The 72089-nt window shown below is 35.9% G+C and overlaps 2 protein-coding genes across 5 annotated transcripts; both read right to left on the reverse strand.

The window, feature by feature from the left end:
• Nucleotides 1-14105: 14105 nt before the first annotated feature.
• Nucleotides 14106-43280, reverse strand: ETAA1 (ETAA1 activator of ATR kinase). Of its 4 annotated transcripts, none has more exons than XM_081068657.1 (7): nucleotides 42936-43280; nucleotides 41637-41765; nucleotides 41302-41378; nucleotides 37674-37783; nucleotides 35401-37424; nucleotides 20042-20074; nucleotides 14106-15361 (listed from the first exon to the last, which is right to left on the reverse strand). In XM_081068657.1, the coding sequence occupies exons 1-7, from the start codon at nucleotides 43156-43158 to the stop codon at nucleotides 15336-15338; spliced, it is 2622 nt and encodes an 873-aa protein (XP_080924783.1). In that variant the 5' UTR covers nucleotides 43159-43280; the 3' UTR covers nucleotides 14106-15335. The 4 variants fall into 4 exon arrangements, with proteins under 4 accessions (XP_080924783.1, XP_080924785.1, XP_080924782.1 ...); XM_081068659.1 differs by having other exon boundaries at nucleotides 14112-15361; nucleotides 41637-41707; nucleotides 42936-43275; XM_081068656.1 differs by lacking the exons at nucleotides 14106-15361; nucleotides 20042-20074 and adding an exon at nucleotides 28357-29463.
• A 24037-nt stretch (nucleotides 43281-67317) lies between these two features.
• On the reverse strand, nucleotides 67318-67874 carry LOC308505864 (transcription and mRNA export factor ENY2-like). Its single transcript, XM_081068625.1, has one exon. The coding sequence runs from the start codon at nucleotides 67772-67774 to the stop codon at nucleotides 67481-67483; it is 294 nt and encodes a 97-aa protein (XP_080924751.1). The 5' UTR covers nucleotides 67775-67874; the 3' UTR covers nucleotides 67318-67480.
• Nucleotides 67875-72089: the final 4215 nt, after the last annotated feature.

The following is a 72089-nucleotide window of genomic DNA, read 5'->3' on the forward strand; positions in this document are numbered from 1 at the left end:
GATGAGGAAAGTAAGGCTCAGTGAGGTCAGTTTCCTCCGTTCTAAGGACTTGTATGTAAGGGGTGGAACCAGAATTGAAATGCACGAACTCTGAACCGAGAGCCACCTCCACTAGATATTGCATAATCGTACCTCAGGAACATATCACTCTACATGTGAATTGTCAAGATCCTTATTCCTAGCTTCTGTTTTGTCCACAAGTTGACTCAAATGGTGATCAGGTCACTGCAACTTTTATCTTCACCCAAGACATGGAAGAAAAGAGAAGTACTGACAATTAATTTTTCTATGTATGCCAGAAAAAATCATAGCACAGGTGGACTAGAATTATAAATGAAAATGAAGTTTGAGAATTTTGTCTGAATTTCATACATCTCTGTCTCTGATTAATATAAATAAGAGCGTTAGCTATATATTAGTTGCATTTATATCAAATGAATGATTTCAGAGATGAGTGTCCTGGGTACTCATGGTTTTTCCCCATTGCTAATTAGTGTTGGAAGCACACTGTTGGCATGAATCAGAGCATATTATTAAATATAATCTTACTCCTACTTAATTGGATTGTTCGTCTTTTGATACTTCTAAGACTGTCCCCCCTCCCCATTCACCAATGCACATATCCTTGACTCGTAACCCTCTTTTCTTCACACTCACTCCTGATATCATCTGCTTCTGTGACTTCAATTCTCACCACTTGGCCAGTCTTGACACCCTTTCTGCCCTTGACCTCTCTCAGAGCTCAATGCAGCATTTCTTGTCCACTGGCTCTAGGCAAGAGAGAGAGAGTAGGAAGGGTGCACTCTGGAAAGGCAAGAGAGGAGAGTGGTGAGAGATGAGGAGAATGATGATGATGATGATGATGATGATGATGATGAAGTCTTCGCTGCACTATTCATGAGCTCAGAGACAAATCACCAGTCAGATTCTGAACACTGAACTGTTTGTAGATAGAGGGCATTCACTGTGCTGTGATCAATTTATAATTGAACACACATGACACAGGGACCACGTTCCTATATCTAACACTCTAAATATAAGTCCCATCCCATGTATATAAAGAGGGCAAACATAATCTAACCAGAGACAGTCCTGGGAGGCCAGCGGAAGCCACAGAGGCATGCTTGGCTGGGAGGTTTATAAAACGAAAGCCGGGAAAGAAATCCTAACCCATTCCACACTGTTCAGGAGATTTCTAAACAAAAGAGAGGTTAGATTAGTGCCTAAAGGAGAGGATGAACATATTCTTTACACTGTGTCCGACCCTCCACTCTTCCACCCCCTATACCATGATGTCTCTCTGAGAGAATAAAAAGTGCAGCAGAAACATAAGTCAAGAATACAGAGTGAATCAAAAACAGGGGAGAGGGAGGAGGTGAAAGATGCTGATCAATTAATCCTCCTGTTTTTCAAATCAGAGAGAACCTTGGCATTCAGTGATGATGAATCAATGCTGCTGACAGGTAGATCATGTTAGGATCCCAACAATCTAATTATTCCATCAACAGAAAAGGCAGGTAATTACCACATTATCAGAAGGCTTAAAAAATACAGGAGGGAAGGCCACACAAGTACTAGTGCTGCATTATCTGACTCATCTTGTTAAAGACTTAGGACTACACAGTGATCAGCACGCCTGGAGAGGGTTGGGATGGCGGTGGGGGCAGTAGGTTAAAATCTACCAGGGTGATTCTTCTTAGGAGAGAAGTGTCTTTTGATTAGAAACAGAAAAATCTGAAGGATCATTTCAGTTGTGGAAAGACAGGCCTTAGGACATGGCCAGTTGTGCGATAAGAATAAATAAAGGAGCATTGAATTGCTCTGCGTAATAAAATGGGAAGAATTTTTAATTTTCAGGGACAGCCATGAGTGAGGGAGGTCCAGAGATGAAAGGGAGAGGAAGATAGTGTTCAAGGAAAACTCACAAAACAAGAAATTCTCGATAACACAAATAACCAAAGGACTTTTAAGAACATGAATGTCTAATATTAATCTTATCTGTTGTGCTATAACTCAGTGTAACTAGTCACCAAATCAACAATATAAGTCTATTAGACATAACTATCTGTCATAAATGCCTTGTTTGTATTGTTTTTTGGAGAATTTCAAAGGAGGTCTGATCTCTGTTGAGTCAAAGAAAGAAAAGGAAGCTTCCACCAGAGGTCAGAGATAAATGAAATCAAATTTCAGCAGAAGACAAAAGTCTGAACTAGATGTAATTACAGGAAAAGTCCCAGAGGATCATCAAAGATACACATTAGATTTTACACCATAGTGAGGTGGAGACTCAAATTATTAGAACTTACGTATTAAAACCCTTAAGGCTAGAATATTGAGGCATACATTTGAGTTATACTGCATCCATCAAAAAATTGTTTTATCTGTTCCCCATTGTTCAAAATAGCCTGAAATGGAAATAGATACCCAACAATAGAATGATTAAGAAACAAATAACACATCTGTAAGATGGAAAATATGTAGTCAATAAAATAATATTTTTTGTCGGATATAAAATAAAATGATAAAGGATTTTATGTTGTTTAAGATGATACAATAAAGGATACAAATGGTATACACAGTACGATTAGAACTCTGCATTATCTACATTCATCCTAGGACTACAGAAATGACTTGATTCAAAGAAACTTGTTAATATATTTCCACCAATTAATAGAGGAGAAAATGAATTTATGTCCATAGATACTAAAAATACAATATCCATTCTTGATTTTTATCTCATTAACATAAAATAAATGGATACTTCCTTAACATTATTTTCTATCTAAAGCCAAAAGTCAGGATCTTGCTTAATGTTGGATAACTAGATAAATCCTATTTAGTATTATTCAAACTGTACTAACTAGCCAATGCAATAAGCTAGAGAACTAGCAAATAATCATAAATAACCTAGGTAAATGTCAATAGAGAACTGATGTAGTACATGGTAGAACACACATATAGTAGATTACCAAGAGGCATCCACAGGTAAGGAACTAATTCCATATTGTAAAAATAAAAATGAAAAGCAAAGTACAGTAAGTCCTCACTTATCATCATCAGTAGGTTCTTGGAAACTGTGACATTAAGTAAAACAATATATAATGTATAATAAAACCAATTTTACCATAGACTAAATGATACAAACAAGAGTTAAGTTCCTACACATATTTCTGGTCACAAAAGCACTACCAAACATTTAAATAAAGACACAAAACACTTCTAATATTAAATATTGAAATAAATGTGAACTATACATATTAATACATTTAAGATGATTAGAAACAAGTAAGATAATTATTTTCCAACCCGTTTATTCCAGTTCAGGATAGCAGCCAGAGCCTATCCCGGCAGCTCAGGGAGAAAGGCGTGAAACAGCCCTGGACAGGACACCCCTCCAATCACAGGCCCACTCACACTCATACTTACTCAGAGTGGAACAATGTAGACACACAAGTTCACCTTACGTGCACATCTTTGGAATGCTGGAGGAGACCAAAGTCTTCGAACAAAACTCACGCAGACTTGGGAAGAACGTGCGATCTCCACATGGTTAGTGGTCCCAGCTGGGAAGCAATTTTTTTTTCCACTTTATCATTATAACAAAACTATATTCGAGGATGGGCTGCATAGAGCATTGAAAACATTGTATATTGCATGCTTCTATTCCTATAGGAAGAAAGGAAATTTGTAGATACAGTTTCAAAAGAAGGAGACGTGAAATATAATAATGGGAAGACTAGGAATTTGGAACTCTGGGATGGGGGAAATTTTTCATATAACCCCATTCTACTATTTGGATTTATGATGTGTATGTATTACTTTTCGAATTAAAAGAAACTAAGAATTAAAAGGAAAAAACTTCACAGATCAAAAAGTAATAGAAAACTATCCAATAATAGAAAATTGGTTAAAAGAATGATGATGAATGTACTTTATGGGATTTTATGCAGGCATTAAAAATTACATGTATAAAATTAAAATAAAATGAGAGCATATGTTATATTGCTTGATGAATATTTGTTGAATGAATGAAATGATGAATCCCAAGTGGAGGAAGAAACAGGATTAAAATTGTGGATACTAAACAATCATAATTTTATAACACCATCCAAATATATTTATACGAAGAAAAAAGTGTCAGAAGAAAAGAAAGAAAAACGTAATAGTCATCTGTTCTGTTTGGTGACATTACAATATACAGTTAAAAACAATTCCTTTTATTTTTCTGGTTTTCAGAAATTTATATCATAAATGTGCTTTTTTTAATGGAAAAAAATGTTTTAATTTAGGAAACAAGATACTATATCTGCTGTTCTGAAGAAATATGGAAAATAGCAAATATCTCCCCAAAGGAGGTTTATTGCAGACCTGCAGTGTGGGCACAATTTCCTTAATGTTCACCCTAAACCCAACTGTTGATTTTAAGTTTTACTTGCAAAATAAACAGTAAGCCAAAAGTAAAACACTGATAAAATTGAACTTGATCTGATTTATTCTAAAAGCAGAGACTTGCCTAAGGCAAAATTCTTTAGGAAAACATTCCAACAGCTAAAAGAAGGTTGTGAGCTTGTACTTAAACTAGGTGAATTTTCATTCATAAAATTCTTTCCTGCTCTTATTACAACATCATGAAAAAATTAAAAACTGATGCCCTTGGATTTTCAATTTAGTATTTATATGCTTTGTAGGAAATAAGTGACTGTGTGAAAAATGTATAAGGTACTCAATGTTTGTTAATATAAGTTTTGCTAAATATATTTGATGTCAATTGGGTCCAATTTAGAAATCAAATCTTAGTAAATAAAGGGATTTTGTTGTCTCTTCAACACATACTTAGATGTCTTTGCATTAAAGACCAGGCTATTGGTCTATGGTACATAAATTTGTTGTTTACTAATGATTGGTGAATTTCAACTCACATACCAAATTTTCTACTCTTCTCAAACCCTTTGTTCATTTAAACATTTTTTTACAGGAGTGATACTCATCTTTTTCCAGAACAACGATCTCATTTTCTTCTTGCTAATTTATAAATAACAAAATATCTTCCCCTCTACATTTGAATTAGTATATTTTTTAAAAAATAAATTTTCAAAATTTTGAGACGAGAAATAAAAAAAAAAACACCCAATGGCTCCTTATTCCCTCTCACATTAAGTACTTAGTAAATCTTTCAATATCCTTAATCATCTGTTTCCCCCAACACACATACACACACACACACACACACACACACACAAACACACACGCATCTTAGACAACATACTCTTGTGTCCAGCCAAATACCACAACATAACATTTCAGTCCCTCTCCATTCTTTTGCTCATTATGTTCTTCCCATGCCTTGTCTTCTGTGCTTGGCCTGAATTGTTCTGGCTCAAGGTCTTTCACAAGGGGATATCCTCACAAGGGGATACAAGCTGTCAACTGATGCTGCAGTCGCCTCAAGACTTGACTGGCATTAAAGAATCCACTTAAAAGCTCACTCGCATGATTTTTGTCTCTTAGCGAAGGCCTCCATTCCTCCCCATATGGGCCTCTCCCTAAGCTGCCTGAGCATCTTCACAACTGGCTTTCTCCAGGGGTATTAAAGAGAGAGAGAACAGAATGAAAGCCACTAGAATGTGATAGAATGTGAATACCAGCAGTGGGGATTACCGGGAGTCACCTAGAAGGCTAGCTACCAGGACCACCACACGGAATCCCACACTGAGTCCCAGCTGCTCTTAGCAGCTTTCTTTAACCACACTTCTCCACAATTTATTCCTTCTCAGAACACCTGTAGAACAAGTTCTTTACTATACTTGACTCTTAATATTGCCATTTATTAAAGTTTTTGATTTGTTTTATTTTAAACAATCCTGTCCTGTGTAATGTAAGATCCTTAAATGCATTGTATAAGACATTGTATTTCATAATTCCTATCTCAATTTTTAGCAATATTGGGCTTAGTAAATATTTGAGGTGAGTCTACTTGACGATAACCTAGTTCAGTGGTTCTGAACACTGGATGCTGATTGAAATCCTTTGAGATTTGCTTTTAAAAAATAGCAGTGCTCAGGTGATAGCCCCAGATGGACACTGGTACTCATTTAAATGCTGTCCAGGTGATTCCCTTGGACAGTCAGTCAATGGCTTAGAATACTTCCTGCCTCTGTCATAAAATTAAGAGGAACCTATTTTGAATTATGGTTTTTCATTCATTATCTCAGAATTCCACCGAACATTTGCTATTTTTGATACAGTTCTCTTAATTGAAAGAATTGAAACACTGATTAAATACCCATCATCCCATTAGTAAATCTAGTTTTATTCACATATATACTTTTTATTTCATATTCTGTCGGGAATAAAAATGTGCATAATTACTTTTCCAAAATGTGTACTTATCATGTCTTCTAAAAGAAAAATTAAATCACTAAATATAACTAATAAAAAAATTGGCCAAGAATTATCACAATCAACTGAAAATGGCTACAACTTATTTTCCATAGACAAAATTAAAATTTATAATTGGAAGATTGCTTTCAATCCAGCTTTCTAAGATCTGTCAGGAGAGGAAGTGTCTATTTCACTTGAAGTCCTTACATCTCTTCCCCTCTTTTACATCGTTCATGAGGTTTTAAAATTCCATACCAGTTCTGCTTCCAAAGTTTCCTCACTACCCTTCCTTCACCTCCCTCCCCCACCCCCACTCCCCACCAACCGCAATCCACAATCCTGAAAAAGATAAAGTAAAAAGGGCCCTTCTGACACAAAAAAGAGTTTTTCAAAGACATGGCTTCTGTGGCTTAAAATGTCACAAGAAAAAGAGATTCTTTACTGCCTGGTTAGAAAAACCATCTATTTTCAATTGCTTATTTAATGGCGTTAGCTTTAGTTCTTTTGTGACGCTAATTCCTAGCCTCTAATTTGAAGAAATAAGTAGTGAGCTCATTTATCTCTTAAGAATAAGATGTTTCTGTGCTAGCAGAGGTGCTTTTGAAAATGTTAACTAATTCAAGTCAGAGGCTAAAGTTTAGGACAATGATTCTCAAATGCAGTGCATATCCTGTACATTTTTTTGTAAAGTTTTATCTGGGATCTAAATCAGACCTAATCAGCATCTTGTAACATAAAATTTGCATCTGGGCACTGAAAGAGATCAAGATAGAAGTAAGCTTTGCTCAACATTTTGGCACTCAAAGGTAATTCTTAAATCATTCTCCATGTCCAGCATAAATGGGATCAGACTAACAGATGAAAAGTACATGACTCTTAAAAGAAACTGAGGAAAGGTAAAATTGAAACATTTGAAGACAGAATAGAAATTCTGGTTGTCACTGGTGTTCCCGATTAATTGATGAAATAATGCAGAATTATACAAGGTTTATAATAATGCTTATTAGTAGACTAAAACAGTACTAACCCAGAACCTTCTCCCCTACCACCACATAATAAAGAAACCCAGAGTGTACCCCCCGCAGTAGTCCCCCCCCATGTAATGCTAAAAAGCTTAAAAGTCAAATTTCCACCGCATGGCTGAAAATGAACAGGATTTAACATCATACGTTTTTCGTCCTAACCTTACTCCTGACTTCATGTCAAACTGTCTTTTCTTTTCTCATATCAGGCCAGATTTTTCTGGTTGCAAATTATAGAACTTAATTTTTAAAAAGGGACTTTATATACTTCCTCTAAGATCATAGTTTAGCAATTTCATTATTTTTTCCCACTGAATTTTATAAACTAGAACAAAACGCAATACATTGTTTACATAATTGTTCAAACATTGCTGCACAGCATGTCACAATGCTGTCAAAATAAAACTATAGCCTGCAAACAGGTCCAGAAAGCAAGTGCTTTAATTGTCCATTCAACTCATGAATGAAAATCTGTTGGGCAATAGAATTCCAGGAGTATTGATGTTAAATATATGAAAGTATAGTCTTTAAGTTGGCACACTGCTGAGAGGATTTCCCGTAATAGTTGAAATATAACTTGCTACAATTAAACATAGCTACCATGGTACCTAAATTCATTTATTACATGTTTTACATCTAATCATTTGACTGGTTAAGAAAACTAAGCAGAAACAACTGTGACTTAAATAGTGAGAAGTCAGAGATATAACTGAGAGTTACTTAAACAGGCAAAAACAAACAAACAGAAACCCAAACGGAGTTGTGTTTGAAAATTGTATTTCCTGAAATACGCTTTAATCATATCTATAAATAGAAATAGAAGCCCATGGAGATAACCGCTGTAGTGTTGAATATAATGTCTCAAATGAGCTGGCGTCAAAAATGAAAGTGATGCTATATACAGTCAGTATTTCTCCCATGGTTTTTTTTTTTGAAATCACCCAAAGCAACACAGAGGAGGAGATATAATAACACAAACGATTTTGTTACAAAACAGGTTAAATAAACTATAAAATAAGTGTTGGGTTCCCGTAAGAGTGGAGTTTAAGCAGAGATGTATGCACAGGAACCCGGGCAAGAACATTGTAACTTCAGATCTCAGAAGGAATCAGCAAAACACACTTCTTAAAAATAAAGGGCATTCTCTGAGATGAAAAATCCAATTGCCTTGTGCGTAACAATGGAAATGTATGTGCTGGAGGCAGGAACTCCTCTGGACCTGGTTTACTTCTGAGAATCAAAAGGATGGCACAAACGAGGAATCCTGCAGATCAGCAAATCTGCACGTGCAAGAAGTCTTCCTTACAGAAAGTGAGATCAGAGCTTTGGCATTGTGAAAAATCTCTATTGTGCCTCTCCTCACTGACTGGAGGAAAACTGAAGATGAGGCATACTCATAAAGAATTCTGGGTCCTCAAGATAGTCTCAGCTAACTCAAATACAGCTGTGAACTTTCCTAAACACAAAACTCCTGAAAATAACTGATTCTGGAGAAACTCATCTGCTTTAAAATGAGCCATGAAAAAAAGGAAATGATCACCAAGGTCACAAAAAATATACTATGAGGAAAAGAAGTAAACAAACAAGAGGAAACAAATAAGAATATCTTACAAAGACTATCAAGCAGAAAAATGGTCTGCTAAAGCAGATAAATTTTTCGCCAGAAATGCTAAAAGCTCAACCAAGCAATACCCTTTTTGAAGAAAGAGCATGAAAAAGGTATTTAAGAGCTCAGAAAAGAGATCATGAGTCAATAGGAAGAGATGAAATGTAAATTCAACTATAAAGTAGGAGAAAAATAATAAAATTATCACAAAAGTAGAGGAAAATAGGAAGAAGTGCAACAGAGAAAAAATGCAGATAACTCCATAAAATACATAGAAGACGGATATAAGAGAAGTAAAAAAAAAATTGAAATAAAGAGGTAAAATGGAATAGAGGCAAATTGACTCAAGATTTGCATAGAGTCCCAGGAGAAGAAAAAATGAAAGCAGAACAAATAATTTACAATATAGCCCAAATATACTTCACTGAAATGAAAGATTTAGATTCACATAGTCAAAGAAATATGTATTCAAAATAATAAACAATAAAACGTATCCTAGCAAATTTATAGGATTTCAGTGAAAAAGGAACAAGTATTTGGGTAACAAGGCAAAAAGATAAAGTTACTTTTAAGGTGTGAGGTGTGGGTAGGAGGTATGAAGCTGGTCTCAGACTTTTCCACAGAAAAATTCAAAGCTAGAGATTATAGAGAAATCCTACATCCTCAAGAAAAGCAAGGGGGCGGTGGGGAAGGAGGGGGTGGCAATACCAAGAATTTTATATTTAGCCAAACTATGATTTAAAAAATAAAGCAATACTTCATAAAATTGTTTTTAAGGAAAGAATGCCAATCTGGGAAGAATTCAATTTAAGGGAGAATGTTGATCTGATAAAGAAGGTTCTAGAACTTGGGAGTCTTATGAAAATATTAGCTTAGGTAGGAAAAGTTCCTAAATTCTTTAAACTTAATTATTCTAAGGTCACACAACTGATGGAGCAGAAGCAATTAATCAAGAATTTAGAGGTTATTAGGATAAATTAAGGCACCACTTGAAGATGTGTAAGAATAGTATTTTTTATTATTATTATTAGTTTCAGGTGCACAAGACAAAATAATACTTAGACGTTTATCATTTATATCCCTCACACTGTGTGAACCTCCCTCCCCCCATCCACTATCCCTCTGACATCGCACAGAGCCATTACATTTTCACTGCCTCTATTCCTAATGCTGTACTCTGCTTCTTGTAAGTATATACATACACACACACACACACACACACACACACACACACACACACACACATATAAACTTGTAGTTGACATTCATTATTATTCAGCTTCAGCTTCAGGTGTACAATGCAGTGATCAGGCATCTACATCATCCCTGAGGTGGTCTCCCTAATGAGACAAGTGTCCATCGGACACCCTACAAAATCTTTACATTATTGATTCCCCAAATTAATTTTCAAAACACCGTAGCCATCTTGTAGTTACTGACTGTTTTCTAATCCCCTCACCTTCCCCCTTATCCCCACCTCCCCTCTCATCTAGAAACGCTCTATGTCTCCAAAACTGTTTCTGATTAGTTCATTCACTTACTCTTTTATTTAGATTCCACATATAAGTGAAATCATATGGTATTTGTCTTTCTCTGACTTATTTCACTTAACATAATGTTCTCTAGGTCCATCCATGTTGTTGCAAATGGAACGATTTCTTTCTTCTGTATGGCTGCATAATACTCCAGTGTATAAATGTACCAGTGTATAAATTTATTCTTTTTAAATGTACCTATAAAAAGAATAAATGTAGCTTATTCTTTTCTGGGCAGCTCTTTATCTCTCCATCAATGTTAAGTGATAGCCCTCCTGGATAACGCAATCTAGGTTGTAGGCCTTTGTTTTCCATCACTTTGAGTATCTCCTGCCACTCCCTCCTGGCCTTCTATGTTTGTGTAGAAAATTAATTTGATAGTCTTATGGGAGTTCGCTTGTATGTAACTCTCTGTCTTTCTCGTGCTGCTTTTAGGATTCTCTCTTTGTCTTTAACCTTTGCCATTTTAACTATAATGTGTCTTGGTGTAGGCCTGTTTGGGTTTATCCTGGTTGGAACTCTCTGCACTTCCTGGGCTTGTATGTTGGTTTCCTTCATCAGGTTAGGAAAGTTTTCAGACATTATTACCTCAAATATGTTCTCCATCCCTTGCTTCCTCTCTTCGCCTTCTGGTATTCCTATGATGCGCATGTTGTTGTGCTTGATGTTATCCCAGAGGTCTCGTAAACCATCTTCATTGTTTTTCATTCTTTTTTCTTTCTGTTACTCTGTTTGGGTGATTTCTGCTAACTTGTCTTCTAAGTCGCTGATTCGATCCTCTGCTTCATCTAACCTGCTGTTAATTCCTTCAAGCAAGTTCTTCATTTCAGTAATTGTGTTCTTTAGTTATAACTGCTTGTTCATTATGATTTCTATATCCTTCTTTATGTCGTCTCTAATCTCCTTAAACAGTCTTATCATCAGTGCTCTGAACTCTGTCTCTGATAGGTTGGTTACCTCTGTTTCATTTGGTTCCATTTCTGGAGGTTTCTTCTATTCTTTTATTTGGGACATGTTTCTTTGTTCCGCATTCTGGCTGACTCTCTGTGTTTGCTTCGATGTATTAGGTAGATCCCCTAGAGTTCTTAGTTCTTGCTGTGTTATCTTAAGTAGTATGTGTCCTTTATATTTGACTTGCACTACTTCATTCTTCTCCTCTGTGTGTGCTCCAAAAGTGACTCTTGTGTTGTGTATATTGTCCTGTTAAAGAAGACCTTTAATTGCTTTTCGCTTGTGAGTAGGTGGGGTTAACTCCTAGGCTGACTAGTTGTGAGACTTGGCTCTGCCCACTGCAGGGTGTTCTGCTGCATGACGGTTGACCACTTAAATGTGGTTTGGCCTCTATGAGCTCTTGTACCTGTAGAGAATTCCCTCTGAGTGTGTCACTTGTAGGTCAAACCTGGTAGTACTCTGGTTTGGTCTGGAGTTGGCCTCTGGGTGTGTTGAATGTTGTGCCTCTTAAGCTGGGCCCTGGTAGGGCAATTTCAGGACAAAGCAAATCACCAAACACAACCACAACAACAAATAAAAAATCAAATACCTTCACATGGATAAACAACCGACAACCCACACTCAACACAGGCAAAGATATCAAAGATATAAAGACAAAACAAAACAAAACAAAAAGCAGCACCAGTCTTGGCTTAAGCCCACCAAGTAATCTCCAGGTTGTCCTCCGCTGTACCAAAGAGTCCTCTGCGTATTGTGCAGGCAGAGCCGCTCACCTGGTACCCAGAGTGACGATGGGACTGCAGATTTAGATGCATGGGGCTGAGGGGTCTGGATGGTAGTTTCTACAAAGTCAGTGTAGTTTCTGCCCTTACCTGCACATATGCACACTGAGAGTAGAACCACCAGCCCTGTGCCCAGTTCTCCTGAGTCTTAGGGCACTTCTTCCGTGTGTGTGTGTGTGTGTGTGTGTGTGTGTGTGTGTTTGTGGCGGGCGGGAGATTTCTTAGCTGCTGAAAGCCCAGAGCTGCATCTGCCGCCTACTGCTGATCCCTGGGAGTGCCTCCGCAGTTGTAATTGCCCTGCCCTAGGCAGGCCAGGAAGGGTGGGGGCTGGGGATGAAGGAGTCTTGTCTCTCCCAGCCCAGCTGTCCCAGTCTTCCCACAGGCCAGAAAACGTGGTGGCTGGGGGTGGAGGAGTCTCTTCTCTCCTAGCCCAGCAAAAATCACACTCTTCCCAGCCTCTTCCCTGGATCAGAGTTACAGGTCGGTCTTCCCAGAGCCTGAGCACTACGGCTCCTCTGTAATCTGACACTACTCCTCAGTTCAGGGGCCAGTTTAAGTCTCTGGAAGGGCAGCGGATAGGATTGGGAGAGTGGGGGGAGGGGCCCAGCTATAGAGTTTGTGACCTTTGTTCGACCGAGGGCCCAGCTGGAGGTCTCAGCTAAGGTTACTGCCTCAAATACTGGATATGCTGCCCCCTCGGCAGGAGAGATCAGCTGTGGGATGCAGGGAAAGAGCTCACCTCCTGGCTTTTGTGTTCTCTGTTCTGTCCTGGGATCCCCTGTGTCTCTGCAGCTGCGGATGTCGGCAGTGTTTCCACCACCACAGATGTGGGCCACATCTCCACTCTGCTCCCTTCCCTCTTCCCATGCTCGCCCAATTTGCCCACCTTCAAGTAATCCTTGCATGAGTCTCTTAGCTCTTCTGCATGATGAGCAGAGAGTCCTTTGATGGGTTACAGATGTCCCATTTGTGATAAGATCCAGAGGAGAACTCAAAAAGTGTGCCCCGCTGCCGCCATTCCTATGACATCACTCATCCCCTCTCACTTTTAATAACAAAGAAGGCTGGAATGCTAGGTCTCTGGATGTTAGACACCTTGACTTCATGTTAGGTCTCTGAATGTTAGGTCTCAGATACCTTGACTTACAGACAGAGCCATTTCCTCTGGCCTGTACCTAAGTTGAAAAAACAGTTGAATCTTGTGTTGTGCCACACCATAGGACTGCCTAATCTATACAATATTACAGGTCAGTAGTGAGCCCCACCTGGCTTCGACTTCATAAGATCCCTAAGCTGAAAAAACTGCTGAACCTTGTGTCCTGCCACTCAATAGGACCGCCCAGGCTTCACGATATTGCAGTTCAGTCCTGAGCCCCACCTGGCTGCGTCTTCATAAGATCCCCACCAACGGAATCACTGGCTCTGAGTTCCAGCACTGGGATAGCAGCTCACAACGTACCAGGAACATATGGGGAGGAACTAAGTTGTCTGGCTTCAGACTGAAGGCTGGAGGGGCTCCTTTCTCCTCGGCTGAAGAAACAGCTGAACCACCTGTCCTGCCACTCCACAGGATGGCCCAGGCTCCATGGTATCGCAGCTCAGTCCTGAGCCCCACCTGGCTTCACTTCAGAAGATACCACACCCTTTAGTAGTCTTCAGTGACACCTTTGAAGAGTTGGTCTTACTGGAGTTCTGGAAAGACTCGAGAATAGTATTTTTATAATTTTGTGTGAAGTTTTTTTTGGGTATATACCTTAATTAATTTATTACTATTATTAATTTGTATTAATCACCTACATTTAAGAAAACATTTCAGCAGCAATTGAATCTGGATATAGATAGAAGTATTTAATTAATCAAAAGTATAAAAAATTAAAAAAGATTCAAAACAAAGCAATGCACAAGAACTCAGGAAATATTAAGTTGATGCAAAAGTAATTACGATTTAAAAGGTTGAAAATAATTGCAAAAACTGCAAACACTTTTGCACCAGTCTAATACTAAAGCTGTAAGAATGAATGGGTTTTCCCTAAGTAATCTACTAGAATAAGAAAAGCCATAGAAAAGACAATGTTGACCGTTGTTTCTATTAACATCGAAAAGTTTTAAAAAACAAAGTAGGATTAGAATTACCAAAGAATATAAATGTCACATTGCCCGAAGTGCAAAAATAATACAACCAACAAAAAATGAATAGGGCAGGGAGAAAGAAAGTAAGAAGTGCTGTAAGTTTTCCAGTTCCCTCATATTTAATAGCTGTTGATCAAAGCACATCATTAAAAGCTAACAAACCATTAGTAGCGATATAATTATATATATAGAGGCTAAGAACATGAAAGATAATGTCATCAACAAAAATAAAATGATAGAGGAGAAAGAATGGAGAAGAAAAAAATATAGTTAATGTATCATTGCTATTAAACAACTTAGGTATGTTTAAAGAAATGAGGAATTAGAGGTTTAAAACATTATACGCGTATGATGTTCTTGTTATAAAGGTATTTATTAGAACAAAAATATAACTTCGCAATTATCAGAAGAAATGAGTAAACATGCACATACATATGGGAGAGGAGAAAGCTAAATTTGACGTTTTTTAACATGTGTAAAAAACAAAAAGCAAAACAAAACAAAAGCAAAACACGACAACTAAGACCAAATATATTTATCATCATAATAACTATAGATAAGTTAACTCATCCATTAAGAGAAATTGAAACCTAAGTCCATACTGTATAAGGAAGACATACCTGAAACAAAGTGATTCACAAGGGAAAATAGAAGGATAAGCAAAACTTACCAGGCATATACAAATCAAAAAAAGAGAGGGTCACCATCTTAATTTCAGGCAAGAGTGAATTCAGGCTTCAAATCACTAACTGAGACAGAGTTTACTTTATAAAACCAGATGGTAAAATTTTAAATGAAAATACAATAGTTATGAATTTGTATGCCGACTAACTTGGGTACACTATTCCAAAGACAGAAGCTATTGATGAAGAATTCCACTTCTCTTCATGATATATGTAGGAAGTCACACAAAAAAGTTTCCCCGATCCTAAAAATGAGATACAGCTGGATAATCTAAAAAACATTAAAAAAAAATAAAAAAATAAATGAATAAACAAAACATTTTTCTTTAACTATCAGAAAGCTGAGGTTATGAGACACCCTACTGAACTGAATTTTGAAAAAATGACAAGTTCTGCTAAGGAGAGACAGAATACACAAACTGTTTTACTTTTGGTAGAGAATGGGAGGAAGTGGAGGCTTCCATAAAAGCAAGTAAGAAAACATCTTGCTAATTGTGCTCTATTTGTGTCATCTGCTTTTTTTTTTATCGGCCTTCATGTGAATTAATTGAATATTTTCATGATGTTAAACTACCTTTGCTATTGGCTTCTTAGTTTTACTGTTTTTATTTTTAGATGTTTCTCTAGGTTTTACAACCCACAGCTAAAAATTATGGACTTGAAGTAACAACTTTTACTACCTCTCATGATTACATGGGTTAATTAGGCAGTTTTGTACTCTCTAGAGTAATTAAAAGTTTATATTTTAAATCACTTAATAAATAATTCTAATATAAGATCCTAATATTAGATAATGTTTAACTACTTGGGGAAATATTTTCAATACTGGGTAGATTTTATCTGTAGGTCTTTGCAGATTCTTGCTCACATGTTCCCTCTTTAACATGGTTTCATAAAGAAGAAAAGTAGGACAATACTTAGTTTCCCAAGTAATCTTTTAACTAAGTGATGGATATGTTTCAAACCCGAGATTTCTGTGGTTAAGTTTTTAGACTGACTTTTCAACTTAGTTCACCAAGTAATACTGTGTGTGACTCATGCATTTATAGTTCCAGACACGGTGCAGAAGCAGGAGCTTGGTCAAGAGCCCAGCATCAGACAAATGAAAATATAGATGGATAACCAAAGTTGACATGGCAGTTGAAATGTTGATGTTCTGTATATGAACCTTCACTGGGAAGTTTCTGGGCACATTTATATATTTTCTGACTGTCACGTGACACCATTTGAATTGATTATTTGTTGTTATTTTAGGCTTAATTCATCAATTTTGAGGTTTTTTTCCAGACACATAAAACTGTTCCTATGTTTTATCCCGTAATTTGCTTAAAGTATTTGGCTCACTTTGATGTGGAATATATTCAACTTGGAACCAAAAATAGGAGAGTTATGTGAGATTTCAATAATACTTTCCTAAGGTAATCCGCCCCTTTCATCAGTAGTATTCTGTCTTCTCTCAAATATAAAGACTACTTCCAACAGTTTAAAAAGAGCCAATTTATATAGTTGCCTGGTGTTGAAAGGAACGATGTTTTTTCTTGCTATCTCTGAAAATAAAGTAAGTCTAGAATAATGATAATCTTTCTTTTCTTTCTTTCTTTCTTTTTTTTTTTTTTTTTTTTGATGGTGGGGACAAGGTCTGACTCAAGAAAATAAAAATGTTACTTTTTTTATCTGCCCCACACTTCTTCCTTTTGGAAACTGCCTCTCTTGTATGTCACAAGATTCTGGTAGAGTTGTCAGTTAAGGGCTACTTCCCTACCCCAAAGTTTGCATGTGAGCAAGCAGGGAAAATAAGAGCTCTTGTTCAGTGACTGAGAGGGAAACTAGGAGAGAGAGGGGCCTGTTTCCATGTAGAGGTTGATATTAAAAACCATGTAAAAGCGTTCCCACTTTTAAAATGGTAGGACCCATTTTTTTCTCACTGTGTAGAGTGAGCATGGCTGAAGATGAAGCCAATGGACAGGGACAGAGAGAGAGAGAGAGGAAGATGGACCCCAAGGTATCATTTGAGCACTTGGATCAAGCTATACCTAAAACATGGATTACAGTTTTTTAAAAATCAAATAATAGGGTAAAATGTTTGATAAAACTATTTTTAACTATTTTGGAAATAAACCTCTTTACAGGATATACGTGTAGTGTTTAACCTAAAATTTTAAATACCACACATCAATAGTCCTTGTATCTCTTTTTGCATGCCATGCATTAGAATTACACTTATGCACCTCATGAAAGCCTACGGTTGTTCTGTTAGCATTTCCATTCTTACACAGTAGTGTTTGTGCAGTTATTTGAATATTTCAATATATTTTACCCATATTTTACAAAATTGAGTAAAAACCTGAGTAACGAATCTGCTAATATTAGTGGGTTTACATAATTTTAAAGGTTGGAAACAAAACCTTTTAAAGTTGACTGTTAAATATTTAGAACTTTGACTTTCACATATGTTTCCTAGATACTTCATGAGAAAAATATTAAGGGACTAATCATACGTGATATTGAGACAATGTATACAACTCAAATAAGATTACATATAACAAATCAATTACAAAAACATACATCAATTTTTTTTTACAGCAACCATACCCTGCTACAAGTATCCTGAGAACAAAAAGATTTTTTATTTACTCATTTTTTAAGAAGCCGTATTTGATAACATATTGGAGTAGTTGAGAGAATAAAGTGAAAAGCTACAAGAATAAAATGAAAAGCCTCCACTGCAAGATAATTCAAAATCTACATATTGAAATGGACTGAATTTGTATAAAGAATTATATTACATTGAAATAAATCAATTACTACTCTGCTCACATCAAGAATTGTAACATCAGCATAGAATTGAAAATGAGGGCATAAGCAAACAGTACTAAATTAAGCAATAATGAAACAAGTCATAATTTAATTTAGAATGTATTTTAAATGATTAGCGATGTCTGTATAACTTCTTTGTAGCTGAGTAAACAACTAAAAATGTTTAGCTTTTGAAATTCCTAAGTTCTTTTTTATACATATTAATTTAAATGATATGGGTACTTTAGTCAATGAAAATTATCTACTGGCAAAAACCTATAATCCTGTACAACAAAGCTTATAGGTTCTTACTACCTCAAATCGTAGCAATAAATTGTAAAATTATTTCTAACATAAAGCACAGACTTATAATCAGTCTTTTGTGGGAATATATGTGTACACAAATGTAACATTATTTTAACAAAAGTGATCCAAAGCATTCCTATAAATGACAGTCATCTATTATGTACGATAAGTATTAGTTGATATTAATTTATATCATTTATTACATATTTTAATCAAATATATTTAAAAATGGACTTTTTAGCAGGTAAAAATTCAAGAACCTTATAGCTATATAAGCAATTTTTAAATGTCCGAACTACACAGAAAAGGTCCAATCTACGGCATGACCTAGTGCAAAATTAAGTCAGATGAGATTGGGAATGTCTGGGTTCTCGTACTGGTTCTAGCCTTATAGCCTGGATTGAGTCACTTAACCTCATTTGAGTCTCAATGTCTTCATCTATAAGAGGTAGATATCCCATTTCCATGGTAAATAATAGAGTAATCGTTAGGAGAGTATTTGTGCCAGATTGGTTTGAATTCTGGCTGTATCATTTATTAGCTTGGTAATCTTGAATAAGTTAACCCCTTTACGTTTCCTTATGTTTATGTTTATGTATTTTCCAATCCACCAAATGGGGTGATACCCTATTCACAGGAATATTGAATTAAATGAAATAATGCATGTATAATGCTTAGGCCAGCACCCAATAAGTGTTAATAAGTTATTTTTTAAAATGACCCTGAAATGTGAGGTACAAAGGAAAGTGCTAATTAAGTGGATAAAAAACACAATTCCATTTGTGCATATTAGAATTGTAAGGCCGGAAAATATTAAGGGTATGCCTAAGAAAAGAGAGTAAGTCTGTAATGAAAGCAGTAATAATAATAAACCAGATTTTGTTTTCTGTATACCGGTAGTTGACAATTCACAAAAAGAAAATTAAGACATTAAACCATCAATTAATAATTTTATCTATCTACCTATCTGTCAATCATCTATCTACCTATCATCTCTATCTTTGCTGTTAAAATATTTAGAAGTATTCAAATAACTAGTTAAGTGCCTCTACCTGGTAATCTTTTCCTCTACAAACATTTTGTTATAAATGAAAGTAAGTTATATTTCCTCAACCCCTACATGTCAAAAATATGCCGTTTTTAAAATCACTGATAAAACTTTCAACATCATAAAAAGTGCAAAGGTAAAACCAACTAAAAGATGTAGATTATTAATATAAATCTTATAGTCTTTAATAACCACACATGTGGAAAAATATCATTGTCAATTGAGCTTATCAGTAATGGACATATTCACAAGTTTTGAGACTGTATAGAAAGCCTGGACCTGTGGTTCTCTTTTTGAGTAAGCATTGCCAAGTTCTAGAAATGCCATTTCAATAGTCTGGGCAATAATTATACCTTAGAGATGGGGAGTTTTTCTTCCCCGGAGTTTAAATTAAAGCCACTAGTGTCCCCATGGCTTAAATTTCCCTCTCTATGTATTAGGATCTAGAGACAATGATTTGTGTGTTTCATATCTTAAAGCTATAAAATGCACATTAGTAAAATGTGAATGTAATATATACACTGCCTGACAATTAAGTTCGTGAACTTGTTGCAACAATGTTGTTTTTGATATCAGAAGGTTTATTCATTATGAATTTGTACCAACTGTACAAACAGTTAACCAAGTTTACTATTTGGAAGTGCCTGAAAAGGCTGCGTGAAAAAGTTAGACGACCTGAACTTTTCGCCAACAATTCATGGCTCTTGCATCACGACAATGCACCAGCTCACACAGCACGGTCTGTGAGGGAGTTTTTAGCCAATAAACAAATAAGTGTATTGGAACACCTTCCTTACTCACCTGATCTGGCCCCCAGTGACTTCTTTTTTTTACCTGAAGATAAAGGAAATAATGAAGGTAAGACATTTTGATGTGATTTAGGACATCGGGGGTAATACAACAACAGCTCTGATAGCCATTCCAGAAAAAAGAGTTCCAAAATTGCTTTGAAGGGTGGACTAGGCACTGGCATTGGTGCATAGCTTCCCAAGGGGAGTACTTCGAAGGTGACCGTAGTGATATTCAGCAATGAGGTGTGTAGCACTTTTTTTAGGATGAGTTCGCAAACTTAATTGTTCAACCTCATACTTTACTCAAGCATTTCACCTATTTTACTAGGTCCCTTATTTCCTTTCCTTTTCTTTTAAATACTGCTTGATAAAATTCAAAAAAAATAAACAATGCAATGCTAGGCAGTCAGGTGAGTAATTAGTTGGTGTTTTTAAGACTAAATTTTATTTTAAAATATTCTTAAAATGTCTTGTCATATGAAACATCCCTTATTTTAAAGTTCATTTCCCTTAGCATTTTCTATTTCTATGTCTTTTGGGAGACAGCACAGTTGAAATTGCACGAAACCATAAAGACATCTGAAGTTACTAAATAACGTCACAAAGTTTTCTGCATCTGTTTCACTCTGCCTTACAAACAGTACTCCCAGACTTGGAGATATAATAAATGACCCAGGATATCTTTGGTACTTAAACAATATTGTCTCTATTTGCATTTAGAAGATACTACTAAATTCTTCATATCAAAGAAGTAAATGTTTTCTACTAAACATTTAGAATTCTCATCTTTTGATTATAGCAGTCCATTTGTACTGAAAAAAAAAAAGGTCTGTACAATACCATAAACTAATCATAGCAAAATAATGAATGAATTTAAAAAGAATAATCACAGTGACTGTGGAATACACGAAGTAGAAAATAATTACTGTGGAAAGAGCATGAGATTTGGAGTTAACCTGTATTGGTATTAAAACTGGATATAGCTCAGGATAGTAAAACTGAGCCCATCTTCTCATCTCTGATTTGAGAATAATGTCACTGGGCAGTTGTGACAATAAAGTGACATTAAGTTTGCAAAGCACATAGAAAAAGTATGTGACAAATAGCAGTTACTAAAATGTACCCTGTTCTTGCCAATGTACTAAGTCTGCCTTTTGTACTTAGTACACAAATATTTATGATTGACGCTAGCTCCACCTTGGTGCTCCATCTGGAAAGACTTACCATTGCAAGAGGATTCAGGGAAGTCAAAAAGATGTAAATATATTAGAAAATGGAACCAGCTATAGATGAAAAAAATTATGGAGTAAGACTTCTTACTAAAGAAAGGATTAGAGGTAAGGATTTATTCAATCATTAGACAGCTATAAAGGGCATATTCTTTGAAAGCTTCTTATTAGCTGTTAGGAATCTCCAGGATCTCAAGTGTTCTTTTTCTCTAAATGCAGACTGAAGACAGTAATGAGGAAAAGAACTAACCTTTCACACACCATGGATCAGGACAGTTTGGCCCAAATATACACTATGGTTTCAAATAAGAAGAGACATTCTTGAGTTCTCCTACTCAGATTCCCATTGGGTGATAAAGAATGACAGTTCAGATAAGCTGGCACTAGACAAAGCTCTCCCCAGAAAGGAAGTTTGGGTGGGTGTTATAGAGCAAGACTCAGGGGCTGTACTCAAACAGAATGAATACAGCTTAAATGTCTCTCACACATTTGAAAACAGTAACAAAAACAAAAAGGATAAAAATCTTTCGATTTCATTATTGGTACTCAAGAAAAGTATAAGAAAATAAGTATGCAGTAAGAATTTTGCATCTTGACTCATATTCCCATGACTCATTTTGTACTTCTTCTTGACTTTTCTTTTTGTTCTTGAGTGTTCTTTTCCATTGCCAGATTTTCATCAATATTTAGGAACCACTACAATTATTTCAATACTCCTTAGACAGGAATGCAAAAATCTAGAATTGGCTTGCTATGTTAAAAAACATAAAAATTGACCTAGCAATTAATTGCCTTTGTTGTAAAGAAACAGTTTTTCAACCCCATATCACCATTTTAATGTGTTTGATGTAACAACCTTCAACAGTTCTTTTTAAAACATATTATGTGCATATATTTTGAATGTACCCCTATAGTATCATATAAGAGATCTTTATCTGCTCCACCTCCTACACCCCTTAATGCCTATATTGCCAAATGTAATTCTGACCTCTTGCTTCTAATGGTTTCAGAGTACACTCTATAGCAATGATTCTCCAAGTGCAGTGTCCACCGTCCTCAAGAGACCTGTTCAGAGAGTCTGTGAAGTCAACATTGTTTTCATAATAGTACTAAGATATTATTTCCTTTTTCACCGCGTTGAAACTAGCGGTTCACTAACAATGGTGGGCAGAACTACTAGCGCTGTAGGACAAACCAAGTGAGTAGTAACAATGTGTACTAGTAGTCATGGCATTCATCACTGCCACACACTTGCAGTTTAAAAAACAAAACAAAATAAAACAAAAAGACATTTCACTTAATGCCTGTGATAAAGCAATAATAATTATTAATTTTATCAAATTTCAACTCCTGAGTATAGGTCTTTTTAATATTCTGTGAGATCAAATGTAAGTACACAAAAAGCCCTTCTGCTGCGTATCAACGGGTAACATTGCCTCAACTAATGATGCGAGTTTAATTAGTTGCTTTTTTACATGGAATACCATTTCTTTGAAAGAGTGACAAAGTATGGTTATTCACACTTAGTTATTTGCCATGCATTATCTCAAAAAAAAAAAAAAGTTAGCCTGTTACTTTGAGGGAAACAACGAACATTGCTTTTTATCAATGGAAAAACTCAAACTTTCAAGCAAAACTTAGAATTTGGGAAAAGTTATATAAGCTACCATGAGCTTGATAGCTTTTCAATGCATGGAAGACAGTTCTTGAGATTAGTGGTGATACTAGTTAAGAAAGTTGATCATATAATGATGTACCAGCATTGGGAAGATCCGTATAACTCAGTGAACCAATATTTTCCAAATGACCATTAAATGATATTTTACACATATATAAAAGATCTATTCAAAGTACAAAATAGACCAATTGATTTTACTATAACAGAGCAGAAAAAATTCAGTTGATTCCAAGATTCTACATTTATTTTTTTTCAATTTTTTTGGGGTAAATTACACATAACAAAATTTATCAACTTAACCATTTTAAGTGATAAGTGCAGTGGTATTAGATACAGTCATTATCTTGTGAAGCCATCACCACCGTGCTGGGGGGCTCATAGCTGGTATATTAAGTCAGTAATAGGCAGATTATGACCTACAGAATGAGAAGGCACAAGCCACCCGCAAGGGATCAGCAGGCAGCTTCCTCAGCATCTGAGCTCCCGCATTGGGAAAGTGAAAACCCCAGAGTAGTTTTGATTGAAGGTGCAGTTTCAATATACTCACACAGAAGAAGTAAAGTCACAAGATATATTACGTACAGATCCCAGATATGAAGGAGGTAGTGGGAGGCCAGGACACAGTGGGCAGGGAGAAGAGCAGTTCTCCATCCCAGGTCAAGCCAACAGGATAGAGAGTAGGGTAGCAAGCACGGATTACTATAAGGTGGTTGGGGCAGAGGTCACTAACTTTTTGTGGGCTCAACTCTTTAAATGGTTATTTTAAAAGGTGTGCCCCCCAAGGTGGCCGGATGGTTCAGTTGGTTAGAGCACGAGCTCTTAACAACAGGGTTGCAGGTTCAATTCCCACATGGCCCAGTGAGCTGCGCCCCAATGCAACTAGGATTGAAAACGGCAACTGGACTTGGAGCTGAGCTGCGCCCTCCACAACTAGATTAAAGGACAATGACTGATGGGTCCTGGAAAAACACACTGTTCCCCAATATGCCCCAATAAAAATTTTAAAAAAGGTGTGCCCCCAAAAACAACACCTCCAAAAACAACATGGGAACTTGTGGCAGGAATCTTAAGCTCCGGTCCTATCTAAATGTCCAGACTCTGGGTGTGAGCAGGGTTTTCATAAGATAATGCCTAGGCAGCAACTTGAAATAGCGGCTTTCTCTTCACAACCACCATCCACCTCCGGGACTCTTTTCATTTTGTAAACTGCAACTCTAAACCCATTAAACAGTACTCCCCACTCCCTCTTTGCCCCTACATCTTGGCAACCACTATTCTGTTTTCTGTCTCTATGATTTTGACTATTTTAGGTAGTTCACATAAGTGGAATCATATAGTATGTCTTTTTGTGACTGGCCGGTTTAATTTAGCATAATATCCTCGAGGTTCATTCATGTTGTAGCATATGTCTGAATGTCCTTTTTTGAGGTTAAATAATATTCCATTATGTACAGAGGGTGCCAAAAATATGTATACACATTTTAAGGAAAAAATTGTATTAAAATTGTAATACTCTATATACCGATAACAAAAGATGAATACAAGTCACATTTGACTTCTGCAATTACAAGAGGTTCTCATAGTGGTTACTATCAGCGTAATTTTAATAGTTTTTTTTTTCCTTTTGTAGAATGTATACATATTTTTTGGCACTCTCTGTACATAACACATTTTGCTTCCCCATTCAGTGATCAATGGATGTCTGGTTGCTTCCATGTTTTAGCTATTATGAACAATGCTGTTATGAATGTGAGTGTTCAAAAACAACTACCTTTATTTTTAATAAGGTTTTAAGGTATATTTGACATACCATAAATTGCACATCAAGTGTACAATTCTGTAAGTTTTGATGTATACAGCCATGAAAACATCACCAAAGTCGAATAGTAAATATATCCCACACACCCCCACCACAAAATTCTCTTTGTAATCCCTCCCATCCATCCTTCCCTGCTCCTCTCATCCCCAGGCACTGATCTTTCTGCCATAAAACATTAGTTTGCATTATCTAGTTTATATAAATCATAAAACTGTTTTCTGAATGTTTTTTACCATTTTATATTGCTATCAGCAGCATATGAGAGTTCCAGTCCCTCCAAATGTTACCAATACTTGACGTAGTCTCATTAATTTGAGTCATTCTAATATGTGTAGTGATCTCATTGTAGTTTTAATTTTCATTTCCCTAATGACTAATGATGATAAACTTTTCATGTGCTTATATGCCATCTATATATCTTTTGATGAACTGGCTGTTCAAATCTTTTGCTCTCTCCCTTTTCTTATTGGGTTGTTTTGTCTTAAAGTTGAGTTTTGAGAGTTATTTATACTTTCTGGAGGCTAATCCTTAGTGAATATGTGATTTGCAAAGACTTTTGTACTTGTGTTTTTTTTTTTTCCTTTTCTTCCTTTTTTGATGGTATCCTTCAAAGCACAAGTTTTTAATTTCAATAGCAGTCTTTTTATTGGCCTGACTTTTGTGTCGTATCTAAGAAGCTTGCCTAAAGATTTACTGCTGTTTTCTTCCAAGGAGTTTTATGAGTTTAGCTCTTATATTTAGGCTGACAATCTATTTTTTGTAATTTTTTATATAGTGTGAGCTAGGAATTCAAGTTAATTTTAATTCTTTTACATGTCAACATTCAGTTGTCCTAGCACCATTTGTAGAAAAAACTATTCCCCCATTGAAGTGTCTTGGCACCCTCACTGAATATCTTAACAATGTCTTTTGATGAATTTCTATTCGTCAATTTGTTCTTTTATGGATTGTGCTTTTGGTGTCATATTTAAAGCAATTTTGGGTAATGCAAAGTCAGTTTCTTCTATTTTCTCATGTTTACAGTTTAAGTTTTGTATTTAGGTCTATATTTTTAGATTTTTGTATAGCATGAGGTACAGACTTTTTTTGCATATGGTGTTCAACTGTACAAAAATTTTATTAAAAAGATTTCCTCTGAGTTGCCTTTGTAACTGTCAAAATTCAATTGTCCTTTTGTGTGTCAATCTATTTATAAATTGCATATTCTCTTTCACTGATCTATTTGTCTATCTATATTCCACTACCAGTCTTGATTTCTATAGCTTTATTTACCAGTCTTGAAATCAGGTAATATTAGTGTTTTAGGTCCTTTACATTTCCATATGAATTTTATAATTAGTTTGTCCATTTCTATAAAAAAACTGACTTGATATAATTGGGATTGTGTCGAATCTAAAGATTTGGTGATAACTGTTATCTTAACAATATTGTCTTCTGAATTACGACCATGGTCTCTCTCCATTTAAGTCTTTCAGCAATGTTTAGTTTTCAGTGTACAGGTCTTCCACATCTTGTTAGATTTATCCCTAAGTACTTTGTATTTTTAAAAGCATTTGTAGGTAGTATTTTTAAATTTCATTTGTTGCTAGTATATAGAAATGTAATTTACTTTTGTATATGGATATTGTATCCTGTAACGTTGGTAATCTTATTCTAGTACTATTATTTTATAGATTACATTTTCTGAATAGATGATCATGTTGTCTACAAATAAAGCTGTATTTTCTTTTCTATCAGGATACTTTCATTTTATTCTTGCCTTATTGAACCTCCAGTACTATACTGAATAGACTTGGTGAGAGCAGACAACTTTGTCTTTTTCCCAGTCTTAAGGAGGAAACAGTTTCACCATTATCATGTTACCTTTTTTTGTATTGTGTCTTTAATCAGGTTGAGAAACTTTCCTTCCAATCTATTAATCATATGACTTTTCTTTTAGAGTTGATTTTATAGTGAATTTCATTGACTTTCAAATGTTAAAAATCAACCCTGCATTCTTGAGATAAATGTCATTGGTCATTGTGCACCATTCTTATATACTGTTGAATTTGCTCTGCTAAAATTTTGTTTGGAATTTTTGCATTTTGTTCATGAGGGATATTGGCCTTTAGTTTTCTTTCAATGTCTTTTTCAGGTTTTAGTATCTGGATCATGCTCACCTCATAGAATGAGTTGGAAAATAGTCCATCCCCTTCAATTCTCTGGAATTGTTTGTGTAAAATTAAGCTAAAGGCACTCGAGAGGAAACAAGTGGTAGGCAGGGAAGAACTTAAGCAAAGGTGGAGATATCCAAAGCATAGGAAGAACACAGTGAAACCACTTTTTTAAAAAGACAGATTCTCAGTTCTTTATTTCACCTGTATGATGGTGGCCCCATAAGATTATAAAGGAGCTGAAAAATCCCTATAGCTTAGTGCTCTTACTACCCTACAGCCATCTTAATGTTGGAGTGCATCACTTCAAACAAGTGCTTACCATGGTGTTACAATTGCCAACACTATTTAGTACAGTAACATGATGTACACGTTAGCAGTCCAGGAGCTGCAGGGGAACAGAATTTGTCATCCCAAAATATGTCTCTTTGGCATAAGGATTCTTTTAGGCTAATTTTAAGAAACAGTAGACATGGGGAAGCACTGAAAACCAAGTAAAATTGACCCCTTTTAAAAGACACACTTGTAAGGGAAATCTCCATTTTGTAAGGGTGTCTCCCTTCCTGTACCAGGAAGAAGGGGATAAACTGATCTCCAGAAACTCTTATCAATGCAGAAATACCATATAGCCTCCCATAATTGCCTCTTCCACCCCCAACCTTTTTTTATCTTCAGCTGAAGATGGTATTTAAGATGGTGGCTTCAACCATTTTGGTAAGTTACTCAGTTTTCTGGGGTCTCTCCTACATATACAGGAGGTACACTTGTTATTTAATGTGTTTGTTTTTCTCCTGTTAACCTGCATTTATTTACGGAGATGTCTCAGCCAACAACCCAGAAGGGTAAGAGGAAAATTATTTTTCCTCACTACAGAGCAACAGGCTATACCATATAGCTTAGGTATGGAGTAGGCCATACCATCTATGTCTGTGTCAATTACATTCTATGATGTTCACACAATGACAAAAGTCACTTAATGACACATTTCTCCAGAACGTATCCCATTGTTAAGTGGAGCATGACCGTATTTATTTAGGTTCTTTATTATATTTGCTTAGACAAATAATATAAGTTACCTAGAATGTGTTACTCTACTGTATATATGAAAACAAAATTTTCAAAATGATGTATTTCTACACAGCAATACCTTAAAATGCATTTAATTCTTTTGATATTATCATAGCTCTAAGACACCTGAATAGTGATCGACCTAATAGGTATTTCACATCTATAACTTTCCTCAGGTCTCCTAGAGGCATTTGCAATGAATAAAGCACCCTTAATGCCATTAGGTTCTCTGCTTGGATTTTACTTCTGGCTTAGCAAATTCCAAACAGGTAAAAGAAAAAAAGAAAAAGTACTAGAGAAAAACAAATTAGTAAAGTTAAGTAAATTAAGCAAGGGAAAATTACACAGTTACAAGAAAACAGAAAAGAGACTCGTTTTTATATGTTGGAATGATTAATTCTTTAATACAAGAAACAATGAGTATCATATTTAAACAGTCCTTAATGTACTTTTAGTTACTTTAAGTTTTATACTATAATTAATACCACAACAAACAAGTTATTTTATGTACTAATGCTCAGAAGGAAATGGTACGATTGTCTAGGTATCCATCAAAATGAAATAAATCATTCTAATCCCAATACAGCTTTAACTTGCCTTGTGACTTTCAGAAAAACAGTATTCAATTCTCACCTACACAATAAAGAAGCTGGATCAGATGATATCTAAAGCTTCTGACAGTTTTAAATGTTAATGATGTTACATTTCTTGTACAGCTAATCCACTTTCTTTCTTTCAAACTTCTTAAATCAGCATTTTCCCGAAAAAATGGTGTAAAGCTTCCAAAATACATCACATTTTAAAATTCAAATCTACTTCAGACTAGGAATTGAAGACAGTGATTTCCTGACCAAAAAAAAATGAAATCCTTTATTTCCTACCAACCACGCTCCTAAGAATATGAAAGTATTAATTCAAATTCAGAAATGTATAGACCTTCAGGAACAGTAACCGAAAGTAAAAACTATTTAAAAAAATAGTCTCTATAAACTTAGAATGTTGAAGCTTTGTATTAGGAAAAGACGTATTATAATAAAAAAAATGAAGTAAGTAACCTATTTTTTGATGATCCTCTGCAATCACAGTATTTAAAAAAATATAACAATTTTTCTCTATTTAATTTTACTACATAATTGTTAGCTTTCCTGAATTTCCTAAACTTACATGCAATTACTTTCACATACATATCCAAGGAAAGGTTTCACTGACCACGGCCAACACTGATTTATTAAATAAAGTAGAAGTCCATGCTTTATAACTGTTAAATTTCTCACGGAGAAATCAAGAAACAGTATTTTCTATCATAGATAGTTATCAACTGTCTTTGTTAAGCCTTCCAACTAATATTTCACTTAAAAAATCCAAGTTAAGTGGGAGCTGCCTTTACAGATGACGCCTGTGCTTTGGCCATTCTTCGAACTAATGCTTCTTGTCTTTTTCTCTGAATTTCTTCAGGAGAATACTTTCTATTTTTCTCTTCTTCCTCTAAAAATTACACAAAATACAGATATTAGTTTTATAGACTAGAAAGTCATTCTGAGTATGAGTTTTAATTTTTAATCTTTTATTACTCAGATTTACCATACTGGTTTGGCTATTAAATCACACTAAACTACTAAATATAAGATTCCAAGTACAGACATAAGGCTCTAGGCCAAAATCAAGCACTGATCAATTTGTCCCTATTTCATGTACTCTTTTCAGTGTGATAAAATTCATTTGATTAAAAATGGTACATTTTGATTACCCAGAAAACAATTCTTGTGAACAGTGACATATAATTTATATAACCAACAAATGAATACATTTTAAAAACAAACTGGGATTTTTAACCATCAACAAAACAAAAAGACATCCTACTGAATGGGAGAAGAAATTTGCCAATGATACATCTGATAAGGGGTTAATATCCAAGGTTTACAAAAACTCATACAACTCCACACCAAAAAAACAAACAATCCAATTTAAAAATGGGCAGAGGATCTGAATAGACACTTTTCCAAAAAGGACATACAGATGGTCAATAGACATATGAAAAGAATGCTCAGCATCACTAATCATCAGAGAAATGCAGATTAAAAACCACAATAAGATACGACCTCACTTCTGTCAGAATGGCCATCATCTATAAAGCAACAGACAACAAATGGTGAGGATATAGACAAAAGGGAACCCTCATCCACTGTTAGTGGGATTATAAATTGGTGCAGCCACTTTAGAAAACTGTATGGAGGTTCCTCAAAAAATTCAAAATAGAACTACCTTATGACCCAGCAATTCTACTCCTGGGTATTTATCCAAAGAAATCCAAAACATTAATTCAAAAAAATATATGTGCCCCTATGTTTACTGCAGTGCTATTCACAATAGTCAAATATGAAAACAACCAAAATGTCCATCAATAGACAATTGAATTACATTTATATGTACATTTATACAATGGAGTATTACTCTGCCATAAGAAAAAAAAATGAAATCTTACCATTGGCAACAACATGGATGGACCTAGAGGATGTTATGTTAAGTGAAATAAGTCAGACGGAGAAAGACAAATAACGCATGATCTCACTTATATGTGGAATCTAAAGAACAGAATAAATGAGCAAACAAAACAGAAACAGACTCATAGGTGCAGAAAACAAACTGATGGTTACTAGATGGGAGGGGGTTGGGGGGATGGATGAGAAAGGTGAAAGGATAAGGAAGCACAAATTGGTAGTCACAAAATAGTCATGGGGATATGAAATACAGTATGGGGAATATAATCAATAATGCTGTAAAAACTACGTAGGGTATCAGATGGTACTGGACTTACAGGGGGATCACTTCACAGATTATGCAAATGCCTAATCACTGCGCTGCACATCTGAAACTAATATAAAATAATACTGAATGTCAACTATAATTACATCTATATCTATACGTATCTATATCCATATCTATATCTAGTCATGGGATGTAAAGTACAGCATAAGGAATATAATCAGTGGTGCTGTAATAGCTGTGTATGGTATCAGATGGGTAGTAGACTTGAGGTTGTCACTGTGAGGGGTGTAAACATCTAATCATTACATTGTTCAATACATCTGAAACTAATAAACAAAAACCCCGAGAATTTAAATGTAGTCCAAATATCATGAATTAGATACCAATACCTTAGTTTATTTTTACTATGAGCTATATTCATATTCACACCCACTCTTTTTCTCTATAGAACTCCAAGATTTTCATTTCAGCCATTCAGTAAAAATGTTTGAGTGATAAGAGTGAAATCCCGCATGTCCATAAACATGTAACTCACTGTCAGATACTATCTTTTTATTTGGAGGACACATTTTATATAAAGATTAGAAAATTATTTCAAAAAGCAGAATATCTGAATAAAATCTTCAATTCCAATGTCTTTTTAATATAAAAATGGGAAGCATTTTGATATATTCTTAGGCGGCATATTTTAGTGTATACTTTAGACGTACTATAAAATAAACAATGTGTTTTAAATTAAATACATGAAAATAAGAAAGTTCTATTTTAATAAAACATCCAATTCTACCTCTGCCAAAATACTGAGTTCTAATAAAATGAATTTAATTTGATAGTTAAGTCACTTTGAGCTAAAATATTAGATTATATTAATAGTAGTAAGAAGCAAACTTTAAATAGCAAACCTATTTTCTTATTTAAATGATGTTTTAAAATTAATACCATCACCTTAATACATATTTAAGTGATCTTGTATTATATTGGTAAAACTGTTCATGTTGTAAAATCTTCCTTTCAGAGTAAATAAGAATCTGTAGTACAGTCAGCAGAGAAATATTATTTACACTGACATCTAAACAAGGGTTCTGAATTTATTTGTTGTAAGACATTTCTCTTATTAACTAAGAGAAATATTTGCCCTAAACTACATCACCTGTCTTCTCTTCCTTTCTTAGTATAATCTAAATGGGAGTGGGCATTCAGGGTAAGAGATGCATATTTTGAATAAACTCCCTATAATTCTGATGCCTTTTATTTCCTAAACTAATAATCTCAGACTGTAGTTATTTTTCCTTACAGAAAGATACAAGATACTTCAAAATTAGCTTAACTAATTATCTAATATTTTTGTTTCAAAACTGAGAAATATAAGAAACTCAGAATACATACACACACAGTTAACATTCAACTGACCATAAATTTGGAAGAAAAACAGGTAAATAATCCATGACAGCAGAAAAGAATATAGCTCCCTAAAAGTGGTCTTACAATTGGCTTGGTGATATTCTGGAAAATAATTTCAAAGGAGATAATAAAGTCACACCATGAAAATTTTATTTAGAGTCATCCATCAGCCCTTCCTTTAACTCAGTCTGCAATACAAATACACAGCAAAGTCTCAAACTATTGCAAGGTACAAAGCAAGAGTGGTTCTTAGTTCTTAATCTTTAACCTAAAGCAGGGGTCAGGATTTCTTTTTTTTTTTTTTTCTGTAACTGGCCAGAAAATAAATATATTAACCTTTTAGAGTCATATGGTCTCTTGTTGCAACTGCTCAACTCTGTCACTGTAGCATGAAAAAAGCCATGGACAATACATAAACAAATGATGTGGCTACGAGTATGTTCCAATAAAACTTTGTGTATAGACAATGAAATTTGAATTCCATATAATTTTCTAAAGTCATGAAATAGTCTTTTTATTTTTGCAACATTTAAAATGTGAAAATCTTCTTAGCATGCTGGCTGTACAAAAAACAAGCCAAACAGGCTGGATTTGGACAGGCCATGGTTTCCCAAACCCTGCCTCAAAGCAATGAGGTAATTAAATGGGTTTTGTTTCAAAGATATTCCCTGGATAGCAGTCTGCTACATATCAAAGTAAAAAGAAGTGGAAACAATAGAAAATATCAACAAGGTTAATACTGATTAGAAGATTAGATACTACAAATCAATTTAAAGGAAGAATTGATAAGGTAAACTGAAAAGCAGATTATTTACCCACAAAAAATGCAGATAGGATAGTACATAGAAGTTTTGGGAAAACTCAATATTCCAGAGATTTACTCTCTAATGGAATTATATGTAAACATATTCATGTTGGGAATATGGACCAATTAATTACACTTATTTGAATATAAATATTTAAAATTACTATAGATTGATTATCCTTAAAGTTTCAAAATATCTAGTTTGGGCTATAATAATATAGAGATATATTCATTGTCAGTGTTGATGAGAATATAAACTGATGTAACTTTTTGGGAAGATGTGGTGATATCCATCAAACTTCAAAACATTCTCCTATATCAATTTTTCAGTAATTAACATATACAATCACAAGAGCATGAAGAAATTTGTTAGAAGGAAATGATCCTCACTGGAGAATTGTTTGTAACGCAAAAAACTGCAACCAAACTAAACTTTCATTAGTAGAGACACAGTTAAATAAATTATGGTACATTAAAGGTAAAGATAGAATAATACATTAAGTGAAGGTAAAGCCAAGTTGCTAAATAGTGGGTATATACTATGTAATTCCATCAACTAAAGGAAATCTATACGTATACACACACGTCTTTATACACACAAAAAAATGTTACATGATGCATTCCAAACTGGAGGACTTAAATGGAGGACTTAACTTTTTACTTCAAATTATACTGTTCTTTCTTTCTTTTTAAACCAGCATATTACTGTTACAATTTGTTTTTAAAAAGAGGAGGTATCACTTAAATAGGTAAGTTGGAGCACTAATACCAACAAATGCATCATCTAGAATCGAAACAGAAAACAATGATTTAATGTTAAAAGAAACTAAAATCTTTCTTGCATTAGCACTGATCTATATAATAGATAAGAATCCTAATGTCAGTCCCAAGTGAGGGAGACTAATTAAGAAAATCTGTAATTACAAGCTCGTATAGTAAATGCTGTAACAGTAGTTGGCACTGAGTACTGGAGAAACCCAGAGAAAGTGAATCTAAATCACTCTGGGTGGTCAGAGACACATTGTGTTTCACAGGACAAATGTAAAACAGGCTGGCAGATCTGGTATTTGCATGTGAGGGAAATGGCATCTGCAAAGACATGAGTCTGTGAGAAAGCACTGAGCATTAAGAAGCACTAGTAGTCATGACAGACATATTCCCTTTGAAAAAATATTATCAGTGAATAACAGATTTTTAACATTATACTGCATGATGTTCATTCGAATATTAAACATCTTCTAAGTGGCAGATGCTGTGGTAGGTCTAGGTACTAACTGATAAGACAGACGGTAATCAAAATTTAATTGCAAATTGTGATAAAAGTGAAAGAAATGAGAGATAGAAAATTAACAAAGAAAAGACTTACTTATACAATGTTCAAGGAAGGCCTCTGTGAGAAAGTAACACTAAACTGAGATCTAAGGATAAAAAAGTACGAACCAAAGGGTGGGAGTAGAGGGATGTCAGATGTTGGGAAGGAGTTTTTGTTGGGAACAGCATAGTCAAAGCTTCTGAACTGGGAAAGAACCTATTTCATTTGAGGAACTGAAAGACAGCTGGTACAACTGAAGCTTCGCAGGTAAGAAGAGGACGGGCGGGTTGAGAGAGAATCCAAGGCCTTGTAGAGCACAGTGTAGTTTGGACTTTATTGGAGATAGATGGGCAGCCACTGAAGGCTGAGATTAAGAATAGGAATGCCATGTTTGCCGATTTGTTTGTAAAAGATTATTCTGTTTGGAGATCATAATTGAAAGGGACAGACAGGTGGAAGAACTACAGTAGTCCAGTCAATAAATGTTGCTTGGAAAATGGTGATAGCAATAGACAGTGAGGAAAATGGACAGTTTTGAGATATAATTTTTCAGGTAGAAACAATGTAATTTGTTGATGGAAAGAATTTGGGAAAAGAGGAATTGGAAGAATGAAAGTTGTCAGGTTGTACTAAGTAAGTAAATTATAATTCTAACTATCACAAAGAGTTTTACATCAGATATTATACCAGCAAAGGTGTTTAATTAGAATGCTCTAAATTTTCAAATATTATTCACCCCAGTGTCTCCTAAACATATAGGAGTAAGATTATTCCAGTTTTAAAACCATGAGTTATTTACTAAACATACACAATCTCACGCAGTCATACATATATCTAAAGTACGATTTTCTGGAAAATAATTCAGAAAATATTCAAAAGTAATGTAATGAGTGCCTAGTATATGCTAATCACTGTATTAAATGTTGGGAAAGCATTCAATGCAGTCTCTGAAAACAAATCACCCACTCTTTGTATATTATGGCATAATTATTTATAAAAATCACTTTATGACTTCTAGTTAAACTTCATAGTTTTTACCTTACATGATATGCAAATTCAATGCAAAAAGAAGAAAAAAAAAGCTAGTTTGGCTACTTTCCAAGATGCTACCTTTCAAAGAAAACAATTTCATACATACCTTTTGAAAGCTGTTTCAAAGATTCAGAAAGTTTCATCAAAGATTGCTGTTGAACAGTCTTTCCGCATGAGTTGACAGGAGTTTTGTTTTTCTCCAAACCCTGTATAATTTTGGTATCAGAGATGCTTCCTGTTACACAATTTTGATTGAACTGGGAAAGAATCTGAGAATTTCTCATCTTTGTAAACGTATACTTAGAAAATCTAACTGTTCTGTTAAGGTTACTCTGAGCTTCATCTTTTATGGTTGTATGGGACAGAGGCTGAGTACGCAATTTCTTCTTATAAGTAGCAATTTCTGTACTCATATAATCTGAATCCAGACTTGAACTTCTTGTAAGAATTGATGTAGAACTGTTCACTTGTATTGGAACATGAGTGTTATTCCAAGGGACAGGCACATTATTGATCAGACGATTTGAGTTCTTCGAGTATATAGTCAAATTTGTTGTAGCACCTAAAAAACTTGGAGAATTTCCATAAATTTCCCCTTTCTGCATCTTCACTGATTCATTTATTTGTGAGCTATTTGTCAACGAAGACGTTTGTGCTGAAATATCGCTCAGATTCAAATGTGTTGATTGCACCAACTGACTTCTTTGTTCAGATTTAGTAAACATGTTTTTGGCTCCATGTTTGAAATTATTATTAATCTCAAGTATACTTTCCGATGTCTTGCTGTCCTTTCTAATGTCTTGTTGCTGAGTTAGTCTTTCAATATCATCACATGCTTGGTATAATAAATCATCATCTACATCATCTGCTTCCCAGGTATTCTCTAATTGATGACATGCTTTAACAATTTCACTGGCAAATGATGGGTCATTCCAATCATCAGAGAAAGAATCTAACTTTGATGCATTAGTCTGATTTGCATTGTCCAAAGCAGCAGAGCCAAAAGAAACTGTATTAGCAGACGTTTTAAAAGGCTGATTAAAAATAGATTTACTTTTTTGTTCATTAGAATATCCTGTGTTCAAAGTGGACTTTTTTCCAGAAGCATTTACATTAAAAATAAATTTAGTATGAATGTCGTCCTTTACTTCTGTCAGATTAGATGCAAGGGCACAATCTTGAGTTTTGTCTTGAATGAGTTTACTGAAAGAGTTCTCAAATTTCATTTTATTTCCAATGGACGGTAATTTGTTTGGTTTACCATTTGAATTTGGTGAAAATCTGTATTTTCCAGTGTCTATTAATTCACTGTTAGGTGTCTTTGAAGAAAGATCTTGTAAAATTTTTGAATCTCTTAACCTAACATCTAGATTTATATTTGTTCTTGAGTTACTTTTATCGCTTTTACTGTTAAAGGTACAAATTCCCTTTTGATCAGTCATCTGGGCTGCTTTAAGAACAGGGAGAGGTTCAGACATTTCTACATTTTGCATAACAAAAGGTTCATTACTTAGTAAGCTTTCCCAATCATCCTCAAAATCACCAGTAGTAAATGCATCTATGTGCTTGTGAAAAGCTTCTGGCTCCTCAGTACAGGAAGTCAAGTATGATTTTGTCATTCCAGAATTATCAACTTGACGAGAAAGTGATGCTGGAGATTTATTTGGCAGTTTTTCAGTGACCAGAGTTTCATTAGTAATGATTTTCTCCTCTTTCAAAGCGCTTCTCTTTCCAAAGGTAGTATTAATCGTGTTACAAAAAGCATCTGACAGATCTTGGCTTAACTGTCCGCTACATTTCTGAGTAGAACCATCAAAAATAGCATTAAGGGCTACTTCAACATTTTGGTCAAATGACTTCTGAATGCTATTTTGATCATTTACCATAGAGACCGTGGTGTTTTCTTTCATTGACTTCTTTATTATAGCATTATCTATTTCGGGAACTACGTCAAGTAATAACTGCATCTGCACATTATCTTTATAATTATTTAAAGTCTCTGCTTCTGAAATCATGTAGATAAAATCATTTCTCTTGTTTTGCTCTTGAGTCACATCTAGCTCTTCCATATTTTTATCAAATTGCTTAGCCAATTTCATAAGTTCTTCCTCTTGATTTTGTGTTTTAAACCTGTTAAACAAATATTTAAAAAATTATAACTAAAAAAGTTCAAGTCATTATAACATTCAATTGTTATTTAACATATGATAAAACTTGAAAATTTTAAAACCTACGTTATAATGATTTTAAGTTCAAAATTTTACTTGTCAAAACTAAGGAAAAAAATTTTCTTTTGATATATTCACAACACCAAAGCAGCATATTACTAAAAATATTTACTTCACTGAATAACTGAAAAGCTAAAAAGCTTGAACTTACTTTGTGCAGCTTTTTGCTCTTGATTTTCCCTTTGCTACATTAGGAGTACAAGGAATAGCAGTTGCACCAATCCATACACCCAGCATGGAGTCTGTTGTTGGTTTTTCAACCTTGGCAGAAGGTGGAAAAAAGAGGTGCAAAAGTAAAGTACAAAAATAAGAAAAAGAAAAAAGAAAAAGAAAAAAATACCTTGAACTACACTGAATTGTTTTCCTAAAGTAATCAATTCTGGTAAGGTGATAGTTACTAATCAATCTCCAAAAACAATTAAGAAGCTGGAAGATGGTAATAACAAGTTGCAAGAAGTGATGCATTTATGTTTCAGGAAATGAAAACATTCAGAATTGGGAATTCCTTATTTAAAAAAAAAATGTAGTTTTAGTAATTTGATTATTTAACAAATGCATATTTAATAAAAGCACGTTTTTGTCAAAAGAAAACTAATCAAGTTATAAGATATTCATAAAAATAAATATTAGTATTCGAAACAAACCGTATAGCAGAAAACAACAGAATTAATAATAAAGAGAGATAAATATGGAATTCTTTCTATATCACTTGTCTTCAAATTTTCCCTATCCCGACTATAATCTTTATCTCCAAAAGTTGGACAATCCACACTGACCTGAATTAAGAATGCTTACATAGAATTACGGTAAGGACTGAGTTAGAGATGAGTACAAGGTTAGAATTGATGCTAAGAATAACTAGGGGAAAAGCTGTTTCAGTCCTGTATATTTTTGTCACGCCTTTCAGTCACTTGATCACACAAAATATTGAAGAATGAATTTATGCATTAGTTACAAAGCAAACCAACGAATCAAATAGGTTAACCATTTTCTAGTGTATTTTTATAGTACCTAGAATGAACATAATTATCACACAAGGTAAAAATAATCTTATCACTAGATTATAAATTACTTGAAGGCAAGGACTATTCTTATGATAGTTCAGCATCTAGCAAAATGATGAAAAAAAGATGTCAGTTCACGTTTATTTACTAGAGTCCTTAATTGATCAACAAGCAGTTTTCTTAGATGTCCAGTTGAACCTAGATTTTAGCTTTGCAAAATACTAAAAAAAAATTAATAATTTCACTTTCATTATATTTTTTCCCTTTTTTATTTCAACAACAACCTTGCGGTTGGGGAAAATGACACTCTAAAAGATGATTTAATTATGGATTCTTTTGTCCATTTACCAAGTAATTTTAAATTTATTCGATTTTTAGAGAATAAAAGTATGACAACTTTATATATCCAATTTTATATAGACATGGATTTTTTGTATGTTTTTTATACTATTTGTGTTACATTTTAAAAATTTCTTCGTTGATAATACAATGCAATCCAGATGCTTTATAAGGTACCTAAATATATTACTTCATTTAATCCTAAGAGTACACTGTGTAGTTATATAAAAATGATGGAAAAATATACGAGGTCTGACAATTAAGTTCGTGAACTTGTTGCAACGCTGTTGCTAACCTTTTTTGATTATCAGAGGGATTAATCATTTTAAAGCTGTGCCAACTGGACAAACAGTTAACCAAGTTTACTATTTGGAAGTGCTGAAAAGGCTGCATGAAAAAGTTCGACGACCTGAACTTTTCACCAACAATTCATGGCTCTTACATCATGACAATGCACCAGCTCACACGGCACTGTCTGTGAGGGAGTTTTTAGCCAGTAAACAAATAACTATATTGGAACACACTCTCTACTCACCTGATCTGGCCCCCAATGACTTCTTTCTTTAGCCGAAGATAAAGGAAATATTGAAAGGAAGACATTTTGATGACATTCAGAACATCAAGGGTAATATGACGACAGCTCTGATGGCCATTCTAGAAAGAGTTCCAAAACTGCTTTGAGGGGTGGACTAGGCACTGGCGTTGGTGCATCGCTTCCCCAGGGGAGTACTGCGAAGGTGATATTCAGCAATAGTGATATTCAGCAATGAGCTATGTAGCACTTTTTCTAGGATGAGTTCACGAACTTAATTGTCACACCTCGTACACCATCTTCAAATAAACATTATATAAAAAGTATTCTTGAAGAAAATAAAATGACTGTCCAATTAAAATGAAAGTGCATATTTTTTAAATGCCATGTCTGAAAATATCAAGGTGACTTAAATAATTATTTGAGATAACATACCTAAAAATAAACATGAATATGTCATTCTGAGAATACTTTTTAAAAGCTTTAAAAAAGACCCCGATACTTCCAAAGATTATGTTTTAAAAATGCTCAGCTGGAAAGGGTATCATTTAAAAGGAACTAATTTCACTGTATTTTTTTCTTATACACAAGTTACCACTTGCATACTGTTGTCATTTCTTCATGTGAGCTATTATTTCCAGCCCACTTAGGTAAAGAGTCCAATAATTTACTCAACTATCTTTTTATCACTATTTAGGCTGGCCAGCCCAAACACATTTTATTGTGCTTCTTTCATGTGAAACCCACAATTAATGAAGTCTAGTGTTAACTCATGAAGTCAGCAGTATTATGGTATAAATGCTATTTAACTAATGAACCATATGTAAAATGAATTTCTATGACATGCCAAACATGGAATGTAGAGCTAGTAGCAACAGAGCTGTTTTGACTGTGCTAGTTGTAATTTCGGATATTTTATAGCTACTAAGAAAAACCTTATTTCTTGTCTCCTCCACCTGGATTATGGTGATTCCTTATAACCAGTTTGGGACAGTGCCATCTATTGTTTACCATCAATATATAGATACAGTCACTGTCCATGGGTATGCCAAGGAAAAATACTCTACTTCCTACAGAAAAGACACTAAGCAAAAATTGGATGTTTTCTGAATTTAAACGTTGTTAAATATGGAACATAGAGAGGAAAGAGGTTCAGAACAAAGGTTGACTTGAACTTATTATTTCGATTTCACTTAAGCAGTAAAAGAAATGAAATAAAGAAAAACTTTTGCAGATGGTTCTATTACAGCAAATAATTTAACTATCATAATTAACTTTAACATAACCTTACATTTATAGTGCTCTATAGTTTACAAAGAATTTTTATCTAATTTAATCCTCATAATAATCCAATAAAGAGAGCAAGACAAGTAATTCTAGTTTATGGCCGAATGAACTGAAGTTCTGAAAGCTTAAGTGACTTGTTTAGGGTCACCTAGAACAGCTTTTACAATTTTTCTTGATGATCTTGTAAGTCAATAGTATTCATCGCAGTTTCGATGGGGAAAAGGCATGCTATACACAGTAAACAATGCCAATCATAAAAACTTAAAAGTTTAAATTTTTATTATCTGATTCTATTATTTTAGTAACTTGAAAAATGATGCCATATATTGTTAAACAATATTAAAAACAAAACAAACACAAAGCTCTAATAAAAAATCATCACTCTAAAAAATTAAGTAAAATATTAGGCTTAGGGAAACACATATCACCAATTTTACATTTCTTTTTTTCAAAACATAAATCTCAGTAGTAGGAACGGTAAAAGTAATCCTTGCTGCTCTATTTTCAGAAAAGAGAACTGTAAAAGACAAAACATTTTTCATATAAATGAACTATACAAGGACTTAACGGCATATTTTTCCGTTTTAAAAATCAATTATAAAACTAGTGATATTTACCTGAGGAGCAATTCGATTAACAATATGTGAGATCTCATCACTATCTGTGGTGTAAATCTGTTTTCTTCTTCCTTTACCTAAAGAACAAAGACATTTCTATACATTGTAAATAAAACACTTGATTTTTAATAATAGCGGTCACTTCTTAGAAAACAATTTGCATGACTATGAGCACTATGCTGACATCACAGGCCTATCCCAGCAATACAATCACAGAAGATTCTCAAAAAGCAACCGTTATAAAAAATTCTGATGTTACCCGACTGAAATTCTGGAGTTAAATCCTAATCATTTATGAAACCGTTATCCAGATAAAAATGTAAGTAACAATTTACCTAACTGTTTTGTCATCGGAGAATTTTGATCCCAAAAGATATCAGTCTGTCCATCCGGATCATTAGGAGAACTGAAGGTAGATGACAATAAATCCAGTTTCAGCACTCTCTTTGGTGTCTCATACCTTTCTACGTAAGATTAAAATAACAATTGTTGCATTTTAAAGTATCGCTTCATAATACCCCGATATTAAATACTAGGTTAGACACGATTACTTTTTAGAGTTCAATTATAAACTTTCCTCCCAGATACTGCTTCCACCACAACTGAAATGTTTCACATGACAATCCCTGTAACACTTGACAAATCTCACACTGTAAATAGCGAGTATTTTAAGCTACTCTCATAGCTCTATGAATGCATAATACTGTATATACCCTAGTCACTCCATTCATTATCACTGGAACTTGGAGGCTTTGGAAACCGCCTGTAATTTATACGTTTCAAAAAACATTTCAACAGAAACGTCAGTAAAAGTCTGTTCAGTCCGCTTTCACCACCTTTATCTGACACCAATTATTTCCAAACACTTCAGTTATCCCCTTCTTAGAAAGTTCTGTCCCGGATCACTTTTAAATTTCCAGAGATTTGTTTGTGTTTATTCCGGGGTTGCTTTGTGCAAGGGAAGTGAAGCCCAGGTAAGGCATTTTAAGCCGTATTTTAAGACCACGCTGTAGTAAAGACCTTTAGAATTGAGTTTCGGTTCCTGCTGGAATTTGTGGGAAATCTTTTTAAGACACGGAACACCAAAAACTGATCAGAAGGAAATATTCCGGGACCCTTCGTTTCCCACGTGGAGGGACCTTACACGTGGGAACTTCCGGTTTATTCAGAAAGGAGGGAGACGGCACGGAGGCTTGGAGGACAGAGCTTTTCATAGGGTCCCTTGGCTGAAGCAGGTCAGGGCAAGAAGGTGAAGGGGGAATGATGCCCCCAGGAACAAGCTGAAGACAACAGGTCTCTCCCCTTATTCCTCCTCACTCGGCCTCCGCCGCTGGCTGGAGGAGCAGCCTAGCAGTCCGCCGCCCTCCCTTACAGGTAACCCCCCACGGCCTCTTCTTGTGGCCGGGCGACACGTGAGGGGTCCAACCTAACAGGGCGGTGCTCAACTTCGGGGACGAAAGCCGTGGGAAGTGTGTCAGGTTACTTTCGGACTCGCGAGGGGAGAAGCCCCGAGAAAGAAAACATCCTGCAGACTCCACCCCCACTCCCACCCCCACCCCACACTTCCCCGCTGCAAGTGCGGCCGTGGGGCTGCAGTGCCGGAGCCCAGACAGGCCGCGCTGCCCACGTCTCACCCTCGGGGTTACTTTTACTGCACGAAGCGGCTGCCGGAGGCTGCTCTTGCTGCGGCAGGGGCCCGGGAGACCCGTCTCCGACCCCGCGGAGCCCCGATCTGCGGGCCGACCTAAGCCGCCTCTTCCCTGGCTCCACCACCGAGGTGCATTCGTCAGCCGCCGCCGCTTTGCGCGGCGTGTTCATCAGGCCAGGGCTGTCCCCATGTTTTCTTCGCCGACTCATTGCCTAGGACCCCCTCCACGAGCCGTTTCTCCTTTCACATTTTGCACGGGAGAAGTAGAGCAATGGAGTTAAAAGCGAGACCCTGCGTTAACGGCCGCCGCCATTTTTGCCGATGGCGCGCTGGGAAGAGGCGGCCGCTGATTGGCTGCGTCCGGCCGGGGGGCGGTGCGGTCAGCGTGCTTGGGGAGCGCGCTTGCGCAGCCTGCTTCCGACCTCGCTGGGCTCTGCAGGTGTGTCCATAGTAACTGAGAGTGACAGCAGGAGAGGTGAAAAGAAGATTGAATCCGTTGGCATCTTTTTGTTGCATTTACAACTAGAATTACACATTATTCGTTCAGATTACTGTGGGTTTTAGTATTTTAAAGAAAAGGAAATAAAAGTATAAGGAAGGAAGCAAAAAAATATTTTTTCATAGATGATATGTGCATAGAAAAATCCAAAAAATGTAAGAAAAATTATTAAATTCATCAATTAACAGTAGCTGATACAAAGTTAATATTCAAAGATCAATTGTGTTTCAATTGATTTGTAACAATATTGACTTCTTAGAGAAATACAATTTATAATAATAGCATACAAGATATCAAATAACTAGGTATAAATTTAACCAAAGATTGCAATACCCCTACAGAGAGAATTATGAACAATTTTTGAAAGAAATTGAACACCCTAATAAATAAAGGATAATATTCATAGGTTGCAAGACTCCATATTGTTACAATGTCAATTCTCAAATCGATCTATAGATTTGGTGGAAATCCATGCAAAATTGCAGTAGGACTGTGTGTGTGTGTGCGTGAGTGTGTGTGTTATGACAAGTTTATTTAAAAATGTATATGGAAATGCAAAAGGCTAAAAATATCCAGGAAACTCTTGAAGGATAATGAAGTTGGATATCTACCAGTTATCAAGACTTATAAAGTAATTAAGACAGTGTAACAATGGTGAAAGGATAGACAAATAGATGAAAGAAACAACAAAAAGCTTAGAAATGGACCTTTACGTAAATGGACACTTGATTTAAGATAAAGACAACCTTCCTGAGCTGTGGGAAAGGACTTTTTGATAATAAATAGGGCTTGGTCAATTTGATATTCACACATAAAGAAACTTAACCAATACCTCATACCGTATCCCAAAATCACGTGCCAATTGATTATATATTTAATTGTAAATGATAAAATAACTAACATTCTAGAAGTTGATGTAAATTGTCTTTATGACAGAATGAATTTTAAATTGACCAAAAAGGTCACCAACTATAAAGAAAATAATTATAAATTTGACTACACTAAATCGATAACTTGAGATCTTCTGTCTATCCAAAGACAACATTAAAGAAAATAAATGAAAAGCGAAGTACAGACTGGGAGAAGATATCTATAAGAGATAAAATTAAGGGCCTATATGTAAAATATATGAAGAATTGATATAAGTTATTAAGAAAATGATTGACCACCAATAAGAATAGGTCAGATACTGTAGTAGGCTCTCCAAAAGGAAATCTAAATAATCAACAAACTTGTAGAAAGGTGCTCAGACACATTTGTAATGAAAAGAATGAAAATTAAAACCACAATGTGATATTCCTCTGCAACCAGCAGAATGGCTAAAATTGACAAGATACAATACTGGTATCAAGGACATAAACCAGACATGAGAGCACAGCCCCAGCCTTTACTGAAGCCTATGGGAGATGGATAACTAGAGGACCCAACAATGGGAACTGTAACATACTGCTGGTGAGAGTATAACTTGGTACAGCCACTTTGGAAAACAGTTTTTGATCTAGCAATCCTACTCCTAGGAATATAAACAATGGAAAAATCTAGGTATGTGTGCATCAAGATACATTTTATAAAAATACTTTTAGCAGTAAAATTCAAAATTACCCCAAACTGGAAGCAAACCAAAGGCTCTTCAGCAGTACAGTGGGTAAATATATTGAGCTATGTTTGCTCAACAAAATGCTACATAGTAATAAAAATGCAAAACTACAACTCTTTACAACAATGTGGAAAAATCTCATAAAGTTGAGCAAAAGAGGCCAGACTCCACCACTTCCTCCCCCCAAATACTATATAATTCCATTTATATAAATTTCAACAGGCAAAATTAAACTATATAAGAATGTAAGCTTAAGTGATAAAATTATAAAGAACCATCCAGGAAGTGGTTACAATAAAAGTCAGGATAATGATTACTTTGTGGAGGGGAGAATGGACCATTATTAAAAGGAGAGGGAAGGATGTGTTGGTTTTGTTCATTGTCTTGTTTTAGTTTTGGAATTTGAGATAATTCATTGAGCTGAACATGTTGTTTTGTGTACTTTTCTGTATATATGTTATATTTATCAATAAAAATGTTTTAAAATTTTAATGTAAGGCAAAATCTTTGTTTCCGTGAGGAACTGACATATATTTCTTCTTTGTAATTTCCTGTTTTTATTCTTTATTGGCTACCAGGAATCCTAGAACTAAACTTGAGGTTAAGTTCTAACAATTATGCCAACCATCGTGACCAAATAATGTCATCCTTTTTCCTCAGTCCTTGACTTTCTACTATTTTCCTTGCCATGATTACTTTTACATATTTTTAAACCATTATTCTATTTTTATATATTTATAACTAGCTATGACTGCTTGGGAAATTACATCTCTTAAAATTCAAATTAACTACTTGAACTTCTAGTTGCCTAATTAATATAAATTGATAGGTATACTGTTATTTCTCTTGGGGATTTCTTTTACCTCTCAACTGACCAAGAATCCCAGAGGCAGAAAAATAAAAATCTCGAATGTCCACTACAACGTTTTATTAAATAGATGGCATCCTGGTTGTCTCAAAGACTTAACTTACTCTGAAAAATTCCCAACTCACACTTAGAAAATAGTTAAAGAAGTTTGAAGAATTTCCTAATTCCTATAGGAGTAATAACCACGTGGTAATCATTTAAATCATATTAATACTGCAAATGAAATAACAGTGAATAATTTCCCATAACTGTCCAAATTCTGTAGTACTCAAGTAACCATTGAAAAAGGAATAACTTGAACCCAAAGAACAGACGTGTGTTTTTACTTTAGCCTATCCAGGATGGCTATAATTGTAATCATTATGTGATAGGAAACTGTCATAAGTTTTAGCTTAAATGTTGCTTAATTCAAACAATCTGTTACAGTTCTAATGTAATTCAAATTAAATGTACTTCCTGAACATAACTCCTGAATAAGTACAGTACAAAAAACTCATTGATAAAATGTTCTTAATAAACAAAACATAAGCCTTATAGACATTTAAATGCAATCTGATTAAAAATGCCAAAACTTAGCATTTCTAGGCATTTGAATAATATGTACATATACGCTTAAGCAAAATTTAATACAATGAACTATTTTTAATAAACCAAAGTTAAACTCTTCTTTTTTAAAAGATTTTTATGAAAACTATAGTTAGCATAGAATATTATATTAGTTTCAGGTGTACATAATAGTTATTCAATATTTATATACCTAAAGAAGTGATCATCATCGTAAGTTCAGCAACCATCTAACACCGTACTATGCTATCACAATATTATTGACTGTATTTCCCATGCTGTACATTACAGCCCCATGACTTACTAGTTTTATACCGGAAGTTTAGACAATTTATTGCCCATCACCTTTGCCCCCTTTTTAAATTTTTCAGTTACAGTTGACTGAAATATTTTATATTAATTTCAGGTGTACAGCAAATGGTTAGACATTTATATAATTTAAGAAGTGATTCCTCATGACTAGTGTAAGTACCCACCTGGCACCATACATAATTATTACAATATTGACTATAATCCTTATGCTATACCCTACATCTGTATGACTACTTTGTAAAAACCAATTTGTGCTTCTTAATCCCTTCCCTTTTTTCACCCACTCTGTCAACTGTCCCCACCCCCCAGTCTGGCAACCATTGAAATGTTTTCTGTGTCTGAGTCTATTTGTTTCATTTGTTAATTTTATTCTTCAGATTTTATATATAAGCAAAATCACATTGCATTTGTCTTTCTCTGACATTTCACTCAGCACAATACCCTCCAGGTCCATCCATGCCTCTATAGATGGCCAGAACCCATTCTCTTCCATGACCAAGCAATATTGCATTGTATATATGTACCACCTCCTCTTTATCTATTCTTCCATTGATGGATACCCAGGCTGCCTCCACATCTTGGCCATTGTAAATAATGCTGCAATGAACGTATGGTTGCTGGTGATTCCTTCTAGTGCATTCTTCATTCAGTTATTGTATTCTTCACTTCTGACTGATTCTTTTTTATGGTTTCTATGTCCTTTTTAATGTGTGCTCTTTGTTGAAGTTCTCACTAAGCTCCTTGAGCATCCTTATAACCAATGTTTTGAACTCTGTCTCTGGTAGGTTGCTTACCTCCATTTTCTTTAGTCCTTTTTCTGAAGTTTTCTCCCATTCTTTCATTTGGGATGTATTTCTTTGTTTCCTCATTTTGGCTGCCTCTCTCTTTGTTTCTACGTATTAGGTAGATCTGCTGTGTGTCCCAGTCTTCGCCTGGTGGCCTTATGTAGTAGGTGTTCTGTGGGGCCCTGTGGCACAGTCTCCCTGTTCACCTGCACCAGGTGCTCCAGAAATGTCCCTTGTGTGGCTTGTGTGTGCCTTCCTGTTACTGTGTTTCCCCGAAAATAAGACCTAATCAGACCATCAGCTCTAATGCATCTTTTGGAGCAAAAAGTAATATAAGACCCGGTCTTATATAAGTCTTAGAGTAAAATAAGACCAGGTATTATATTATATTATATTATATTATATTATATTATATTATATTACATTACATTATATTACATTGTATTATATTATAAATTATATAAGACCGGGTCTTATTTTACTATAAGACCGGGTCTTATTTTACTACATTATATAAGACCCAGTCTTAATATTACAGTAAAATAAGACTGGGTCTTATATTAATTTTTGCTCCAAAAGATGCATTAGAGCTGATGGTCCGGCTAGGTCTTATTTTTTGGGCAACACAGTATAGTTGAGCCTTGGTTGCTGTTGGCATGCCAGTGTTTGGTATTGACCTTCAGGCTGACTGGCTATGGGGTTTGGCCATGTCCACAGCTTACAGGCTGCTGTGCAGGGGGCTTACCGCACTGAGTGATAATCGTCCTACCAGGCTCTGCCATCTGTTGGTACCACCCTTTTTATGTGCTGCTTGTGGGGCTCATTGGGTGGTGCTCTGCTGTGGTTGAAGCCAACCTCCAAGTATGTTGTTTCTGGGGCCTCTTGGGAGGGGCTCCAGGGAAGGCCCAGGTCACCCAGTGCCTATGACTACCTGGTAGGAGCCACAAAGCAATTGTCTGTTGTTCGCTGCCTGTGCTGTACCTGGAGGTATGTGGGGGGGCCATGCTGCGAATCGAGGACAGCTGCCACCAGTGCCAGGCCTGGGGTAGCTGTGCAAAAAGCCAGGACACTCCGAGGCCTGCTGCCCCCTGCAGGCTTTGGTAAGTTTCAATCACTGATAAGGCCTCATGATGTATGCAAATTAGGAGAGGCAGGATCTCAGTGAGTTAGCAGCAGGGAGCAGCAGAGCTCATCAGGTTAATCAGATTCAGATTTGGCCTGTGGGGGCGGACTCAATCCAGGAAAGATGGCTTCTGCCTGCCGACTGTATGAGAGGAGGGCCCCACTCAGGGAAAATGGGGACTGTCCTTCCAGTCCTTGCCCCAAAGTTACACAACTCAGTCTCTCCCCATGTCTCCAACGTGCCCAGAGTCACCGTCCCTCTGCCAGAGACCAGGGTGAGTGCCTGCGTGGACCTATTAAGAGGATGTCTGGGTTTCCCACTGCCTTTCATCCCATCCAGATGGTCACAATTTCCACTGTTTTTCACAGCCAGTTGTTGTGGGGCTCTCCTTCCCTTTGTCAGTAATCTGTGCTGGGGAACCTGGTGTGGCAGTCTGGGGTCCCTCACTCTTTTGTGGGAAATCTCTGTGAGATATCGCTTCCAATTTTGAACCGCCAAATGTAGGTGTGAGATCAGCCCTGTTTTACATCCCCGCCCCTCCTACTAGTCGTTAGGTGTCTTCTTCATAGTTATAAGACTTCTTTCTGTTCAGCTAGACTTCAGATGGTTCTTCAGGCTGATTGGTTTATAATTTAGTTGTAATTTTGATATGTTCATGGGAGGAAGCAAGCACAGCGTTTATCTACTCTGCCATGTTGGATCTCCTCTAAACTCTTACTTTTTTAGTTGCAGAAATTATCCATAAACTTGACAGTATTTATTAAGCAAAAAATTGAGACATTGAGAGTTTGTTGTTAAGTAACTTTTTTTGTGAGGTTATTGCCTTGTCACTTACATTACAATGATACTATTTGCTGGACTAATTGTGAGAAGTTTTTGTTTCATGAAGAAAAAATAACAAAAATCATAATGTGTTATTATGTAGCACAGTATGTATATAGAGCCCTGCCCCAGCTCTAAGTCTGTCAGGATACAATTGGCAGTATCTGAACAGGCAACAAAATGAGTAGATCATTTTTTTACAATCTTGTTACTATGTTTCTAAAATATACCCCAAAATGTACTCAGTTAAATACTGGGCCCATTTTTCCTCTGTCCTGACCTACTAGCAATTGTAATTAAAATCACCTACCATGCCTATCCCTCTTCTGAGGGAACTTCATCAAGAAGCTCTGCTGCTTGACTGATTTTGGTCCTACCAGGTGACCCCAAGCAGATGAATCTGAGCAGACTAGAGGTGGACAGCTGACTTTGGGAACCACTCTATAGGCTGGCTCTCTACTGCTGACTCACAAAAAGAGACATGGAGACAATCATATTTCCTCTTGGAGATCTGAAGAATTTGCTAGAGGGCTGTGTGCAAAACCATGAGGGGCCAGAAATTATAAGAAAGCCTGCTAATAGTGGAATAGAAAGAAGCAGCAGTGTTACACTGCCAGGGCCATTGGAATGAACATCTATAGATTCTACACACCTGGAAACTGAGCAACCATTCAGCTCCATGCCCCTAAGGCCAAATTCTACTGTAATTTCAGTCATTTCCTTTTCTCTTTCAATGCAGACCCTTTGCAGTAAACTTCCTTTCCTTGAGCTAGGTAATGCCCGTTAGTTTGTATTCCTTATATCCACAAAAGCTGAACTAAAACAAAGCTTGGGATCAAGGATTATATATCTTTTTAATTAAATGTATTGGGGTGACAATGGTTTTAGTAAAATTACATAGTTTTCAAGTGTGCATTTCTATAATACATCATCCATATATCACATTGTGTGCTCACCATCTAAATCAGTTCTCCTTCTATCACCATATATGATTTTAGTCTAATTGTTTCTCAGTGTTTATTGGAAGGCACAAATTGGGAACAGAGAAATGTCAGCTGCAAAATGCTTTTATTTTAAATGCTATTTGCAAAGCATGATGCCAAAGCCATTCTTACGGACAAGATGATTATTGTAAATTTTGTCAAAATCACACTTAAAATGATTTGAGCAGATGTTGGTAGTAAGAAGGAAGAAAAGCAGGTTAATTCAGTTCTGAAGTGGAGCATGTTTTTGGGCACACTGTGCTTTCTGCAGGTACTACTCAGCAGTACCACTAATTGAATTCAACCCCTCTGATCATTTCACGTATCAAACCCCATCAGGCCAGTATCTACCCAGATATAATGGCTGTGGGGGTCATGGAAGTAATTTGCAAAGACATTTTTCTCTACTGCTTTAAGTGAAACTTTGGGGGGAGACTCTGAGCAACCCCAAAATGTCTGTTTCAGGGTTAATAACTTTCTTTTTCCTGGCTGTAATGGAATCTAGTCATCATCTATGTGTTTTTGCTTTTTTGAATACCAGGAAGACGGCCTGATTTTAAAGATCCCCCTTAACTCTTCTTCAAGCAGCAGTATCCGTGTCATTTACTTTGTCACCACAGTTTTAACTTAAAACACTGCTCCGCTCTACCTGAGGCGATCACAAATTTCTTTATGTTGCAGTAAAAAGAAAGTCTTAAAATTTTTACAGCTGTTAATTGTATTTAGGTTAGCTTAGCCAAATGCATGCTTAAGGATGCTTGCATTGTCCTAGATACAAATGGTTCTTTTGGTGAGTGGTTATTTATACAGAATACTCTGGCCAGAGCTGAAAATGGCTTTTGATTGTTTAGGGATGAAATTACAGCATTTAAAACATATTAAAGTTTTAAATAACATTTTAGATCAATTTGAATGTAAAAAATGAATAGGAGAGAAATTGCAAAATCTATATTGTAAAACTAACTCTGCTCATATTAATTTGGTTCCTAGCATAAGAAAATTTTCCTTTCAACCGGGCTTTTCATGTCTTTCAGACTATTGGAAAAAATGATTGGTGTATTTCATTTGAAGGTAAAGAACTCTTTTGGCTTTGGTCTAGTATCAATAATCTGGGTAACAGTGTGGGGGAAAACTGCGCCCTGGAGGTTGTCATCTCATTGGCAAGAAATATATGAAAAACACAGATATCTTTATTCTGCTGTTGAATTATTTTCCTAAGCCTGTTACCATGGTTTCTAAGTGCATCAATGGGCAGCCCCTTTACTACTCGTCGCATTTTGAAATGCTCCCTGTCCCCTAAGTCCTTGCTACTCAAAATGTTGTGTGTGGAGGAACAACCTGGGTATCGCCTGAGTGCTTGTCAGAAATGCAGAACCTGAAGACTGTCCTAGATATGCTGAATCAGAATCTGCACAGTTACAAGATCCCCAGGTCATTCGTGAGCCCAGGAACATTCCAGAGGCAATCCTCTGCAGGGACTTCCCCTAATAATTTTGGCTCACAATGATTAGTGCCTTTTTTCTCTGAAACACTACCTTACCTTCAGTCCATTCAACATACGCTAGACCTTGATTATATAGTCCTGTGTCTCTCATCAATTAACATCGGTCATACACACATCTCCTTTTCCTGACAATGTTGTGAACTTCTAGACCAGAGGTTGGCAAAATTCTGTAAAAGGCCACATGGTAAATATATTAGGCTTTGCAGGCTACAAACTGTCTCTGTTGCATATTCTCTTTTGCCTTGTTTACTCTTTAAAAGTGTAGAAAACATTTAAGTAGAGAGCTGTGTAACAACAGACCCCAGGCAGGCTACATTTGGTCCATGGGCAGTCGTTTGTCCACTCTGGCCCTAGACGGCAGGGTCCATGTTCTGTGCTGGCTTCTTGGTGCAATGCTGTTATGGAGGTTTACAATCAATACTTACTCTTCAGTGGTTTGTTAAAGTCACTTTATATTCCCTTCTGCCTTATGTTCCAAAGCATTTTGAGGTAAGATTTAGGAAAAGCTATGAAAAATTATCCGAGTATTAATAAAAAGAAATATTTACATACTTCACAACAAAGCTATTAATAAAAATGGAAGATTTCAAATAACTTCATATATAGTTTTTCTTCTCTTATGGATGCCAAGACATAAAAGTAAACCCTGAGTCCCCACTTGGCAAGAGTATAATCATAATCCTTAATTTTTCATTAAGACCGTATTCCTAAAGAAATGTTGGTATTTATTCCAACCCAAGATGACTACATAGATAGCAAAAAGAACAAAGGTAATATGCCATAGTGGTAAGTTTAAGGTTTTTTTATTACAATATCTATTTTGTGACTTGACCATAGTATTATTCTTTAGTCTCTAATTGCTTGTTAGATTGCAACTTAATATCATTATGAGCTATTCCTTGTGCTTAAAGATACATGTTCAGGATTAGTTCCCCAATTTTATTAATATTTGGAGAATTAAAACAGTGTAGCTAGAGAAGAACAAAAAAAATCTAGCAAAAGCAGCAGCATAACACACATATCTCTCTCTCTCACACACACACACACACACACACACACACACACACACACACACACACACGCTGACCTTGTGTTACTGCTCCAGGCTATGTCAGGGAGAGAAATGTGTTTTCTGTTTAGGCTGATATTTTTGCGGATTTTTTTTTTTTGACCCTTATAAGAAAACCAGTCATAAGCTTATTTTAAGACCAGAAAAAATGTGGTTTTCCTGGTAGGAAAGACCAAAAAACATTACTGTTATATAGCCTCCAGATTGCTTCTTTGATTGGTATCAAAAGAACAGGCCTATATTTGAAGATCTGAATTTAATTAAGGCTACTCAGAACATATTGAAAGTTGTGAAAAATTTGCTATTATATGATAAATATTTTTCTCAAGCCATTGTTCGTCTACAGAGAAAGATATACAATAACTAAGATTAAAAGTAGGTGATCTGTGTTTACATCTTTTCAGTCTTAGGTTTTGCTTGATGCGTTCCTGAGAAGAAGGCCTTTAATTTACATATGCTTTAGGAATAAATAGCTAATCTACAAATAATCAATTAAAACATCATTATTTTTATGTGGTACCCTCCACCCCCAACAGTTTTTTCTTTGCAACTACTGAATGTTTTCCAAATTTTATTTTATTTCCACGTCCTTTTTCTTCTCTGAGTTAATTTTAATAATCTTAGAACACCATGTACTGGCTTGTGAAAATCACTGTAAAGTAAGCATACTTGACCTCACATCCCCAAAACATTAGATAATCTTTGTCATTTTGGGGACCGCCCCTTTTGCTGGTTTTGTGGGAGAGTAAACAACGTATGCTTTTCCTGCTTGGCCTGGACAAAGTTGCTCTGAAATGCATCTAGGACAGTCAGGATTAGGTCTTCACAGGAAGTCGAATCTGGAGGAATCATTCATTCAGGATGATGATGTTTACGTAGTGGATTTCAGTGAGGTCAGAGGTCAAGGCCCCATATTCTAGTTATTGGAATTGTGTTTGGAAAATTCCATTTCAGATTTTTACACGTGCACATGAATGTGTTAGGTCCCCCGGAGATATGGTTGTGCAGACTCGATCCAACAAGGGTGAAGAAGAGCATAAAAGAGTTTCGTACTGCGGCTGTCTTGGGTCCTATGGAATCATGGCAGAGACAAGGCTTGCCTCAGTTCCTGCTTACACACATAACACAGTCTTCTATATGTCGTGGGACCGTACCATTTAACATCCAAACCAGAACACTTCTGATAGTGAAAAGAAATGCCATTAATACTTTCAGCAGAAAACAGGTGTATACTAGAGACATACATTTAATGGATTAATGGGGAATATTACGAATGAACACCGTCCAAGTTTTTATTAATATTAATGGGCTCTCAAAGACCCTGGCTTTCCAAACTTAACTCTTTTGCTGCGTTAATTGATTTCAACTTCCCCCACCCCCAAAATGTATCAGAAATCCACACATGCACAAAAGTTGATATTTTGACTATTTTCTGCATTTAATAATAACAATTTGAGCTGCTTTGTATATAAGTGACATTTTTTTCTATGTGTAAAAACTTCGGATACGTTCATTTGGATGTATCCGACCATCACAGCAGAAGGGCTTTAAGAAGGAGGTGATGTAGCCAAACGTTGGCTTTGCAGTACACACCTGGTTCCCATCCTAGTTTATCACCATCTTTGTGATCTTGAACAAATTTCCTAATTCCTATGTCTCTCGATTTTCTGGTTATAAGTGGGAATAATAATCCTTACCACCCAAGGTTGTTTTAAGGGTTAAAGATGATGTTTGTATAGCATTTAACATGGTGTCTGGCACAGAACAAGTACTTGGTAAATAATCGGTATTTTTAATTATTGTCCTTACTTGACCAGTATCTATTCTTGTGTAGAAGAATAATGAAATGTATAGCCACAGTCAAGGTGGAAAGGAGCCTTTTTAACTTCTTTTTCCATACTTCCATTGGACTTCCAAGACAGTTCTAGTCAGGTGTTATATTTTAGTTAGAAATACAGAAATCTATACATCTTTAATTACTCATTCAGCAAGCATATTTTGAGCGAGTTTTGTAAGCTGGGCACTAGATCCACCATAGAATACCATGGTGTATTTAAAGAATGTCTCTAGGTATCATGTATCTAAATAAATACATAAAAATGATACAATCTCTGCTTTCGTGAAGTTTATGTGAGAGTAAAACCTACTAGTATTTACCCAAAATTACACAGCAGTGTTATAAAAGTCAGGGTTCATCCAGAGAAGTAGAACGAGTAGAAGATACATACTAAGAAACTTACTGCATGGAGCTGGCTTACTCAATTACGTTGGCTAGCTAAGCAAGTCTAAAATTTGTAGGGCAGGCTATCACAAGGGACAGGCTAGAATCTCTTAGGAATGGGCTGAAGCTGATGTCCACACACAAAAGTTTCTTCTTTAGAGAAACCTCAGCTTGGCTTCTAAAGCATTTCAGCTAAATGAATCAGGTGCAACCCAAATTATCTAGGATGACTTCCCTTGTTTAAATTCAACTGATTATGGATGTGAATCATATCTACAAAATATCTTTATAGCAACACCTAGGTTAGTGTTTGCATGAACAATGAGGATTATAGCCAGTTAACACAATAAAAAGACTATTAAAAATATACAGTTACAATCACAGAAAGCATTATGAAGAAGAGGTACATAGTATTGTAAGGTTGAATAAGAGGTGGAAAGTTGACTTAAACACGGAGACCAGACAGGCCTTGGCCGAGTCCTTTGAAAATATTTGGGAGTTATGGGCCCGGTTGACTTGGTAGGGTAGCTAAGACTTCATGGTTGCACAGTCTTGCCTATTGTCTTAAAGGGAATGATATATTTCATTTATATGGACCCAAATCATCTTCCAAGTGAGCCAGGCCAAAATAAGTCTCTCTTTTAAATGGTTCTGAGAATGTTCTTTGCTTTAAAGTAAACTTAGGCAAAAACATACTCTATCATCAACAACAACAAAATTTTCTAGCCTTCAAAAAAGAATTTTAAGATTTTCTGAAATTGAATGAACTTCAGTATAATTAAGAACTTAATATTATACCTTCAGTTCTTGATAAAACTTCTTGGAAAGGTAATATATTTATCCCTGGCATTGATAATATAACTTTTGCTGCAGAAGACAATCTTCATATAGGATGTAGGACAACTCCTTGGTGGCAGTGTAGTCCAATGGAGAACACAATGAGCCTCAGTACTATGGGTACAGCTTCCATCTTCACCATTGAAGCAAAAATAAATGTGTGGCTATTCACTGCAGGCAGTCCATCTGCAACTTAGGTACTCAGATATTTTGCCGAATTAGTTTTGTTCAGCAAATAATTTTTTGTTTTATTTTTTTTTACCATTTCAAAGGTCCTGGTAGCCTTTAGGGTTTTTAAGAAGTGTTCATAAACTAGGAAATTTTCTTGGGTGATGTCAGCGTGGATATACTGGATAAAAACCAGGAGCTGGCTGAAGAGAGATGTCAGGACAAAATTGCATCTTGAATATAAAGAGAATAGTGGTCAATTTATCTATATCCTCTTTCAAAACATTAAATTGGCGATTCTGGAGTGGATAAAATAATTTACCAAAGGCACTGCCTCATTTTTTTCCTGTTCTCCAAGATACAAGCAGTCCCATCGTTACCAGAGTGCAGGGCTCTACCATGGTCTCCACAGCTGTGACAATCTTCTTTGCTCTTGATTGGATTTGAAATAAGCAAATTTGGAGGATGCTTCTGACAAGGGTTGTGTGTTACAACCAATCCAAGTTTTGTTAAAATTTTAGTCTTTGCACACTGAACCTCCTCTTTAGACAAAGGTCTGTATTGATGGGTGTTAGGATGGACAGTTGTTAACTTTTGCATAGACTTATAATCCTCATGTTCCTGTAATGAGAATGTGATGTGTTTCCTTGGGTAACATTTGCTTTGGTTTTGAAACCATATTGAGGCCAGAAATAGCCACTTGTCCTATCCAAAAGAATAAAACTCTAATTTTAAAATCACTGACAAAAAAGACTATTTCTGGGTATTTCACTTCTCTTTCCTCATCTATTTTCCCTAGCAGTTAGGTTATTTACTTCAAATTGCATTGTCTATCTCAAAAACAAATAAATTCCACCCAGCCATACACTTTGAGGGAAACATAGATCAGAGCAGTATGACCACAGAAGAAGGCATGTGGAGGACTGCCATGACATTTTCTCTGAAGGAGTGCTATCTTTAACATGAAAAAAAAAAAAAGTAAAAAACTCTGCTGCAGACTGTGCTCCACCAAAATAAGGGAATAAACCAAAAAAGAGACAGTTTTGAGATTCAGAAGACAGATAATCTAAATCAGGAGATCCTAGGTGAAGAGAATTCCTAGGATAATTAGGAAATGATGTCCTAAGACAATGGTGAAATTAATTTCTACTTTAGATAAAAGCAGAATAGAAGTTCTTAGGAGGTTAAGACTCCAAAAATAAAACAGAGAGAGATTTCTTTCTGGTGAAAAATTACTTTATTGGTATGGGTGTGGACATTTAGCAGTAAATATAAGGAAAAACTAAATAAATGAAAACAGATAGGTATCTGAGATGCCAGGTGGCCTAAGCAAGGCTTTCCAATTCTGGCAAAGTGAAAAGGTTGGCAAATCCTGTCCCTCTAAAAGTAAGTATAAAACTTAACATATTAAAAAAAAAATCTTTTTTTCAGGGCTATGGAAATCAAACAGAGACAAACAAGAAATTGAAAAGCATATATTACTAAAAAAAAAAGAAAGAAAAAACAAAACATTGCTGAACTTCAAGTAAGAACCGTGAAAGTCTATGCCATTCTTGTTTGGGCCTGTTCCCATCCAGTCCTTCAGCTCGAAAGGCTTGGTATTTGTACCAGGGTGGGGCTAGACTTAAAACCATCAGCTTTGCTGTTAAGGGTGACTTAATTTGGAGTGGTGGCCAAAAAACCCACACCCGGAAGTATTGCCTATAATAGTAGCAATCTTACGTAGTAGTAAAAGAATAATGAAATCCATAGCCCTGCAATGCAAGCCTGAGGTTGTAATCCTGGTTGGGTTGAACGGCAGACCTATGAACTAACCAGAAATTTAACAGGTAGATTCCAAAAAATTTAGTCAATAAATAGCTAGCTAAGTTTTCCACACATTACCGGTTAATTCAGGGAGTTTAGATGCATGTACATACAGATGTAAATAAAAATTAATTTTATTGGGACCCTACAGAGAAAACCTGAAAGAGGATGAAAGAATATAAAGCAGAGTCAAGGAGTCAAACTGCCTGAAATTTGGATGTGTTCCCAACCAACTGATAGACCAATGAGCAAGATGTTTACTGACTTCAGATGTTTGAGTGCAACATCTGACCAATCATGGGCTGACTATTAAGCTGTGTATACTATGTTGCCCTTGATCTTATATGACCAAGAAAAAAAAGAGAGAAAACACAAATTAGTAAATTCAAGAATAAAAGAGAGGACATCACTACCAACTCTTAAGAAATTAAAAGAAGTATAAGAAAATATTATCAACAATATTATGTCCAAACAAGAAAGAAAGAAAGAAAACAGATGAAGCAGACAATTAGACAATTTTCCAGAAAGACAAAAGCTACTGAAACTAAGTCAAGAAGAAATAGAAAATCTTGATAAACCAACAAGTAAAGAAATTAAGATAGTAATTAAAAATCCACAAAGAAAAGCCAGATATCTTCACTAGTGAATTCTATCAAACATCTAAGTAAGAAATAATGCCAACCTTTTACAAATTTTGCCAGAAAATAGGGGAAAAGAAAATACTTCCCAGTGATCAGGGGCTACTATCCTGATACCAAAGACATATAAAGTTATCTCAAGAAAATAAAACTACAAACGAAATAGGAAAGAACCCAGAGATACAGAGAACAAGCTGATGCTTGCCAAAGGAAAAAAAAGCAAAAAGCAAAAAAAAAAAACAAAAACAAAAAACCCTACAAATTAATAGCTCCCTTTTTAATATAGTTGCAAAAGTCCTAAAACAAATTAGCAAATGAAATCCAGCAACATATATGAAAGGTACACCATGACCAAGTGGGACTTATCACAAAAATGCAAAGTTATTTTAACTTCTGAAAATAAATCAATCTAATATGCCATATTAATAGAAAAAATATTAAATCCATATGATCATCTCAAGAGACACAGAAATAAAAACATTTGAAAACAAATTCAGTACCCATGAATGAAAAAAACTCTCAACAAATTGGGAGTAGCAGGGAACTCTCTTGGTGTGGTAAAGGCCATTTACAGAAATCTACAGTTAACATTATGCTTAATTGTGGCAGACTTAGTGCTTAATCCCTAAGGTCTAGAATAAGGCAAAGATGTCCGCTTTCACCATCTGTTCATCATTGGACTGGAGACTCTGGCCAATACAAGGAGACCTGACGAAGAAATCAAAAGTATAAAGATTGAAAAGGAAGATGCAAAACTGCCTTTTTTGAAGACATGATCCTCAGTGTAGAAACTCCTAAGAGATATTTTAAAATACTAGAAGTCATAAATGAGTTCAAGGTCACAGGATACAAGATAACTATGGAACACTAAATTATTTTTCTATAGTCTAGCAATGAACAATGAATGGAATTTCATTCCTGATAGCATCGAAAAGAATGAAATACTGAAAATAAATGTAACAGAAGAAGTATAAGTCTTATTCACAGAAAACTCCAAAACACTGCTGAGAGAAATTAAGATTGAGATAAATGGAGAGACATTTTATGTTCTAGACGGAAAGATTCAATATTGTTAAGATGGCAATTCTCTGTAGATTCAGCATAATCTCTGTCAAAACCCCAGGAGGCATTAGTAATAGTAGGACCAGTAGCATAGTAGAAGTTGACAAGGTGCTCCTAAAATCATACGGAAACCCAAAGAACCTAGGCTAGCCAATGCAATTTTGAAAAAGAACAAATTTGAAGGAGTTGGAATACTCAATTATAAAACTTACTATAAATCTATGTTCATCAAAAGAGTGGAGTATTTGGGCAAGGATAGACATATGGATCCTCAAACAGAATTGAGCCACCAGGAATAATCCATACATTTATTGTCAATTGATTTTCAGCAAAGGTGCCAAAGCAGTCCAATGGGGGGAAAGGAAAACCTTTCCAACAAATGATGCTGGGACAGTTAGATATACATATGTTAAAAAAAAATGAACTTAGACCTTTATCTCACGCAATACGAGATTAACTCAATGATACATCTAAACATAGAAACTGAGATTGTAAAACATCTTGAAGAAAACACTGGAGAAAATCTTTGTGACTTTAAGTTAGACAAAGATTTCTTCCATACGATATCAAAAGAAAAAACCAATAAAATGGACTTAAAGACATTTGCTTTTTGTGTTACTTTTCCACGCCGCATAACAATTGGTGACTTAAAACAACACGTACTTATTATTCCACAATTTCTGTGAGTCAGAAATCAGGCCATAGCTCAGTTGGGTTGTCAGATTAGGGTCTCATGAGGATGCAATCAAGATGTCAGCCAGGACTGAGGTCTCCATGAGATTCAACTAGACAAGATCCATTGCCCCACTTGCAGGGCTGTTGACAGTATCTGGTACCTGGGAGCTATAGGATTCATGGCAGCTTGCTTCTTCAAAGCCAGAAAGGAGAAAGAGAGAAAGACTCTAGCAGGAGAAAGGGACTCTAGCAAGAAGGGGGCTATGCTCTTTAACTGTGTACATGGAATGAACTTTGCCACATCCCATTGGTTAGAAGCAAGTCATAGATCCCACCATACTCAAGGTACCAATACTAGGAGGCAGGGGTTTTGAGAGCCATCTTAAATTCTCTCCACCACACTTCCAAAGACATCAGTAAGAAAATACAAAAAACAAGCCACCAACTTGGAGAAAATACAGAAGGTGCCAAAAATGTATACACATTTTAAGAATGGAAAAAACTGTATTAAAATTGTAATACTCAACATATACCAATAACAAAAGATGAATATAACTCATGTGTATACATTTTTTGGCACCCCAGTATTTGCAAATCACACATCTCAAGGGATCAGCAAACTATGGTATGAGGCCTATTTTGTAAGATCCATGAGCTAAAAATGGCTTTCATATTTTTAAAGGTTGTTAAAAAAAAGTTGAAATGCAAAAGAGATTCTGTGAGACCCCTAAAATATAAAATGTTTCTTTCTGTCCCTTTGCAAAAAAGTTTGCTAACCTCTGCTAAAGGACTTGTATTTAGAATATATAAAGCACTTATACAACTCAGTAATAAGGAAATAAGATCTGCTTTAAAATGTGTTTTTTAGGCAACATGCCCCCACCCACCCCTACAATATTCGTGCCCTAATCCCCCCAATCTGTGGATATGTTACGCGCTATGTGGCATAAGGGATTTTGCTATTGTAATTAAGATAACAGATTTTAATATAGGAATATTATCCTATATTATCTAAGTGGTCCCAATTTAATCACTCTAGCCCTTTAGAAAGAAAAAGAGATTCAAAGTGAGAGAGGGAAGCAACGCCCTCTTGCTGGAGGAGGGCACATAGAAAGGAGAGAAGGGATTCAAGTAGCATTTAGAAGCAAAAACTAGTCGCTGGCTGACAGCTAGCAAGGACTCAGAGGCCTTGGTCCTATAGCCACAAGGAACTGAATTCGGCCAACCACCTGAGTGATCTTGAAAGAGGATTCTTTCCCAGAGCATCCAGTAAGGAACATGTCTTGCTGATACCTTAATTTCAGTCTTGTGAAACCCTAAGCAGAAAACCCAGCTGAGGCCAACTGCACTTCTTACCTTCAGAAACTGTGAAATAAAAGGTATTACTTTAAGTGCCACATTTGTGGTACTTTATTATGCCAGCAATAAAAAATAATACAGTGGACAACAGATTTGCACAGACATTTCATCAAAAAAGATCATGGACTAATAAGCCCATGCTTAAAATAATTAGTCATTAGGAAAATGTGAATTAAAATAAGATGCTGCTGTATGGCTTTAAAGAAAAGGACTGACAATTTCAACCGTAGGTAACACGATAAAATAACTAAAACTCTCATATACTGCTTGTGGGGATGTGAAATGAGATGGCTACTTTGGAAAACAGGTTAGCAGTTTCTTAAGAAGTTGAACGTAAACTTATTATACAACTCAAGAATTCCATGCCAAGCTATTTATCCAAGGAAAGTGAAACCAAAAGTCCACACCAGGACGTGTATACATATATTCACAACAGCATTATTTCTAGTAGCCGAAAAGTGGAAACAATCCAAATATCCATCAACTGGTGAGTGGATTAACAAAGTGTTGTATATCCATAAAATAGAATACTATTCATCAATAAAAAGGAACAAACTACAGATACATGCTACAACATAATGAATCTCAAAATATTATGCTAAGTGAAAGAAGCCAGACACAAAAGGCTGCATATTGCATGATTCCATTTGTATGAAGTTTCCAGAAAAGGCAAATTTATAGAGACAGAAAACAGATGAGTGGTTGCCTTGGGGCTGGGAGCTGAAGCAGGCTTCGACTGCAGACAGACACAAAGGAGGTTTTGGGGGGTGATGGAAAGTTTCCAAAGCTAGATTGTAGTGATAGTTGCACAACTCTATAAATTTACTAAAATTCATTGAATCATAACGATGAGTGCATGTTATCGTGTGTAAATTGTACATCAATAAAAAAGATGGTAATAATTAACTTCAGTAAAAATATAAGAACAGAAATGTAATCACAGTACAGTGCTCAGCTGTGAGTAATATTTACATAGACATAACTGGATATTGATTTAATCTAAAAAAATGAGCACAACTACATTGAAATCATGGAGCAGGGAAAGCAAAGGCGATGGGAGTGTAAGAGTAAAATGCTCCATGACCATTATAGGAAGTGATTGGATTATGTCCAAAACTGGTGTATCTAAATATAGCAAATACATAGTGTTTGAACATATAAAGTTAGGTAAATGTCAACAAGAAACAGCTGAAAAAGTCAAAGGGCTTTTCTCTGAAATCTTCAAGTAGGAACTAGGAAAAAGTGGATGGAGGAATTGATCATTTTTTTGTTAGAAGCCTTTTAGTATAATTTGACTTTTGAAAGTGAGTATATTTATTTATTAATGAAAACAAGAAAGAATTTAAACCAAATGTACAAGCTTTATTTCCTTTTTTTTTTTCTCTTCTATTTTCTATTTCATTTTTCATCTTCTTTCTGGGAGATTTCCTGAATTTTATTTTCTAAAAAATCTATTAAATGTTTTTAAAATTATGCTCTCATATTTTGAATTTCATGACCTTTCTTTTGTTCCTTGAATGTGCCTTTTTATAATGTTTTATTAACTCCTCTTCTGTTTTTAGGATTATTGATTTTTTTCTCAAGCTTTCCTTTCCCCTGCAGAATCTCTATTTCTTCCAAGCGCTTTCTTTCTGTTTTCTTGATCTGTTATTCCTTTATAAGGTTTTCTCAGCTGTCTGGGAATCTTGGTAGCCCACTTATGGTTAAGAATGTCACATTAAGACAAATCTCCAGAGAATAAACTACTGGTCTTCTGTCTGATGACTGGGGAAAATTTGCCCAGCTTCACAGAGAAGAGGAAGGGACCTGGTCTCTAGCTGCTTCTTAAACTGTTCTTCACCAATTTTCCTTACGTTAGCACTCCATTCCTGAAAGTACTTTGACCTTCCCATACCTGAGCCTTTATGGATTTTGTGAACACATTCACACTTTCCTCATTTGCCAGGTTAGAATTCAATTCTTACTAGTCTTCTAAGTTTTTGCTCCTCCAAAACTTGTCCCTTTATTGCCCTTTTAGTGGAAAGTAACAAAATTAGTGACATGTACTGAATCTGCCATTTTTACCTACATAAATGACATGTTAACTGCTGGGTTATTTTTATTTCATTTTTTTGTTTTACTTTATTTATTTTGACATTCAATATTATATTAATTTTAGGGGTAGAACATAGTGGTTAGACATATGTATAATTTAAGAAGTGATCCCCCAGACTAGTCTAGTACCCACCTGGAATTATGCAGTTATTACCATATTATTGACTCTATTCCCTATGCTTTACTTTATATCCCCATGACTATTTTGTAACTACCAAATTGTACTTTTTAATTCCTTCACCTTTTTCACCCTGCCCACGAATCATCCTCCCATTTATCACCCTGATAAATCTAATGACCATCTGACTCCATACATAGTTATTCCAATATTATTGACTATATTCCTTATGTTATACTCTACATCCCCATGACTACTGTGTAACAACTAATTTGTACTTTTTAATCCCTTCCCCTTTTCACTTATCCCCAACCCTTCTCCCATATGACAACCATCAAAATGTTCTCTGTATCTATGAGTTTGTTTCTGTTTTATTTGTTCATTTATTTTGTTCTTTCAATTCTGCATATAAGTGAAATCATATTGCCTCTGTCTTTCTCTGTCTGACACTCCACTCAGCACAATACCCTCCAGGTTCATCTATGCTGCCGCAGATGGCAAGAACCCATTCCCATTCATGGCTGAGAAATATTCCATTGTGTGTGTGTGTATATATATATATATATATATATATATATACATATATATATATATATATATATATATATATATACACCATCTCCTTCTTTATCCATTTTTTCATTGATGGACACCCAGGCTGTCTCCACACCTTGGTCGTTGTGAACAATACTGCAACGAACACATGGATGGACGTGTGCATGTCCCCTCAAAATAGTGTTTTGGGTTTCTTTGCATAAATACCCAGAAGTAGGATTACTGGGTCCTTCTTTGTCTCTTGTTATAGCCTTTGTTTTAAAGTCTATTTTGTCTGGTATAAGTATGGATACCTCAGCTTTTTTTGTTTGTTTCCATTTTCATGAAATATCTTTTCCCTATACCTTTCCTTTCAGTCGGTGTGTACCTTACAGTCTGACGTGAGTCTCTTGTAGGCAGCATACGTAAAAGTCTTGTTTTCTTATCCATTGCTCACCCCTATGTTTTTTTTTAAGTTAGTCTTTTTCTTTTTTCTTTTCTTCTTCTTTTTTTATTGAGGAATATTGGGGAATATTGGGGAACAGTGTGTTCCTCCAGGGCCCATCAGCTCCAAGTCATTGTCCTTCAGTCTAGTTGTGGAGGGCACAGCTCAGCTCCAAGTCCAGGTGCCATTTTCAGTCTTAAGTTGCAGAGGGTGCAGCCCACCATCCCATGTGGGAATTGAACCAGTAACTTTGTTGCTGAGAGCTTGTGCTCTAACCAGCTGAGCCATCTGGCCACCCCTCCAGAAGCTCAGGGCAGCTTGTTGTCTTCAATCTACTTGTGGAGGGCACAGCTTATTGGCCCATGTGGGAATCAAACCGTGTTGTTCTGAGCTCACACTCTAACCAACTGAGCCATCTGGCTAACCCTTTTGATTGGAGCATTTAATCCATTTTCACTTAAAGTAATTGTTGATAGATGTGTAGTTATTACCAATTTATTATTTATACTTTTATCCTCTTTGTCTTCTTCTTTTTAAAGAAGTCCCTCAAACATTTCTTGTAATACTGGTTGGGTGGTGATGAACTCCTTTAGCTATTTCTTGTCTTGGAATCTCTTTATCTGTCTTTGATTCTAAAGGATAGCTTTACTGGCTAGAATAATATCAGTTTAGGTCCTTGCTTTTCATTACTTTGACTATTTCCTGCCAATCTCTTCTGGCCTGCAAAGTTTCTGTTGAGAAATCAGTCAACAGCCTTATGGGAGCTCCCTTGTAGGTAGCAAACTGCTTTTCTCTCACTGCTTTTAAGATTCTCTCTTTGTCTGTAACCTTTGCCATTTTAATTATGATGTGTCTTGGTGTGGGTCTCTTTGGGTTTATCTTGTTTGGGACTTTTTGCCCTTCCTGGGCTTGTATATCTAATTTCTTTTTAAGGTTAAGGAAGTTTTCCATCATTATTTTTTCATTTTGTTCTTTTTTTGGAGCTTTGTTCTGTTCTTTTATTTGGGACATGTTTCTTTGTCTCCCCATTTTGGCTGCCTCCCTGTGTTTGTTTCTATGTTTGATAGTGTTGCTATAGGTTTCTGGTCTTAGCCCAGTGGCCTTATGTAGCAGATATGCTATGGCACCCAGTGGTGCAGTCTCCCTGGTTACCAGAGCTGGGTGCTCCAGGTGTTTCCCTTGCATTGGTTGTGTGTGTCCCCCTGTTGTAGTTGAGGCTTGGTTGCTATTTACCCATCAATGGGAGAGATTGACCCTCAAGCTGATTTGTTGTGGAGGAACTGTTGTACAAGGGCTGACCCTACAGAGGAGCATTTACTTCAGCAGGGTTCTGGTGCCTGTCCAGTGTACCCTTTTGGCGTGTCATCCTTTTAGGCACTTGGGTGATGCTCCGGCTTGGTTGAAAGCTGTCCACTTGGTACGCCAGCCCAGAGGCCTCCTTGGAGGGAACCTGCTGTTGGCCAAGTTTACCTACAGCCTGTGCTCTCCCTGGGGCCAACTGGTATGAGCCACAAAGCAATCCACTAATGGCTGCTGCCTGCATTGGGCTTAGAGGTGCTTCAAGAGGCTGGCCTGAACCAATGCTGGCTGTTGTTAGTGCCAGGCTTAGGCCTGCTCAACCAGTGGTACAGAATATGCTGAAGCCAAGGCTGCTTGTTTGCATGTTGTGAACCTTTGAGAGATTTTAGGAAAGTCCACAGCATGAGCTTAGACAGATTATTTGTATGGAAAAGCCACTGGAAGTGGCTTACATATGTCTGGAAGTTGGGTGGGGCAGGGTCTCCAGGAATCACTAGGGCAGGACAGACAAAAGATTTGCCAGTTTGATGAAGACTCAGATATGGCATCTGCCTGCATCTGCATGCAGGATGGTAGAGGGCTCAACAAAGAATGGCTCCACCAGTTCCTCCATCTGGAAGAAAACTACCCCTCCAGCACTCACCCTGTAGCAAGACAATCAGTTCCTCCCTGTATGTCTCTGGCACCTTTTGAGCTGCTGCCCCAGCACAGGAGCTCAGAATGAGTGAGTCTGTCAGTGAGTACGTCCATGTGTAGTCTCTTTAAAAGGAGTGCCTGGGACTCCAGCTGCCCTCGTCTCACTCAGCCACAATCTCTGCTGGTGTTCACAACCAGAAGTTATGGACACTTCTCTCCCCGACACTGGAATCCGGGGTTGCGGAGCCTGGTATAGGGATGGGACTTTTTGCTCCTTGGGGTGAGGGGTACTTCCACAGCCAAGTTATCCCTCCTAATTTTTTTTTTCTCATTCATGAGATATTTATTAAAATAACACATTTAGGGAAAAAAATCAATACAATGTATACATAATTACTGAAAACTGTATAGCATCATACAAAAAAGGATTTTATTTTGGGAAAGCGGTTCCTAATTTATGGCAAGTTTTACTTTCAGAAATAAAACCACAAAACAACACAATCTAATTCAATCTTAAAGACTGGCATGCTGAGCAAGGAATGTTCTTATTCTTTGTAGAAGCTCCTTCTTTACACTGTCAGATACCAGGGCTCTGCCTTTTGGTGTGATTTCAGCCACCAAGTCATCAACAGTAACGTGTTCTAGTCCTTTTTCTTTACAGTGTGCCTTCAATTGATCCTTCCAGCCACACTCAATTAATTTAGCTCTCAGCAACTCTTTGAGGCGTTCTCTTTCTCCAGTGTCTATCAACTTTTGGTTATTTGCTGCTCTCATCTGCGCATCTTTGTTCATCTTGCTAACCACCATCACCGCGGGCGAGGGCCGTCCCTTCCCAGTGATGAAATGACCCTTGCGCTGACGACCGTTACCTACCACACTCTTCGGCTGCCCAGACTTAGACCCTCAGTCCCTCCTAATTTTTAATGGTCACACATGAGTGTGGAACCAGCCTGTTCCCACCTACCAGTCTCGATGTGGCTTCTTCTATATGTCTGTGGTTGTAGGGCTTCGTTTCAGCTAAATTTCAGGTGATTCTCAATAATGGTTTTTCTATAGTTTAGTTGTAATTGATGTGATCCTGAGAGGAGGTGAGCACAGCATTTACCTACTCCACTATCTTGACCAGAAATTCCTGCTGGGTTATTTTTAATGTGGCAACAAAACAAAATAAAACAAAACAACAACAACAATAAACCACTACATTTTCAGCATTTTAGAAAAATTACTAAGTGATGTTTGGAATGGATCCTTACACTAGACCAGAGTGCCCTAACTCCTGAGAAAGCCACAAGGTTGAGGGAGGTTAAGTCTGAGGATGAGGGGGGTTTGGGATAGGCTGGGGTTCGTGCATATGATGAGGATGAGGGGGGTGTTAGGCAATATCCAGAAGGAAACTGCATAGAACCTACAATCATATGCCTATTCTATCTATCACAGGCTTTTTTTCAGAACCATTTTGAGCAAAGTGTGTGCTCAGTCTCTGAGAAATCACTGTATCCTCCATGGTATGCATATCAAATCTTCCATTTGTCTCTTAAAATAAGGATAGTCATACTCATTTAATTTTAAGCAATGCATGCATCTGTCAGCTTAATGATAATACATATTTTTCCTTTGGAAAATTTAAAAGAATCCTCTGCTCTTAGTAGATTTCATGATTACAATTCCCAAAGCAGAACTTGAACAATTCAGGAATGCATTTCTTAGTGTATCCCTATCTAGGATACAAATAGGGAAATGCCCGCCCTATGGAAAGTATTTTCTTCTGTCTTCTGTTAGGGGTGTTATCAATTTGTTTCTTTTTACATTTTGATATGGTATTTATTATAAAATGGCTGTAAGAGAAGAGATGTTTGTGTTACATTACGCAATCTTATTCTCAGCTCTAGATTACACAGGATATTCTCAAGTAATTTTTTCTGTTAGTTATTTTAGTATTCAATATTTGAAATACATTAATTGGATACTTTAGGCTATTGTATAATAATGAAAAAATTTTAAATAATTTAAAAATGATTATTGTAAGTTCTAAAAGTACTTGTAAGAAATTCATGTCATATCAGACATGTAAAAGTAGGTGAAAAAGTCCCTTAATTGGAATGGGGGAGTTATGTCTGCTAAGCGTCTTTCTTGCTAAAATAACAATATGTGAGTAGCAAAGCAATGATTTTCTATTCTGACAGCCAGGACAATAGTATTGTTGGCCACTATATTGAGATAAAGAAATCTCCCTCAAATTGTTCTGTCATGTTGATTTCTGGTTCTGTTGCATCTTGAGAGGAATAATGTCTGAATGAAAGCTTTGGAAATGGTGAAGGAGGAGAGAGAAGTTGCTGGATTAAAAGCTAATTCCTCTGGGAAAGAGAGGTGGGTTTCTGATAAATGCAACCAGACACTTTCGACTTAAGTATGGTTAGTTGTGTGAGTCAAAGTTTTTTCTATATTTTAGGTACCTCCCCTTAATGTTCTGATTCTCAGACTAGGGTTTCAGCAATTCAGGATTGCATTTGTTAATTCATCCTTATTGTTTATGAAGATAGTGGAAATTCCTCTGAAGTCTAGGATATGTTATTTTGCCTTCCATCAGTGTAGTTGCCAGTTTTGTCTTTTTATGGGTTTTCATGAGTATTATAATTAGAAGCTGAATTAGGCACTGCTAGTCTTGTTGCTATGATAACAAAGAAATCCTTAAATATTTTATATATACATGTCATGGAGGTTAAGACTAGAATTTAAATGGAAACTTGTAGGATATTTATATAGACAGAAGGTCAAACTCACAACATTCGTTTTATTTCTGCTCTTACATTCTACAGCTTCCATCTGGTAACTCATTATGGCATAGAAAACATGGTGCTATGGTTTCCAAAGCAAGGCTTTCTAAGACTCTTCTCTATGTCTAATTGAGAGGTATGAGGTGCTTCAAAGGAAAGAGTACTCAATTCACTATCTTGAGTATCTTGAATTCAAAAGATATGAATTTGAGTCCTCGTCTGTCACTTACTAGTTGTATGAAACTAGGATAATTACTTAACTTTTCTGAGCTTCAATTTCCTCATCTGTGAAATGACATTAGTAATACCTACTCATGGGGTTGTTGTGAAACTTAAAGAGATACTATTTGAGAAAGTGCAACATCAACTGTATAATGGTAAACAAAATTAAGTGTGGTTCCTGCCCTCAAGGAGCTGGCTATCAAAGAGGGACAGGCAGTAATCAGATAATAAATATCACCAACAAAGCAGGTGCTGTGAAAGGGAGCTCTTTTTTCACACCCACATCCTATCTTCCAAAAAATCCTACTATCTCTGACTTCAAAAAGCAGGTGTTCCTCACTTTGTGGTTCTGATAGATATGTATTTCAGTTACCACAGTTTAGTTAAATAATACTGGTTCACCAATAAGATAGTCCAAATTTAAGTTACAGCAGTATATTAATTGTGAGTAATTACATAAAGTACAAAATTCACTGCTAGCTTTTAAGTCCACATATCCTTATGTACATAACAAATGTGCATCATAATCAATGACCAATCACTTCATTTCTTTTAAAGCCTGTTGGTGATTGGTCACTGCACATCTGCTCTTCAGTTCATGCACAGCAAAGTGTGTTATTGTATTGCCTCCTGTATCTTAGTGATAAACCCACATGGCATTTTGCAAAAAGGGATAATTGAAAAAGGAATTGACCCACAAAGACAAAAATGCAGCAAAGAAGTGAAAATTGATAATGCTTGAAGTGAAATTCAAATTGAACATAGTAGAGTTATAGAAGAAATACCTGTTCATGGGAATGTTGGCACAGCCATACTTCAGGAGACTCGAGATTTGTGACTAGAGGAACTCAATAAAGGTAGACTTATTAGCATAAGTTAAGAAAGTGGTTGTGACAAAAAGGATGAATGCCCCAGAGGAGGTGATGCTGACAAATAACTTCACCCTAAGGGAACTCTCAGGGGTATTTCAAGGCACTGAAAGTACAAAGGATAAAATGTTGGAAACTGAGCCAGACTTAGAAAGGAGCATAACAATTCACCAAGGCATAAGAAAGATGCTTTGCTTGCTCATTATTTGAAGTTTTAAAAGAAGAGAAAGGCAAGATCTGTTCACATTACTCTTGAAAAGTTTTTTGCAAAGAAACAAAACACTAAATCTCAATGTTTCCAATATTTTAAATTACACTGTTCTAAATAAATAATAGTTATATTCTTTTTTCATTCCCCTTTATGTTTATAACTGACAGTAGGAAATATTTAATGTTTTAAGGAAAAAAATTGTGGGTTTTTTTTTTAGACTTTTTTTTTTTTAATTGGGGAAAAAGAACAGGACTTTATTGGGGAACAGTGTGTACTTCTGGGACTTTTCCAAGTCAAGTTGTTGTCCTTTTCATTCTTAGTTGTAGAGGGTGCAGCTCAGCTCCAGGGCCAGTTGCTGTTGTTAGTTGCAGGGGGCACAGCCCACCATCCCTTGTGGGAATTGGCAACCTTGTGGTTGAGAGCCCATGCTCCAATCAACTGAGCCATCTGGCCACCCGAGAGCTGAGTGACAGCTCGTTGACTTCATTCTAGTTGCGGAGGGCACAGCTCGCTGGCCCATGTGGGAACCGAACCTGCAGCCCTGTTGCCCAGAGCTTGCACTTTAACCAATTGAGCCACCCATCCGCCAAAGAAAAAAATTTTTTAAAGGTTTCAGGAACAGTTGTGATTTTTCCCATTGATTACCAAGATAAAGTTGATTATTAAGATGCATAGTTTTAGTTTGCAGGGACGTATTTATAGTTCTGCAGTCCATTCAAAGCAAGGACCATATATATATCTATATCTATATCTATTTATCTATCTATCTATCTATCTATCTATCTATCTATCTATCTATCTATACCCATTTTAGGAAAGGTAAAAACTGTATTAAAATTGTAATACCCAATATATATATATTGATAACAAAAGATGAATACAAATCATTGTATACATTTTTTTGGCATGCTACTACTCTGATCTAAATCACTATCATCTCTTACCTGGATTATTGCCATAATCCCTTAACTGATTTTTTGCTTCTGGCCTTACTCTCCTGCAAGCTTATTCTCAATACAGAAGCCAGAAAAATCCTGAAACACATA

Source organism: Rhinolophus hipposideros (genome assembly GCF_964194185.1).
Source record: "Rhinolophus hipposideros genome assembly, chromosome: 12".
In the NCBI taxonomy this organism is placed as follows: Eukaryota; Metazoa; Chordata; class Mammalia; order Chiroptera; family Rhinolophidae; genus Rhinolophus; species Rhinolophus hipposideros.

Coding starts and splice junctions, on each gene's coding strand:
- ETAA1 (XM_081068656.1), bottom strand. CDS start 43,158: ATGAGTCGGCGAAGAAAACATGGGGACAGCCCTGGCCTGATGAACACG. Junction 41,379..41,636: donor TCCGATGACAAAACAGTTAG/GTAAATTGTTAC, acceptor TTTGTTCTTTAG/GTAAAGGAAGAAGAAAACAG. Junction 37,425..37,673: donor AGAGCAAAAAGCTGCACAAA/GTAAGTTCAAGC, acceptor TTTGTTTAACAG/GTTTAAAACACAAAATCAAG.
- LOC308505864 (XM_081068625.1), bottom strand. CDS start 67,774: ATGGTGGTTAGCAAGATGAACAAAGATGCGCAGATGAGAGCAGCAAAT.